The sequence below is a fragment of the Helianthus annuus genome, chromosome 2 (genome assembly GCF_002127325.2).
Source record: "Helianthus annuus cultivar XRQ/B chromosome 2, HanXRQr2.0-SUNRISE, whole genome shotgun sequence".
NCBI classification, from domain to species: Eukaryota; Viridiplantae; Streptophyta; class Magnoliopsida; order Asterales; family Asteraceae; genus Helianthus; species Helianthus annuus.
Window position 1 is genome coordinate 115039217 of NC_035434.2, and position 72089 is coordinate 115111305.

General features: G+C 38.7%; 1 protein-coding gene across 1 annotated transcript; it reads left to right on the plus strand.

The window, feature by feature from the left end:
* The first annotated feature begins 28888 nt into the window (after nt 1–28888).
* Nucleotides 28889–29823, plus strand: LOC110894870 (acidic leucine-rich nuclear phosphoprotein 32-related protein-like). The gene is made up of 2 exons (XM_022142105.1): nt 28889–29176; nt 29248–29823. Exons 1-2 carry the CDS (start codon nt 28889–28891, stop codon nt 29821–29823), a joined length of 864 nt encoding a protein of 287 aa, XP_021997797.1.
* Nucleotides 29824–72089: the final 42266 nt, after the last annotated feature.

Here is a 72089-nt window from a genome sequence, read left to right on the forward strand (position 1 = left end):
CATCCAATTTCACTCTAAATTAGTAAATTTTACATACATCTTGACATCAATATTTCTGAATTTACTTTATCAATTCAGATTTTGCTAGATTAAGAGTCATAATTCTAGTATTCGCCAAGTTTCCTTCAAGTTCATTTGTCTCCTACATGAAAACCCCAAACCTTATAATCATGACGCAAGGTTTTGACAAGGAATCACCTAGGGTTTAACTCTAGACATCATGTTACTTCAAGATTCATACATGCATAACATATCTAGGCTAAATTTCAGTTTCTCCTTTCTAACCTAAGATTCAAGATGGAACAAAATCCCAAAATTTTACATACCTTTATGATCCTTACTACAAGGGGATCACTAATTTGTATTCAAGACTTGATTTAGGGCAGATTTGAAGCTCCAATTTAGTGATTTGATATGGAACTAGGGTTGAAGACACTCCCTTGGTCGCCCCCTGTTCTTTGTTCGACCAGACCCCCAAATTTTGGGGTGTTTGGTTTGGTTTTGTTACTATTAGTAACCCATGTTTCAATTTTGACAAGTTTAGACCCTCAATTTTGTTTTATTCTTAAGTTTATGTGTTTTAACCCTATTGTGAATTATTTCAAGACTTGAATTTAACTAGGTTAAGTTCCTAGTTTGTAAATTCTTGTTTATTAACTCTCTGAATTTTCTAATATAAGGATTTATATTTTCGGGGTGTTACAAGTCCACCCCCCTTAAAAAGGGTTTCGTCCCCGAAACCGAATTACGTACCAAATAATGTAGGGTCGAGACGTCGCATCTCCTCTTCGGACTCCCACGTAGTGTCTGACCCTTTTATGTGCTCCCATTTGACCTTGACTTGATTTATCACCTTGTTCCTCAAACTTTTCTCTTTACGATCTAAAATCGCAATCGGTTTTACTGCATAGTTGAGGCTGTTATCCACCTCGATATCATCGTAGTGGATATGAGCAGTTTCGTCGGCCAAACATTTTCGGAGATGTGACACGTGGAATGTGTTATGAATCCCAATCAACTCTTCGGGTAATTCAAGACGATATGCTACTTTACCAACCCGTTCAGTGATTTTAAATGGCCCAATAAATCTTGGGCTTAGTTTTCCCCTTTTTCTGAATCTAATAATACCCTTCCATGGGGAAACTTTTAGCATAACCATGTCGCCAACCTGAAATTCAATTGGCCTGTTTCTTTTATCCGCATATACCTTTTGCCGGTCTTGAGCCGCTTTCAAGTGTGCCCGAACTATGTCGATTTTCTCATTCGTAGTTCGGATTATATCGGTAGGTGCTAGCCCTCGTGGACCCACTTCTCCCCAACATACCGGAGTTCGACATTTTCTGCCATATAACAGTTCATACGGGGCCATCTTAATACTCGCGTGATAGCTATTGTTATATGCAAATTCGACCAAGGGTAGATGGACATCCCAACTACCTCCGAAGTCAATAATGCAAGCCCGTAGCATGTCTCCCAACGTTTATATTGTTCTTTCACTCTGCCCATCCGTTTGTGGATGGTAAGCAGTGCTAAGGAACAATTTAGTTCCCATTTGTTCTTGGAATTCACGCCAAAATTTCGAAGTAAACCGAGTATCTCTGTCTGACACAATGGATATCGGTACCCCATGCCGTGCTATGATTTCATTGGTGTACACTTCCGACATCTTCTCAGATGTATAGGTCTCACGAATTGGTAAGAAGTGAGCGCTTTTCGTCAATCTATCTACAACTACCCATATAGCATCAAACCCGCGGTTAGTTTTGGGTAATTTGGTCAACAAATCCATGGTGATTTGTTCCCATTTCCAAACGGGGATTTCCAACGGTTGGAGTTTACCGTATGGCTTTTGGTGTTCCGCCTTGACTTGTAGACATGTCAAACACTTTTCCACATATCTCGCGGTGTCTCGTTTCATTCCGGGCCACCAATAGTTTTGTTTCAAGTCATTATACATCTTGGTCGCTCCCGGATGAATGGAATAACGGGATTTGTGTGCTTCATCAAGTAGAAGCTTTTTAACCCCACATGTGTTAGGGACCCAGATTCTATTGAAACGAGTCTTCAGGCCGTGACTGCCTATCTCAAGGTCTTTAACTTGGCCGATAATTCTTTCCTTTTTCCAATTTTCCGTCTTTACAGCTTCATCCTGTGCTTCTCGAATTCGTTCTAGTAAGCTCGAAGTCACAATGAGTTGCATTGATCGTACCCGTATCGGGGTATAATCTACTTTGCGACTCAGCGCATCAGCCACTACATTGGCCTTCCCAGGGTGGTAATGTATTTCACAATCGAAATCTTTGACCGTTTCCAACCACCGCCTTTGTCTCATGTTTAATTCCTTCTGATCGAAGAAATATTTCAAGCTTTTATGGTCGGTAAAGATTGTAAATTTTACCCCGTACAAGTAATGCCTCCATATCTTTAAGGCAAACACCACCGCCGCCAATTCCAAATCGTGAACCGGGTATTTCTTTTCATGAACCTTCAATTGCCTCGAGGCATAGGCGATGACCTTACCTCGTTGCATCAAAACACACCCGAGCCCCAAATGGGAAGCATCCGAGTAAACCACCATGTCATCAGTCCCTTCCGGTAATGTTAACACCGGAGCGTGGGTCAACCTTTCTTTGAGCGTTTGGAAGGCTTCCTCTTTCTTAACGCCCCATACAAACTTTTCCTCCTTGCGAGTCAATTTGGTCAATGGCAAGGCAATTTTGGAGAAATCCTGTATGAATCTCTGATAATATCCCGCAAGCCCTAAAAAGCTTCGGATTTCCGAGGGGTTTCTTGGAGGGTTCCATTTTGACACCGCTTCTACCTTGGACAGATCCACTAGTACTCCATCGGTACTAATGATATGTCCAAGAAATTGCATCACTCTTAGCCAGAAAGCGCACTTAGAGAATTTTGCATATAACTTTTCTCGTCTGAGTGTCTCCAATATTTCTTGCAGATGACACACGTGCTCAGCTTCATTCTTCGAGTACACTAATATGTCATCGATGAATACAATTACTGATTTATCTAGCATAGGTTTGCAAACCCGGTTCATGAGGTCCATGAAAGCCGCGGGTGCATTGGTCAACCCGAAGGGCATTACAAGGAATTCATAATGCCCGTACCGTGTACGAAAGGCCGTCTTCGGTACGTCTTCCACCTTGACTTTCAATTGGTGATAACCAGATCGGAGATCAATTTTGGAGAACCAACTTGCTCCTTGTAGTTGGTCAAACAAATCATCAATTCTTGGGAGTGGGTATCGATTCTTCACCGTGAGTTTGTTTAACTCTCGGTAATCAATACACATGCGCATGCTGCCATCTTTCTTTTTCACGAATAGGACTGGTGCGCCCCACGGAGACACACTCGGTCGGATAAACCCCTTGTCAAGAAATTCCTGAATTTGAGACATCAATTCTTGTAACTCCGATGGCGCAAGTCGATATGGCGCCTTGGCCACGGGTTTTGCGCCCGGAATCAACTCGATCCCGAACTCTACTTCCCATTCTGGTGGTATCCCCGGTAGTTCTTCCGGGAACACATCTTCATAATCCCGCACCACCGGTACATCCCCAATTTTGAGGGGCTCTTTTTCCGTTTCGCTTGCGTATACCATAAAAGCCTTGCATCCATGTTTCATGAGTTTATGGGCTTCTAGCATTGTGCATATCACCGGGTTACCTCCTTTTTCACCATATATCGTAACTTGTTTTCCGCTAGGAGACGTTAGTTTTATTTCCTTTCAGAAACAAACCACTTTCGCGTGGTAACGGGATAACCAATCCATTCCCACTATCACTTGGAATTCTCCCATCGACATCGGAATCAAGTCTATTGCGTATTCCTCGTCATCAATGTTCATTTTACAGTTTTCACATACATCGCAAACAATAAAGCTTTTGTTATTACCTATCTCTACTTCTAAAGGCATAGGTGATTTTGTTAGAACAAATGAAGGGTGCCAAATAAACCCATACGAAACAAAGGATTTATTCGCACCAGTATCAAATAACACACGTGCGGGAATTGAGTTTACAGTGAATATAGCTGAGACCACGTCAGGTTCGACCTTTGCTTCAGCAACGGTCAATTGGAAAGATCTTGCTTTTGCTTTCGAGGCTTCACCTTTCGAGTCTTGCCCTTCTTTCTTTCCAACCAGTTCCGGGCATTCCGATCTTTTGTGACCCGTTCGGTAACAGTTGTAACAAACAGTCACTTTCTCCGGGCATGATATAGCCATGTGTCCCGTTTTTCGACATATGGGACAAGGCTTATCTTTGAAGCGACATTCACCCTTATGATTCTTCCCACAAATTTTGCAACTTGGTGTACTACCTTTTGCGTCTGATTTCTTCGTTGTTTCATTCGTTCTTGCTTTCTTGGTAGGGCTTGGATTCACATCTTGTGCCCTTCGTTCACCCCGTTCTATACTCTTTTTCAGTTCGATCTCCCTTTCCCGAGCAGCATTGACAATCTCAGTAAGGGTCTCGTACTTTGAAGGGGTTATGAACTCTCTATACTCTGCGCTTAGCATGTTATGGTAGTAATAGACCTTTTGCTCTTCATTCGTTATCAAATCATCGCAGAACTTCATCTTGTCCATAAACATCCCCGTGATCTTGTCTATGGATTCACCTTTGTGTCTGAGTTGCATGAACTCTTCCTTGATCTTGTTTATGACCGCCTTGGGACAATGGTGTTTAAGAAACGGCGTCTTAAACTCCTCCCATGTCATGGCCTTAGCCGCTTCACTTCCAATCTCCTTCTTTTTGTTATCCCACCAGTCTTTCGCTTGACCTCTTAATTGACCCGTACCATAGGCTACGTAGTCATTTTCATCACAATGAGTTCTCTCGAATACTCCTTCGATATCGCTTAGCCATCGTTGGCACACAATTGGATCAACCTCCCCATTATATATGGGTGGTTTACAAGCCATGAATTCCTTGTATGAACAAGGCTTTCGTCCTCCAGATTTTTCCTTTGCTAGATTCGAATTATCCTCTAGCTTCTTGATTCTCTCGTCTACTATTGATAAAACCGTGTTTTGAATTTTATCAATGATGTTCGACAAACTGTTTTCGATCGCCTTTCCAACCTCTTCGGCAATCACTATCCTCATTTGTTCGGTGACTCTTGGCACCGCATCATCATCACCTCCGTCCGCCATCTTTAATACTGAAATGTTTACATATATTGTTAAACATTCCATTTGTAACACATGTTTTACTTGTTTTGATTTAATCAAGTTCATGACTTGACTCAATCATTCTTGTTTCATGCCTTTCTTGTGTTTCAGTAGTTTACACACTCTTGATTCTATCGTCCTTGTTTCATGCTTTTCTTGTGTTTGAGTGTGTTTACACACTCTTTTCCATGCATATTTGTTCGTGATTTATTTCTATTTTATCAAAATTTACTTACACAATAATTCTTACCGGGTACTTGATCAAGCTTGAACCGAACACTTATTGACAACCTTGAGCTCTGATTACCAACTTGTAAGACACAGTTTAAAAATCTGATTTAATAACATAAAACCTTACCTTTCATACCAAAATTTGGAGTTTACAAAGAAAATCACAAGATTTGAAAACCATAATTACACATAATATTCACGATAGTATTCCACAAAACCATATTCACAATGGAACCTACAACTGTTATATAGTTTTAAAACAAAAGATCAAGTGCGGAAGCGTTCGCTTGAGTGTTCGGTTCAATTACAAATGCTTGATCATCACCCTTCTACGAGAAAACTTGAAAAACTGAACATTTTTAGACCAATGTTAGTATTATGGTCTTGGGACGATAATATAATCAAAACGGTGTTTGAAAACCAATTAACGCAACCAAGAAAATGAAAATCAGCTTTTAGAACTGGGGGCTACCGTAACTTACGGTAGCCACCGTAAGTTACGGTGGCATCTGGAAATTTTATTTTCTGCCGTAAGGCAGAAGAATCCCACCGTAGCAATTCATATGCTACCGTAAGTTACGGTATCACCGTAACTTACGGTAGTCTCTGCACATGTTTTCTTGCTTTGCGATTTTAGTCATTCTAGTTCCGTTTTGCAGGGAATTAACCTTGAACATGTTTATCACCTACCCAAGGTTAATTACCCATGTTTGGAGTTATTACTCGCTATCATATTTCGCTTTCCCATGAGGGATCGCTTACGTAATCATCTTCATGTTTGAATTCAAGACTTCGTGTTTGTCAACTATACTACTTGACATATTTACCATTTCATGACCTTAACTCTTGTACTAGGAGTTAAACTTCGCAACAAAATTTAGCGTGTTCAACATACGGCTTACACAACAATCATAACCATGCCTTATGTAATGTTTTTAAACTTCATGTTTACTACGAAACTTGTTTTGACCCGTTTGGTACTGAATTAAGCACCTTACGGACATTCGAACCCCATGTTTATCACTTGCTTAAGACTATAATCGAATTCGTGACATAAAGGTAACTCTCGATTATCATGTATGAATAATGTCATGAGACTAACCATAAACATAATGTAATGAAACGATAAATTTCATACCTTTAGAGCACGCCTTTTCCCCGTGAATTCCCTCCGGCTTGTCCGCTTGATGATCCGGACTCTTTGCCTAGAAAATTCAGTTTTTAACTTGTTTAGAATTCTTTTCATGACCATAATCACATCATTTATGAGACATGATCAAAATCTGCGTTTCCATCGAATTTAGCATAAAAACCCTCACTTAGGCATTTCAACAAACACCTAATGGGTCAGATTTTCTACAATCATTACCAAGTTCATGACTTGCAATTTAACATCCAATTTCACTCTAAATTAGTAAATTTTACATACATCTTGACATCAATATTTCTGAATTTACTTTATCAATTCAGATTTTGCTAGATTAATAGTCATAATTCTAGTATTCGCCAAGTTTCCTTCAAGTTCATTTGTCTCCTACATGAAAACCCCAAACCTTATAATCATGATGCAAGGTTTTGACAAGGAATCACCTAGGGTTTAACTCTAGACATCATGTTACTTCAAGATTCATACATGCATAACATATCTAGGCTAAATTTTAGTTTCTCCTTTCTAACCTAAGATTCAAGATGGAACAAAATCCCAAAATTTTACATACCTTTATGATCCTTACTACAAGGGGATCACTAATTTGTATTCAAGACTTGATTTAGGGCAGATTTGAAGCTCCAATTTAGTGATTTGATGTGGAACTAGGGTTAAAGACACTCCCTTGGTCGCCCCCTGTTCTTTGTTCGACCAGACCCCCAAATTTTGGGGTGTTTGGTTTGGTTTTGTTACTATTAGTAACCCATATTTCAATTTTGACAAGTTTAGACCCTCAATTTTGTTTTATTCTTAAGTTTATGTGTTTTAACCCTATTGTGAATTATTTCAAGACTTGAATTTACCTTGGTTAAGTTCCTAGTTTGTAAATTCTTGTTTATTAACTCTTTGAATTTTCTAATATAAGGATTTATATTTTCGGGGTGTTACACTAAAGAACACAAATTGACCATTTTTGTTTTATTTTTCGAAAATATATACAGAAATTAGAACAATTAAGGACAAACAAAGTTTAAAATCTTTTAAACCCCTCCCCACACTTGAACTTCACATTGTCCCCAATGTGAAAAACATACTAGTTAAGCAATTATGAAGAGCTAAACTAATAATGTGAAAAGGGAAAGACGTACTCCCTCAGTTGATTGAAAGATATTGTCACCTAGTTGTTGAGATGAAGCGGTTGGGCATTAAGAAAACTGATGAAGAATGGGTTGATAAACTGGCGGATGCTTTGCCATACGATGAATGGGGTACTTATCTGTTGGTGTTGAAAAACAATTTGGAGTATGTCGGATTCAACCTTAGCTCATTCATTGAGAAGATTGAATCACATGAACTTGAGCTGATGAAGATTAGAAAAATGAAGTCTTCAACTGTGCAACAAGATGTTTCATTATACTACAAAGGAAGTTCTCCGGCAACAACAAATCTAAGCCCAAAGATCCAGACAGCTTTCAGTGCTGATTCAACATCCGGAGTTTCACCTCTCATATCAAGTAGCAATAATTCACCATTTGCAAGTTTTGAACCAAATCCAAAGGTTCAAAACTCACCAGATCAATCATACACCCAAAGTTCGTCAGGATCAAACAGTCAAAGTCAAGGTCCGGGAATTCTGTGCAACATAGCGGTGAACATAAAGAATGCTCAAGACTTAATGAATCATCAGTGAAACAGCACATAGGACTACTTGCTTCGGTGCTTGAATCTTATGAAAGTTTGGTTGCAGGTAGAATTGGAAACCCTGATATGACAAAGGAAGATTATGACCAGATTGATCTAGAAGAGCTAGAGTTGATCGATATCAAATGGGGAATGGCAAGCTTGGTGAGGCGAGCTCAAAGATTTATGGAGATAACTGGTCGGCACAGTCTTTCAGGACCGGATCAAAAGCTTGGGTTTGATAAATCAAAAGTCACATGTTTCAAATGTAAAGAGAAGGGACATTTCAAGCGGGAATGTCCAAACAGGGAGGTCAACAATAATCAAAACCCGTTCATGAATGACTACTACAGATAGGAAATTTATCACAAGACAAGTCAACAACCATTCACACAAAGACCTCAGATCGAAAACAAGCCTGAAACGGCTCTTCTAGTCAATCAGGATGATGAGAAGGTTGCTGAAGGTTTTAGTTGGGATAAGTATATCCTTGGTAGTGAGGGTATGGCCATGATGGCAGAGATTGTGGAAGAACCGGAATGTGTTGTTGAAACAGAAGAAGTCAGTGAAGTCGTATCTGAAGAGAGCTTGGCTGCTCTTGAAGAGGCTGATGTAGAAGTTTACTACTATCAATCTGAACAGGAGAGTATTGCTAGTTCTTTCAAATCAATAATGCCTCCTAATATGTTTGAATCTTTTGCAGGTTTCTTTGGCGAGCCAACTACCGGATTTTGCCCACAGTACGACGTTGAGAAAGCTCCTGTTGAAGAGATAATAGACGTCTCCAAAGAAATGAATGAAGAGACTCTAAAGGAGATTGCTGACAAAGCATTGATGGGAAAGCTGAAAGAGGTAGAAACAGAATCTGTCAAAACGGAGTCAGTCGACACCGAGTCAGTTGAAAATGTGTCTGTCGAAATAGAGTCAGTTCAAAAGGAGTCTGACGAGAAATCAGAAACTGAGGAGATCAAATCAGGAGAAGAGTCAGTGTCAGAGTCTGATGGGTTTGGTAAAACTGATATTAAAATTGACCAAGAAGAAAAGGTTTCTGTGAAGGTTGATTCAATTCATGAAATTCCATGCAAAAATTGTTCAAAACCCTGCATGGACTTTCTTGAAAAAGACAACAAATTTCAAGAATTGAAGAAATTTACTGATGAAGTAAAATATGATCTCAGTGAGATAAAAGAAGCATATGACACGTTGGCACGATCAATCAAAATGATTAAACAAGAAAGTCTTGAAAATGAAAAGGCCACGAATTTGCTAAAATCTACTGTCATGGATAAACAAATGGAGATAAACATCCATCTAGACACAATTGCTTCTTTGAAAAAAGAACTTGAGTTAATGAAAATTGAAACTGAAAGAGTTGATAAGAAACTGATGAGTTATACTGCTTCATCATATGTTATTGATCAAATTGTTCTGAAACAATCTGATGCGAAGCCTGTCTTCAAAAGTGTTCCACCCCCAATGTGGAATCATTACACTCAAAAGTATCCAGATGGGGTGGAAACTGCATTGAATCTCAAATTTAGAACCGTGGAGAATGAGTTGCCTTAGAATATAGATGTTACATTTTCTCCATCCGACACTGATAATGAGTCACAGGTGATCAAAACCGTTGTTGACCAAGTGTTAGATGAAGAAAGTGATAATTCGGAGTTTGATACTATGAAAACTCATTTTGAAAACTCCATTTCTGATTCTGAAGAAGATGGTAACTTCTTAGACAAGTTCATACCAAAATCAGATACAGTTGTGAATGATGATTCGATCATTGTGGTTTACACAATGACCGGAACTGACAAACTCTATTCTGATTTTGAGTATCCAATTCAAAATGCCAGATTGGAAAATGTTGAAAAGGTGTTTAAACTTGTTGAGATTGATATTTCAGAGGTTAACAACAATGAGTTCTTTTCAAAACCAAAACGATCTTTTGTGAAACAAACAACCAACCCGGGAAAGAAAGAGTGGGTGGGTAATCATGGTCAGAACAAAAGACATGGTAACAACTTTAAAAAGAAAGGTGTTGGTTTTGAAAAGAAGATGGCTAAAAATGAGGTAAAACCAAAGGAAAAGTTGTGTGATGTTTTTGTTGCTGGTAAGAACACTGTTGATGAAAAGGATTATATCTTCAGTCAAAAAGGCATTGACGATTTCAATGCAGCTAAGAAATTGAGACAGGAGACCTACAGATCAACTTTTGTCGAATATAACAAAAGAATCTGTTACCGCTGCAATGAAATTGGTCACATGGCCAAGCAGTGTGTGAAAAAGCTTGAGAAACCAGTTTTGCAAAAACCCAAACCTAAAATTTCAACTGATGTTAAGGGCAAAACACCAATGATTTCCCCTGTTCGAATTTTGAAAAGAGGTGAATCTTTGAAGTCCGAAGAAAAGCCGAAATCAATCTTTGAGATTGGCGAATCTTCGAAGACTCGAAAGACTTCAAAGGTTTATCCGAAGACAAAAATTTTTGAAAACCAATCATTGGTGGCAAAATCAAAACAATCAGTTGAAGTGAAGAAGATGGAAAGTGAGCTAAAATTTGAACCAAAAGTTTTTGCAAATGATATTGAAGAACTTGAATTTGAGTTGGATAAATTGATTGAGGAGTTTCCTCCAATCAAGAAGGGAGATTTAAAACCAAAATCTAAACCTGATGTTCCGAATGTCATCTTTAATATTCCGAAAGTTGATGTGTCATGTGATCTTGTGTTTGGCAGTGTTCCAAAGGTAAAGAAATCATGGGCTTCATTGTTTGAATGAATTTCTTGGATGTATGTAGGGGCTTCCGAGGTCAATAATCTCGAAGTGGATCATGGACAGCGGAGCTTCAAGGCATATGACGGGAATGCTGGCTTTGCTCTACGACGTCAAATCTATCAATGGAGGATATGTTGGATTTGCAGGGAATCAGAGTGGCAGAATAGTTGGTGAAGGAACTCTAACAAATGGAGTGGTTACATTTGACAAAGTGAACTATATCATTGAACTTGAAAACAATCTGTTGAGCATATCACAAATTTGTGACAAGTCTTTTACAATACACTTTACAAAAAATGAATGTTTAATCATAAAACCTGGTTTTAAAATTCCCGAGGATATGGTGTTGATGCGAGCTCCCAGGAAAACGATTTGTATGTCCTGGATATGAGTGGCGCAACAACAACAGATCATAAGAAACAATGTTTTGTGACAAAAACGAAAGCGACTGAAAAAGAGTCAAGAATGTGGCATCGAAAAATGGGCCACATTCATGTCAGAAAGATGAATTTTCTTGTGCACAATGATCTTGTAGAAGGTGTAAATCTAAAAAATTTTCATTTAAATGATGATTGTGTAGAGTGCAAGAAGGGAAAACAAACAAATAAGACACACCCACAGAAGTTGCTGAACTCAATCAGGGTACCGCTCGAAAGGCTCCACATGGACCTTTTTGGAACATTTAATGTGAAGAGCTTGAGTGGAGATTTGTATTGTCTGGTGGTCACCGACGACTTTACCAGATTTTCATGGGTGATGTGTATTGAAAGCAAAGACCAAACGTTTGATTCGTTAATGGTACTGTTCATGAAGATGGAGACGCTGTACAAATTGCCGATCAGAAGAATACGAAGTGATAATGGAACGGAGTTTAAAAACAATCGCATGCTCGAGTTTTGTAATGAGAAAGGAATTCTTCATGAATTTAGTGTAGCATACACTCCACAGCAGAATGGTGTAGCTGAACGAAAGAATCGCACCATAATTGAAACAGCTCGAACAATGCTCGCCGATTCCAAGTTGCCAATATTTTTCTGGAGTGAAGCAGTTGCAGCAGCGTGTTATACACTGAATCGTGTCCTAACAGTGAAGAAATACAAGAAAACCTGCTTTGAACTTCTTCATCGTGATAAGCCAAATTTAAAGTTTTTAGAACCGTTTGGATCACCTTATACTTTTATTGATCCTGATGGTAATTTTGGTGCTAAAAGTAACGAGGGTTTCTTTGTAGGTTATGCGAGTCCGCTTAAGAGGGTATTCGTTCCGTGCCTGGGGAAGATAATTCAAGTTCAGCATGTTGATTGTTAGAAGCTTACTGCTCCACCGCAACTTCCCGGACAAAGATTGCTTTTCGACTACGACAAACTCTGGGAGTCTTTCCAACTGCCGACTCAGCCAAGTGAAGAGGAACTAGCACTACTGTATCAATATCAGCAGTCTTTGTCACAAGAACAAGTGCCAATACCGCTAGTAGTTTCTCCACCCACCGAGGGTTCAAACGATCACGAGGCCGGTCTAAGTGGAACAGCTCAAGAAACCCCAGAGGAACCAGCTCCAACATTTGATCAATTTGACGAATCAGAATCGGAACCCGTTCCGACTTTTGAAGAGGAGCCAAATGTTGCAACTACAGAGGCTGAGGATCACACTGGTGATCAAGACATCACGAACTTGCAATCGGAAGTGAATGTGCCTGACACAGCAATGCCAAGAACTTTGTCATATCATCCTTCAGAGCAGATAATTGGTGATCTTCAGAGTGGAGTAAAAATGTGGGACCCGCTATTAAAGATATGGCAGAAATAAAGAGATATGGAATCCGAAGGGGAGGGGGTTTTCTTCGGGGCTCGAGAGATGGTCAACAGAGCTCTTACATGTTTTTATACATCTGTTGCTCCTTTATAAGTTGATTTTTCACTAAAGTGTTTCATCTCGCAGGTTGAACCAAGAACGTATAAGGAAGCTTTAACTGAAGAAAGCTGGGTGAACGCTATGCAGGAAGAGCTGCAGCAGTTTGAGAAGCTGGGAGTATGGAGATTGGTAGATCTTTCTGAAAATCAGAAGCTGATAAAGACAAAGTGGGTCTTTAAATGTAAAAGGGATTATAGAGGAGTGATTGTAAGAAATAAAGCACGATTGGTAGTACAGGGATTCAGTCAGCAAGAAGGCATTGACTTTACGGAAGTATATGCACCTGTTGCTAGACTCGAGGCGATAAGAATTGTTAGTGCACTATGTCTATTGACTTCGTCTTGTATCGAGTCATGTAATAGGGTAGGATAACCAGTGCTCGAGTTGCTAGAAACTGAATTTAGTGGGATAGTTAGTAATTCCGCTTGAAACGGTCAATGGCAAGTTCAAGCGAAATTAACAATGTTAATTCCGCTTGAAAGTGTCCTTGGTCATTTCAAGCGGAATCATATCTATTATATATAGGGCACTAGGTTGTCATTCCAAACGGAATCAGGTCTTGTATTCGGTAACGAAGTACTGCCGGGTTGTCTCCAGGTGCTGTAATTCTATCAGATTAATACAAGAGACATTATAACTACATCGAGCGTCCGTTTTATTGATTCCGCCTTTGATTCGGATTAACAACTCTTCTGAACGACTCATTCAGGTCGCACAACGATCCTACAAGTGGTATCAAAGCTCAGGAGGAAGAGTTTAGCTTGATATCATCAGTTTTCTGACTTCTACACCTTCTTTTTCAAAATTCACAAGATTTTACGAACAAAATGGACTGAATTTCACACATTATATGCGAAACAGTGTTTTAACAAACCCTTAAAAGAATCAGACCAAAATTCAGCTTAAAAGTGACAAAAACAGGCCAAAAACCTAATTCCGCTTGAACGAACATCCTGATTCCGCTTGAAAAGTTCAGTTGATTTCGCTTGAAAAGTACTATTTCGTTTGAGATTAGCATATGATTCCGCTTGAATCTGCTATTTCGCTTGAAAGTTCATCTGATTCCGCTTCAAAGTGTTATTTCTCTTGAAGATTTCACTTGAAACAAGTGATTCCGCTTGAAAGTGGAATTCCGTTTGAAGTTCTGATTTCGCTTCAAGTTGTGATCTCGCTTGAAAGTGTCATCCAAATGATTTCATTTGAAATCATTATTCCGCTTCAAAGTGATTTCGTTTGAAAATCACTATTCCGTTTGAAAGTGGATTTTTACGTGTCAAGATCATTTCACGTCAACCGAGTGTCAGTCTGTCTCAGGTTATTTGATATTATTGAAATTGATTGTGTTTGTTTGTCTCCAGGTTATAATTCAAGAAATTCACATCATGTCTGAAGAATTCTACAACACGTTTTTCAACGCGTTTACATCCGAGTCTTCCGAAATTTCAACAGTCACGCCAAAAACCATAACGAAAGCGATAAATGAGAATATTAAGCATGACAACTTCTACGACAGACATTCAAAACCACCAACTCTGGAAAGTGTTGAAGATTATACTTGGTGGAAAGAGCGGTTTATCAACTGGGCAAAAGCGTATGCACACGAAAGCTGGTTCTGTCTGGAGTTTGGATATGAACGACCAAAAGATGATAAAGGCGAAGATCTTCCACTCAAGAGATTATCCAAAGATGACAAAGCAGAATTTGCAGCTGAACAAAGAATGATTGCTTTAATCCAATCTTCAATCAGAAATGATATGTTTGCTTTATTGCAACATGACGGATCATCAAAATCTGTCTGGGAAGCCTTGAAGGTTAAGGCAGAGGGGGGTAAACAAATAAAGAAAAACAAAATTGCTTTACTAAAGAAAGAATTCGATTTGTTTGATAGTTTAAAAGATGAATCTGTTAGGCAAATGATTGAAAGATTTGGTCATTTGAAAATTGAGCTTGATCGTTTTGGCATTGTCAAAACAAGAGAGGAAATCATTGATAAGATCATAGAAGCGTTACCACGAGCTGATCAGTGGCAAACGTTTATTTTTATTCTGAAAAATGATGCTTTGTATGATACAATTTCTCTTGATGTTTTGATAGAAAAGATTGATAGTCATGAACTAGAGCTGCAGAAACAGAACAAGATGAGCAGTTCTTCGCATCAACAGAATGTTGGCCTGTACTACAAAGGAAGTTTACCTTCGGTGAAAGCTGATAGTTCACCAAAGACATCTTTCAGTGGTGAGAGGACAAAAGAGCCACAGAAGAGCTCATCAAGTTATGATCCGGGTTATCATTCATCGGCTTCAAAAGCTAGTTCTGAAGAAGCAGAGGAGATACTGTGCAACATTGCTCTCAAGTTGAAAAATTATCCTGCAATGAGCATCAATGCTGCTAAACAGCAAATGAGTTTTCTTGCATCAGTTCTGGAATCGTATGAAGGTCTTGTAGCGGGAAAAATTGGAAACTCGGAGTTAACCAAAGAAGACTACGATCAGATTGATCAGGAAGAGATGGAACTCATTGACATCCGCTGGTGTTTGGCAAGTTTCATTCGCAGAGCTCAAAGATACATGGAGATTACTGGGAAACAATCGTTAGGCGGTGCATCAACAAAACTTAGATTTGACAAATCCAAAGTGACCTGCTTCAAATGTAAGCAGAAAGGTCATTTCAAGAGAGAATGTACTAATTCTGCAGTTGGTGGAAATGAACATCCGTTCAATGATGATTACTACCGAAAGGCAATCTACCACCGAAGCAGAGAAGAGCCGAAAATGATCGAAGATAAACCCAGAGAGAAATCTAGAGCTTGTGCAGTAATCTACGATGATGAAGGATATGATTGGAGTCAAATTCTTCCAAAAGAAGATCGTTTGGAGAATATTCGAAAAACAGCTCATGGTAGAGCTATAACAGAGAGCAAACATTATGTTCTTGTTGCTGAAATTAAAGAAGAAAAGGGCACAGCTGAAATTAAAGAGAAAACCAGAGAAGAAATTCTAAGTGAGAAAACTTACAGAGAAAGAAACATTGCTTTGAACAGAATGAATGAGATGCAGGAAGAATATGAGAGTGCTGTTATGAATAAAAGATGGGATAAAAAGAGAGAGTGCTACTTCAACAGAGAAGGTGAACCAGTTGTTCCGAAGAAAGACATAATCTTTGAAGATGTTCTTCTCATAATTCCTTCATCGGCTGAATATTATAGAAATGTTCTAAAAGATGACACGTATGCAAAAAGGCATGAAAAGGAAATCAAATATGCTATGATATTGTGTTTGAGAAAGAGAGATGAAGAGTGAATGAAGAAGAGTGTTGAAGAAATGTTGATCAACTTGAAGAAAGATGCTGAAGAAATAAAAGTTGAAGCTGTTCAAGTTGAGGTTGAGAAGAAAGTTGGAGTTGTAAAAGAAGAAGATTTGAAAGTTGTTGAGACAGAAAAGATTGAAGAAAAAGTTGAGGTGAATGAAGAAGTTAAGAAAGCTGTTACTGAAGAACAGCAGGTTGTAGAAGATGAGAAGAAAACTGAAAGTTTGACTGAGGTAAAGATTGAGAATTTTAAGTTTGCTAGTGATGAAGGTGCTGGTGATGAGAAGAAGGAAGAGCTGAAGTAGACAGAGGCAGCTGAAAACACCGAAGTGCCAATCACTGAAGTAAATTCTGATTCTAGAATCTTAAAATCGATTGAACAGTGCAAGAAATGCATGGAAACATGCAGAGCTTGTACTGAAAAAGATGAGAAGTTCAGAACAAGAGATCTTGAATTCACAAAAATCGAAAACATTTTCAAAGAAAAATGCAAAGAAATGCTAGAAAATGAAAAAGTTTTAAAAGAAAATGATGAAAAACTTTCAGAAAAATATAAAAAAATTAGAAAAAGAAAATGAGATTTTGAAAGAAAATGTTTTGAAAAAGACAGAAGAATGTGATCAAAAATAAAATGTTTGTCAAGAAATGAAGAAAGAATATGACTCAATGAAATTGGCATATCACATTACAAAAGAGTCATATGAAAAGGTGAAGGGTGAAATGAAGTTTGTTCAATCAAGATTGAATTATTGTTCTGAAACATCAAAGGAACTAAAACGAATGTATGAAATTAAACAAGGTGTTGTAAATTCATATATTGAAGATGTTGCTAAGCTAAAACGACATATTGCTGATTTAGAACAGGATAACAACAAATTAAAAAGTTATCACGCGTCATCATATGTGCTTGAACGTATTTTCAACATAAAACCGGATGGAAAAGATTCTGAGCAAAACAAGAAAGGTATTGGCTCAGAGTTTCATCAAGTTCCACCACCGGAAAAGTTTGTCTTTTATGATGAAGAAAAGGTCGAAAAAGCTTTCAACCTGGTAGATCAATTGCCAGACAACATTGACAAAATCTATGCCAAATCTGATGATTCTAGTGATTCAGAGGTGGTAGGTAAAGTCGTTGAAAGTGTATTGAAAGAAGAGTTGGTTGAATCAGGTAAGTCTGAATCACAGGATGAAAATGAAGGTAATTTTCATGATGAATATCTGAAAAACACAAAATCCGAGAAAAATTTGAATGATGATTCAAAAGGATTGGTTTATACCATGATTGGATTGGACAAATTATTCTTAGATGTTGTATTCCCGATTCAGAATGTGATTTCAGAAAAGATTGACAAAGTTTTCAAAATGGTTGAAATTGAAAAATCTGAAATTTCAAAGTTTGCTGGAAAACGTCACAAAACTTTTTATAACAAACCTGGTTACAAGAAGAAAAACATGAAGGCGGGGTTGGGTTATAAGAAGAAACAAAGTCGAAATAAAAATGAAACGCCAAATTATCAGTCAAAAATGAATTTTGTTCAAGGAATAAGTTTAGCAGAAGAAAAAGAACTCAAATTTAAACACTCTAATGACGAGTTCTTAGCTCAAAAGAAAAAGCAGCAACAGGTCAAAGATGTGTCCAAGAGAACATGTTTCAAATGTGATCAAACAGGACATCTTGCACGTAAGTATCCAAATCTGAAACCTGTTGATGTTGAGATGAAAAAGAAGTCTGATGATGTTCAAAAACAGAAATCTGAGGATGTGAAACAAAGGTCAACCAGATTTGATTCAAAACAAACTTGGAGGTACATCACAAACAAGTTTGCTTCGAATCAAAATTGGAAATCAAACCCGAACAGCTTCGATTCAAGACAGACCTGGAATTCTCACACACCTAGATTCAGAACAACGCAAAGATGGAAAACATCATTTGATATGACAAAACCTCAATAGTTTTGGAAACCAAATGTTGTTCAAAATGAAAATGTTCAAAAAGAGTCACTTTTTTACAAACGAGGTACTCCTAAAGGTCAAACATGGAGTGTTAAGAAACAAGTGACTTTGGTAAACGAAGAAAAAGTAGAAGTTAAAATTGACAAAGTCTTTGTGCAAAATGACAAAGATTTTCCGTAGTTAAATGATACATATTGTATTGAAATGCCTAAGGTCAAAAAGACCTGGGCTAAATTGTTCAAGTAATTGAGTTAGTTGAATGTGCAGGTGCTCAAGAAAAATGAAGACTGTGAGGATGGAAACTAGAGTAGCCTGGCACATGGAAAGGAGGAAGAGGCGGCTGGACCCTGTGTTGGTTAAACAGGGAGTTTGTTTGTTTTCTGTATATAAATAAACCATATTTCAAAAACCCTAAAAATTTGAAAAATTAAAAACCAAAAATATGTGTTTAGTTTGTTAAAAATTTGAAAAACCAAAAATATGTTTGTTTTTAATTTTTCTCAAAAAATAGAAAATTACAAAAATATGTGTTGATTAATTATGCCGAAACCCTCACGGCGGAACAAACATGATTACTTTCACAAGATTGAAAAACGGTTTTCAAACTGTAGAAAATCAATGGGTTGTAAATCATGGGGGTACTTTATGTTATATTTTCTGTAATTCAGTGCACAAAAGGCAGAAAATGGATGGCGAGACAAAGCTATCAGTATCGGTTTGTCAAATTTTCTTTTAATGGTTTTACATTTTAGGGGGAGAAAAATTGTCAGAAAATTCAAAAACATTAGAAAATTTGAAAAAGCCAAAAACATGATAAAATTCAAAATTTGAGTTTTGTGTAAAAAGAGGAAATGATAGTACATCAGTAGACAATCACAGTATGCTAAAGAAATAAAATGTTTTAATGTGATAAACTGTCTCACTGATGATATGCCAGTAGGTTTTTGCACATTTAGTAGATTATGTTCGAGATATAAACCTACCTAAATTTTAAACTTGCTTATATTGTGGGGAACATCTCTCGGATATATGGGTAACCCCCGAAATCTTGTTTGAAAGGTCCCTCTTTCTGAGATACTAAGTCTTTATACTCAGTGATATCTGGGGTATTATTCCGGGACTTCTGATTTTGCGGAAGCAATGGCCTAGTCCCCGTATAATACTTTCTGCTTGCTTGAAATATAGCATCGCCCTCAGCATAAAAAATGATGAAACATTGAAAAATACTAATCATGTGCTGTTGTAAAAAAATCCTCTAAAGGGGACACACAGAAAGTCGAGCCGTCATCTCTCTGCTGAACGGAAGTTCTGACCTGAGCTCTCACGGTTTCGCATCTAACCCCTTACAGATATCATCTAGGTATACTCACCTGTAAGACTGAATATTGGGATCTGGATACAGGAGTATATTCAAGTGGTGGGACACGCGAATAAGTTTAAGTCCTTAAAAGAACTAAATCCGTATCTCGAAACATTTGAAATTTGTGTGAAAATTTAAATGGATCAGTATACTGACAATCTAAGTGAATCGTTTAGAACTTAAAGTGTTTAAAGCTCAGCAGTACTAGTGATTTGTCATAAACTGATATGATTCTCTGACGCGAACTCAAACAAAAATATTGTCTGTAAATATGTTTGTAAATATTTCTTTACTGCTTTATATTTCAGAAAATACAAAAAGATTTTTGATTCTGTTTTATTTTCGACAACCGATGTCTAAGATGCTGAGTGTCAAAATCTAAGTAAGCTGTTTGTGTTTCTGATAATAAAACAAGTTCATTAATTGGTAACTTGAATTTTTTTTAACAAAAATCGAAAACAGTTTGTGATATCTCCAAGGTCATTAGTTTGGACTTGGATGATTAACTGTGAGGGAGTTGGATTTTCAAACTTTGCCAAATCATAAAATTTGTTGATAGAGGAAATTGAATTGCCAGGTTACGATTCCTGGAAGTCTAAAATGTTGTTACTTATAAACGTATGAGTGTTGCAGATACTGTACCAGACTACGATCCCGACAGCAGAGTCTAAGGGGGAGTCTGAAGACGAGCTCAAAGCAAGGGGGAGCTTGTAACCTGAAAGCAAGGTTTCGATCCCTAAAGCACGGAAGCTTGATGAAAGGGGGAGCCTGAAGAAGCTGATAAGGCAAGAGCCAGAGTCAGATTCTGGTAGAATGATAAAGATAGAGCAGGATGAGATTCTGAACCTGTGAAGAAAAGAAAAAGATTGATAGATGCTTACAGTGTTAGACAATTTGGATAGAGCATGAAGACTGATCAAGATTGAAGATGTGTCATGATAGAGACTCGACACTGAAGACTTCGTCAACATCTAAGGGGGAGTCTGTTAGTGCACTATGTCTATTGACTTCATCTTGTATCGAGTCATGTAATAGGGTAGGATAACCAGTGCTCGAGTTGCTAGAACCTGAATTTAGTGGGATAGTTGGTAATTCCGCTTGAAACGGTCAATGGTAAGTTCAAGCGAAATTAACAATGTTAATTCCGCTTGAAAGTGTCCTTGGTCATTTCAAGCGGAATCACATCTATTATATATAGGGCACTAGGTTGTCATTCCAAACGGAATCAGGTCTTGTATTCGGTAACGAAGTACTACCGGATTGTCTCCAGGTGCTGCAATTCTATAAGATTAATACAAGAGACATTATAATTACATTGAGCATCCGTTTCATTGATTCCGCCTTTGATTCGGATAAACAACTCTTCTGAACGACTCATTCAGGTCGCACAACGATCCTACAAGAATCTTCCTGGCATTCGCGTCCTAGAAAGGATTCAAAGTCTACCAGCTAGATGTGAAATCTGCATTCTTATATGGCAAAATCAAAGAAGAAGTGTACGTTGGACAACCGCCGGGGTTCACAGATCCAGTACACAAAAACAAAGTCTATCTTCTGGATAAAGCGCTTTACGGACTGCATCAGGCCCCGAGAGCCTGGTACGAGACACTTTCCCAATATCTGCTGGCCAACGGGTTCACCAGAGGGACGGTTGATAGTACTTTGTTTACCAAAGAGGTTCCAAGACATCTATTGATCGTGCAGATTTATGTCGACGACATCATCTTTGGATCGACAAATGATGATTTGTGTAAAGATTTTGAGAAAGTGATGAAAAGAAAGTTTGAGATGAGTTCGATGGGGGAGATGGAGTTCTTCCTAGGGCTGCAGGTGGAACAAATGCCCGAAGGAATCTTCATTCATTAAACCAAATACGTGAACGATGTTCTGGAGAAGTTTAACATGTCTGAACCTACTCCAACATCAAACCCCTTAGCTCAAAATCACGGAATCTGTCCAGATGAGAGTGGAGAGAAAGTGGACGAGACGTATTACCGGTCGATAATTGGATCTTACTGCTTCCTGCCCGGACATCATGTATCCGACGTGTTTATGCGCCCGTTATCAGTCTAACCCAAGACAGTCACATCTGACGATCGTGAAACGCATTTTACGGTATTTGAAAGGCTACCCAAGCACCGACTTATGGTATCCTAAGTCTGGTGACTTCTCTCTCACAGGTTATGCTGATTCGGACTTTGGTAGCTGCAAGCAAAATGCTAAGTCCACCACTACAGGCTGTCAGTTCTTCGGAACTCGACTAGGCACTTGGCAGTGTAAGAAACAAACCTCAGTAGCGCTCTCTACATGCGAGGCTGAATACGTTTCAGCCTCGAGCTATTGCTCTCAGATCCTTTGGATCCAACAGCAGATGCGAGACTTTGGTTTGCAGTTCTTGGACACGCCTATATTTGTGGACAATGAAGCAGCGATAAACATAACAAAAAACCCGGTTCACCATTCTAAAACAAAGCATATAGAAATTCGACATCATTTCATCTGTGATTGTCACGAGAAGAAATTGATTCGAATCGAACATATACACACCGATGAACAGAGGGCTGATTTTTACACCAAACCGTTTGATAAAAAGAGATTTAACTATCTTTTGAAATTAAATGGGTTAAAAAATTTGCTTTCTGGGAGGGTTGTTGAATGTGAAGCCAAGGAGGACGGCGATCTGATGTGATCCGCTTCATGTTGTCAAAGTTTTTGTACATTTTATTTTCTGCATTTGATAAAAACAAAAACACAAAAATATGTATTTGTTTTTAGGAGGAGAAAGTTTGCAGAAAAATACAAAAACATGATAAAAATTCAAAATCCAAAAACATTAGAAAATCTGAAAAATCCAAAAACATTGAAAATCTGAAAAAGAGTTTGTGTAAAAAGGGGAAATGATAGTACATCAGCTAGACAGATGCAGTACGCTAAAGATATGAAAAGTTAAAAATGTGTTAAGCAGTCTCGCAAATGATGTGTCGATAGGTTTTTACACATTTAGTAAATTTGTTTGGGATATAAACATAAAATAACAACTTACTTTTACGTGGGGAACATCTCCAGGATATATAGGTAACCCCTGAAATCTCGTTTGAAATATCCTATTTCTGACATACTAGGTCTTTGTGCGTGATGATATCTGGGGTATTATACCAGGACTTCTGATTTTGCGGGAGCAATAGCCTAGTCCTCGTATAATACTCTGCACAACTTTATTCATAAAGCCTCCCCTCAGCATAAAAATGATGAAACATTGCAAAATGCTAATCATGTGCTGTTGTAAAGAAGATCCCCAAAGGGGACCCACCGAAAGTCAAGCCGGCATCTTTTTGTACGAACGGAAGTTCTAGCCTGAGCTCTCATGGTCTCGCATTCACCCAATTACAGATATCATTAGTGTGCACTCACCTGTAAGACTCAATATAGTGATCTGGATACGGGAGTATATTCTGAGGTGGTACACGCGTAAAAGTAAAGATCTTAAAACACTAAATCCATATCGTGAACAGATTGAAAATTGTGTGAAAATTTAAGAGGATCAGTATATCGACAATCAAAGCGAACTGTTTAATACCGAATATGTAATCAAAGCTTAACGGTACTTGTATCTTGTCGGCAGCTGATATGATCCCCTAACACACTCACCAAAAATATTGTATGTTCAGTTCATTGTGTGACAACTCGAGTTTCCAAGATTCCTTATTCGCATCTATTGCATGTTGACTGTTTAGTTGCTTGATTGTTGCCTTGTAAATGTACACTGGATTATAATTTGAGATGATTTTTGGATATGTTATGTGTTGGATATGATAAAACGTAATTGTGATGGTTACATGTATATGTGTTTAGTGATATAATGTGAACCTGTTGAAAAACTTAAACTAATTGAACCATGTAAAGGCCCGACGAAGCAAGTGCTTCGCCATGACCAAATCCGAAGAAACAGGAGTTTGTTTCGTCATTACAATCTCGACAAAATAGAAGTGTTTCGCCGAGCCCAGTTTCGCCGAAGCCCATCAAGGGCCCAACTCGTTTCATGAAATATTTATCTAGTCTTCTGTTCATTCATCACACGTTTGACAATCTGAAAACCCTAGAACTTTTCCCTAGTGTGACGGCAGCTGTGTGTGTCCTCTCAAGCCTCCTTAGCGATTAACTATTTCACCACATCTATCTCGGTTAGTTGTGTGTTTGTTTAATCGGTTTCATGATTCCTTGATTGCTCGATACTTGTATGTGTATGCTTGAATAATGAAATGGCTGTGAATATATGAATATAATGATCTTGATTTTGTTACGCATGAATGATCGGTTACATAGATTTATGTGAAACATGATGTTGATTAAGGTTCCATGAGTCTTACGTATTATCGTCCATTGCACACCTGATTAAACTGCTTAGAACGTAATCATATGATGGTTCTTTGAACCAACAGATCTAAACTAGTATTAATCATATAAGCGCCTAATGATATTGGGGATTACATGTCTGTTCAGTAACTGTTATGTATAGGGTACGGTTTACTAGTATGTTATTCAATGATTTGGTTGAATGATTGCTGTATGATTGTATGTCTTTCTGTATGCTAATCGGTGACTAGGGTTTCTGAGATTTTGTAACTGTTACGGCGTAACTAATGCTTTGGACGAAACACCTGTCGACGAAAGCAACTTGGCGAAACAAATGTGTTTCGCCGAAACCACTTAACGACGAAACATACACGGCGAATCAAGTGTGTTTCGCCGAAGACATCACGACGAAACAAAAGGATGTTTCGTCGAAGGGAAGTAACGACGAAACAGGGGGTGTTTCGTCGAGTGGGTAATCTGCACAGTAACATAGTTTGAATCTGTTAAGACTTAACTGGGTTAACTAACTGCTGTTAGATGATACGCATGACTTGTATGATTTTGAATACGTGTTTAGTGCTACTTGGTGATCATTGCTTCAACACCACTGTGATTGTTTGAGCATACGTGAACTTAGTGAACATAAACTGATTATATATACGTGCGTACTTTAGGACTTGACTGATTATATGCGAGCACATACTTTAGCATACCGAGCAAACCAAGGTGAGTTTACACTCTTACCAAGGCATGGGATTCCCGGGGTTGGGAATGGGATTGAATGATTACTTGTACTTACATTGTTACTGGAATTATGCACCACTGACCTCGTTAGGGGAAGGTCACTTATAGATACTGCTAGACTAGTAATACATGGGAAGTCCCCACTAATCTTCGCACACATGCCTGGAATGGCCGCGATACAAATACTAATCTTCGCACACATGCCTGGAATGGCCGCGATACAAATACTAAACTTCGCACACATGCCCGGAGGGCCGCGATACAAATATAACTAGTCTAGAATACATGGGAAACTCCCACTAATCTTCGCAAACATGCCTGGAGGGCCGCGATACAAGTATATACGATACATGGTTTACTAAACAAACATACAGCCTACGAAATGAATACTATAACTAAACAATCAACTGTGAACTCGCTCAACTTTGTTGTTGACTCGTTGTTACATGCCTTGCAGGTCAATAGGTACATATGGAGCTTGCACTGGGAGGCGCGGTCGTTGTGGACATGGATCGTGGATGCTTTGTTAAACATTTATGACATTTCAAACTTATTACTTAAGTTGGTTTTTACATTTATGCTTCCGCTACACATTTGATTATGTTGGTTTTTGAACACCTTTCGTATTGACGAATGACTTTTACTTATTACATTTACTATTTACATTGTTCAATATGATTGGTGGCTTGATCCTGGTCATGTCACGCCTCCATGCGGTGGTACTCCGCGTGTGGATTTCGGGGGTGTGACACATTGCTTATCAAAAAATCCAAAAAGATTGTCTGTTTGTTTAGCATTTTCTAAAATCCAAAAAGATTTGCATTTCATCTTATTTTCGACAACGGACGTTGGGGATCAGATGATCAAAGTCTTATGTGCTGAACAAGTCTGGATCATGAGGGTTGGGTAAGCAGAAGTTTGAGAAAAAGTGATTGGTAATTGCTTGAAAGTTCAAAAGTTCATTAATTTGAACTAAAATCTGTTTCAGAAAATCAGCATCTTCATAAACTGGTCGGCCAAGGTCATTAACTTGGATTTGGCAGGCTAAACAGTTGACCAAGGTAATTAACTTGGATTTGGTTAACTGGGTGTGTCGGTAAAATGACAAAAAGTTAAAAAATTTGAAAATTTGGAAAAAGTGCAATTTCAAACGAAATAACTATTTCGCACGAAATAGCCATTTCGCTTGAAAATGAGATTTTGCTTGAAAACATTGATTTCGCTTGAACTTGATTTCGTTTGAAAAGTCCTCAATGCCTATTTCACACGAAATAAGGTTGTCTATATAAAGGGGTCTGATTTCGTATGAACGGACCATTATTCTCATTTCGTTTCAAACCCTCTGCCTAGGCGATTTCAAACGAAACACCATCACTTCGATTTTAAGCCGTTATTCTGCCCGATTTGTTGCTTGTAATCTGATTTTAGTTGGTTTACACAACTATAATAATGGGAAAGGTGCGATATTATGTTGATTAAACCAAGATTTAACTATTTTTGTTTGAACGATGATGAACATGGACTTCATGTTTAGCTCTAGGGTTTATCAGTGTGTAAAAATGATCGATTAACACATCCATGGACTCGGAATATGTTATAGATCTTGTCTAGGGTTCCAATTTGAGGTTGCTGACATGTTTCCGTATGAAATCGGTAGATCTGAAACTTTGGACTTAGATCTAGGGTGTTTATGTGGTCTAAAATATGAATAAAACACACCCTCATGCTCGGAATTTGATATAGAACAAACCCATATAATCAATTTCATCATCTGATCATGTTGTGTTCAAACTGTAACTTTGCCATTTTCAAATGAAACGACAAGGTATTTCGCACGAAATAACACCTTGATGAAAATGTCAATTTCACACGAAATAGCTATTTCGTTTGAAGTTGATTTCGTTTGAAATCATGCTATTTCGTTTGAAGTTGTTTTCACGTGAAATCAGGCTATTCCGTTTGAAATGTTATTCCGTGTGAAACAATCATTTCGTTTGAACTGTTGATTTCGTTTGAATATATGATTTCGCATGAAATGGGATTTCGTTTGAATGATTTGTTTATGTTGAAAATTTTCAAAGTGTTTAATTTTCTGTTTATTTTGTATTTTTCAGGCTTCTAATGTGCAGTTCGATCCATTGCACAACATCTGTTGTGTTTACGATAAGGAGATACCAAAGATGGCTGAATTCACAGGGATTCTAGAGTTCATGGAAAGGTTTCCGATTCAGAAAGCTTTAACAAATCAACATCTTGTATTTCGGTCACACATTGAACGACTCTGGAAAAATGCAACATATGACGAAGAACACAAAACGATAAATTCAATTGTGAGCTTGAATGACGAAGACAAACCGATCATTATCACAGAGCAGTTAGTACGTGAGGTGATAAACTTTCCGGACGATGAAAACTCTCCAACAAAGTTCCCAGAGAGGATGGTCAAAGGTTGCATGTTGCGGATGGGTTACAATGGTCCACTAAACAAGGCCAACTACTTGAAAGCGTGTTTTCCAAAGTCTTACAAGTTTGTTATACATTCAGTATTGCATGCACTCAGTCACCGAAAAGGAGGTTATGATGTGATGCGGGATTATCAGATGAATATGGTGACGGCACTTGTTCTAAACAAGAAGTAGAACTTTTCAAAGATTGTGTTCCATTACATGGTAGAGAATATTACTTCGAAAAGCAAGACTTGGGTTTATCCATGATTTGTTCAAATGATGTTAGATCACGCTTATCCTGATTTGGAGAGAGATGAAAAGAATGATTTGTTGGAGTTATTCCACATGGATAATGAGTCTTTGAAACAATTGGCCAGATATCACCCAAACCATCCAGAGCCATCAACAAAAGCTGAATTCTTTGGGTTCATCAAAGACAAAAATTACCAAGATCTAGATCCGATTGATCATCAGAAGTGGAGGAATGACAAAGAAATGAAAGAAGCAAGTTATGCTGATGAGTTGAAAATGCTTGAAAGCTTCAAAGAAACAAGAAATGAGTGGTTTCTGAAGGAAGAGGAAAAGAAAAGAAGCAGGAAGACAACTCCAAAAGTTCAAGTAGAGGAGGGTTCATCATCTCAGCCAAAGAAAAAGCGTCAAAAGAAAAGTGTTGAGACTATGCTTGTAGATGAATCAGATAAAGAATATGAAGCTGAAGCTAAAGCAGAAGTTAATGTTGAAGGAGATGTCCGTTTGTCTCCTGAATCTGCAAAGTTTTTGAAATCTCTTAATGAGTATAATGCTGAACCAGAAAAGACAGCTGGTGATGAAGAAGTTGATGATGTAGATAAAAGCTCATCAAGCTCGTCTGAAGAAGAAATTGATGAAACAGAACGTGCGAAGAGAATTAGAGCTGAGATTGAAAAAGAGAAACAACTAAAGAGAAAAAGGAGAGAGGATAAAGATGATGAATTGTACAATCCATCCCCTGAGCATGTTATAGAATCTCAGACACCTCCATCATCTGGTGGTAGAAAGAAAGCAAGCGCAAGAAAGAGAGTTGTTACTCCAAAGGCAGCAAAGAGTTTGAAAGTTCTGTTGAAGAAGAAACCAATCCAAAAACCGAGTAAACCACCATCACCTCCACCAGAACCACAACAACAACCATCACAATTCATTCACCACTTCATCAATCACCACCAAGACAACCATCTCCAATCCAATCACCACCACATGAACAACCTGTTGTTACGTCACAACAAATCTTTCAAACACCACCATCCACACAACCACCTGTCCAAACTACACCTGGTTCTTCTGGTTACAAAACATTTCCAAATGTTCCGGAGGGTATTACTCTTGAAGAAATTGGAGATTTCGGTTTTGTCAATGATGAACAAGTGAAAAAGTTGGAAAAGAAAGTGGAAGAAGTGTTGATTGAGAACAAGAAGTTGTTGGATCATGAGAAGAAACTAGAGAAGCGTGTAAAGATTGTGGAAGCTGAAAATTCCTCATTGATGAAGAAAGTTGAAGCTGATCAGGCAGAGATTGATATTCTTAAAGTGAAAGTTGCTGAGTTAGAGGAAGAGAAAGCACGTAGAGATGAGCAGAACAAGTACTTCGAGTTAAAGAACAAAGAATTGGAAGCTGCTAAAGCAATGAAAGAACACGAGATATACATGATGAATAAAGTGTTAGAAAACTAGCTTGGAAAGTCAGTTGAGCAGAGATTTGAAGAGATTGAAGTTGAAGAGGTTAGAGCTCGACATCAAGCTGAGATTGATGCTGCCATGAAAAATAAAGGAAAGGCTGTTGAAGGTGTTAGTGAAATTTCTGAAAGATCAATTGTTCCATCTTCTGTTTCTGAATCACCTATTCAGAATCCTCGTCCAATATCTGTTGTTTCCGGTATTTTTGAGGAAGACGTGTTGATTGATGATGTTATTGATGATGAGGAAGAGATCGAGGAGGATGATGATGAAGAGGATGATAATGAAGACAAGACAGATGATGCAGACGATGTATTCTCTGCTAGCAGCCATAGTGATGATGATGATGACGATGGTCAAGCGGCACAGGTATTAAAGTTACAGAAGCGTCAAATGAAGAGAATGTCGAAGATTATCTTCATGACGATGTGAATGAAGAGCCTGAGGATGTTACAGGAGAGGGGGAGAACGTTGATGAACAGAACGTTGATAAAAGAGAAAAGTTTATTTTGCGTCTAGAGCCTGAAGTTGAAGAAGGAGAAATCAGGCATACTTACACCATGAACGATATTATTGAGATGACGCGTATTGATGATCCTAACATCAAGTTTGACTTTGAAGAAGATTTGAATGCATTTGATATGAATCAGCAGCCTGAGTATCAGTACAAGTATGTTGAGGAAGCTGATAACTATGATCGAGTTGAGGTTGAAGACTGCAGCGATGAAGAAAATACGAATGTTGATACTTCAAAATTTCCAACGCTGGTTGAGTTTTTCAGTCATGAGAACGTCGATGAGTTGAGAAGGAAAGTTGCAGAATGTTTGAAAGATAAAAACTTTGATTGGACGACGAAATATGCACAGCGCGAAGAACGCAAGAAGTGGTTTAGAAAGAATACTGAAAGAAAATTCAAACGTCCACTCAAATTTTATAAGAGAGATAGAGAAGTATCACTTGGTGACATTATCAGCTGGGGATTTCTGCCACAAGTTAATGTGTATGATGTTCGATGAGAATTTGGAGTACAGCATTTTGAGTATATACAAGATATCATGTCCCTACCTTGGTGGGATGTTGAAGAGTTATCGAAAGTTAGAACTCTGGATTATCCTGTAAGAAAGCATGATGTACCCATCTGGGGTTTGATGAAATTTGAAGCCTTCAGAGGATTCAAACACTGGAAACCTCACTATCCAAAGAAAGTGAGGAGGGTGAATCCAGTGACTGGAAATGAAGAAACAATCCTGAAGATAAAGAAGCCTAAAGTGATTAAGAATATTCCAGTGCCGAAAATGGAGCAGGATTTTCATACAGGATTCTTGTATTTGTTGTACAGCTGTTTGACTATTGAGGCTGTGATCACCTACAGAGTTGAAAATGAAGTTAGATACATTCATGTGTATGATCCTTTGTGGTTGGTGAACTGCTCGGCAAAAGACATTGAATGCTTGTTTGTTAACAAGATTGGATTTAAAGTTGAAGATAGAGACCAGGCAATGCAATTTCAGAAGGTTGTTTCCATCTGCTTCCAAAAAGGAATCAATGCTGAAAGTAAATGGTCATCTAAGTGGCGAGTGATTGAGAAAGAGGAAGCGTTGAAGGCTGAGAAGGAAAGAAAAGCTCGTGAAGATAAAGATAACATGCTAAGGCATACAGTTGTGCAAAGAATGGCTGTTGACGAAAAGAAAAGAGTTGAAGAGAATGAGAAGCTTAGGAAGTTGTTGTTGAAAAAGCCTAAGCCGAGGGAAGAAAAGTTCAAGTCGTTGTGAAGAAAGCGCTGAAGATCTAACTGAAGACTCCGGCAATATCCAAGGGGTAGTTTTTTGGTGCATAATGTCTATAGCCTACGTCTAAAGTCTAGGTCATGTCGGTAGTTTGTATAGGGGTCAAAATGTAAAGTTTATGTATGTTAGAAGTGATTTCGCACGAAATTGCATGTTGTGATTTCGCACGAAATAGCATGTTGCTATTTCGCACGAAATCAAGTTATGGTATTTCGTACGAAATAGCATATGGCTATTTCGTGTGAAATCATCTGCCTATATATAGGCATGTGGTGCTTCTCATTTGGTACGAAATCAGTTGTGGTGTAACGAAGTGCTGCCCAATTTTCACCATGTAATCAAGTCAAATATCAATGAGAAGCTTGTTTTAAGTATCATACTCTGTTTCTACACCTTTCTATCACTGATTCTAGGTTGTTTGACTGTTTCCGCCTTTCAAACAGCTTTGTGTTGACTCTGAACGACTCATATAGGTCGCAAAACGATCCTACAGGACTGCTTCTCCTGAAGACTCGGACTAAGCGGTTGAGAAGAGAACCTTGAAGCCGCAAAGAAGGGGTCTCCAACGTTCAAAGGGGAATATTTGAAGCATCCCTCATTTTTAGGATAGTTTGTTATTTCTTTTACTATATAAAGGAATGATCGGATCAATAGGTAGACACAATTGTTCACGCACACTTCTGCTCTCTACTAGCTGCAATCACTCGCAACACTTACACTTACACTCGAATCTCATTGTAACACTTAGTTGATCCGTATCATATCCTGCACTGTATCCTGAAGTTTGAAGTAATAAGAAGAACAAGGCAGCTGTGGTTGTCAGCTCCCGAGGTTTTGTGCCGACAATCTAGATTGATCAAGGGCTTTCCTCGTATATCTCATGTCACCCTTTACTTTTTTGCTCATTGTTTGATTGTTGATATAGCTCGATATTCTGAGCTATATCCTGAAAACTGTTTTTGTAAACGATATAATCAGAATATTTTTAACACACATTGTTAGCACACTACCTCACTTAACTAATTTGATCACTAAATTGCTTCGGTAATTTTTTACCAAAACAATTTGGCGCCCACCATGGGGTAAGTGGTGCTAAAAACTTTTTTAAAATCATTAATTGGTTTTCTATTTTCAAAACTTTTTGCACAACTATTGTCCATGGCCTCAAAATCAAACATGAGCTCTTCTACCATGTCTGCTACAACTTCTGCAACAGTTGGTTCAGTGCTTCCACCACCTCCAAGGACACAAGCTTCTTCACAGGCTCAAACTCCCCCAAGGAGGACCGAAACTCACACAACTCGGGATATTATCCCTACTCAGAATGTTCAAGGATCTGCCGCTTCAGGGAGAACCCCTATTATGGCTTCTAATGATGAAATTCTAACTTTTTGGAAGTATACAGGATCAAATGAAGCAACAGCAGGAGACCAACCAAATGTTGATAAGAGAAATATAACTCCTGAAATCCAGTTCGAACAGGCCTGTTGAGGATACTGTCACTCCTTTGCAACCTAGAGCACTGAACTTCAGCTCGGTAGTATATACTGAGGATAATTGGGGCAACATTGTACTGAGTCATCCCTAGAGTCATAATCGTGAAATACCTTCATCGGTCAGGGTATCAACTGTGAGAGGATCAGGATATGCTCCAGGATATGGCCAGAATCCTCAGGCTGGTAACGTGTCTAATAATACTAATACTCTTGCTACTAACGGTATTGGATCTTTGCAGGATACAGGTGTGACATCGGCACTTTCCAGGGAGCTTCAGAAGTTGAAGGACATGATATCCGGTGTACCTGGGGTGGTCCAGCCAATTCCAGAGGTGTCCTAGGATAGCCACATGATATCCCGGTTTGCATATCCTATATGTGATGCTGATATCCCAAAAAGATTTCAAACCCCCAACATGAAGCTCTATGACGGAACCACGGATCCTGAAGAGCATGTTGCTCAGTATAGGGAAAGGATGGAGATTAACCCTATCCCTCCGGATCTCAAGGAAGCATGCCTCTGCAAGGGTTTTGGTTCTACTCTATCAGGATCAGCCTTAAAATGGCTCCTAAACGTTCCACCTCATTCAATTACATCATTTGCTCACTTTGTTAATTTATTCAATAGTCAATTTGCTTGCAGTCGAAATTTTGAGGAATTAAGCAGTGATCTCTACAGGATAACTCAAGGTCCACAAGAATCCTAAAGGGATTATGTGAACAAGTTTAGCAGGGAGTCCTTAGATATCCCACATCTTTATGTTGCTACAGCTGTGCAGGCTTTCAAAATGGGATTGCAAAAGGATTCTCAATTTTATCAGGATCTTGTGATGAATCCTTGCAGGAACCTGGATGAAGCTCGAAATAGGGCCTTGAGATATATTAGACTGGAAGACGACAAGAAAATGCAAGAGAGGATGAATTCATCCTCAACATATGAATCAGCTAACAGGAAGTCAGAATCCTCATATAAACCATATCGTTCTAAGCCATATGGCAGGAATAATAACAAGAAAGTGAATACTGTTGAGGATGAGGATCCTAAGGAGTATCCTGAATTGTCAGAATATTGTTTTTCTGTTAATATACCTGAACTAATGTATGCTATGCAGGGTTTGGGAGATAAAGCGAGGTGGCCTAGGAAGAACCAACAAAAAGCCGATTGGAAGGATAAATCCAAATGGTGTGCCTTCCATGAGGATTTTGGACATGTTATGGAAGATTGCATAGCCTTGAGAAAGGAAATAAGCTACCTGCTAAGCAAAGGATATCTGAAGGATCTTCTGGGAAGAAAGAAAAATAAGGGTTAGGATACTAAGAAGGATCCTGAACAAGCAGCATCACCTCCCGCCGACGCCAAGATAATTAACTTTTTTTCAGGAGGATCCAACATCTGTGGAACCTCTTACTCTGAAGTAAAAAGACATGCAAAGGAAGCTAAGGCAGAACGGGGAGATAAGCCAACCAGGATGACAACCCTCACAACTGATAAAGTGATAACGTTTGACAGTGATGACAGGGATACTGTCCAGGATCCCCACCATGATGGTTTGGTAATAACTTTATATATTGCTAATCATTTTGTACGCAGGATACTGGTGGATAGTTGCAGCTCCGTCAACATTATTCAACTAGAAACGCTAAACAGGATGAATATTTCCCCGATGGAGATCACTTCAAAATCCACTGTACTTGTCGGGTTCAGTGGAGAGGCCAAGAATATTATGGGAGAAATAAAGCTGCCAGTATATGTTGAAGGAGTCAACTCAATGCAACTTTTCTGTGTCATGGACTCCTTATCCTGCTATAATATCATATTGGGCAGGCCATGGATCCATGACATTGTAGGATCGGATTCTGACCCGAACGAGTCAATCAGAGGAGTTTGATCAGATACAGGTGCGGAAAACAAGTACCTGACGTAGAAACAGCTAGATATTCTCTTAAATCTCTTTTCTGATTAATCTCTTTTGTGGTATATATAGGTGAGTAGGTCCCCTTATACGGCATGCCGTATAAGGAAACCTATCAGGTTCGCTTATATGGACATGTCGTATAAGGGGACCTACTCACCTATATATACCACAAAAGAGGACCTCATTTGTAACTTTCCGGATTCCATACCGAGGTGCTGCCGGTGTGAGAACTGAATGTAAAAGCTGTCAAATTAATCAGAAAAGAGATTTAAGAAGATATCTAGCTGTTTCTACGTCAGGTACTTGTTTTCCGCACTTGTATCTGATCAAACTCCTCTGATTGACTCGTTCGGGTCAGAATCCGATCCTACAAGTGGTATCAGAGCTTCAGGAGGAGGAGTTCTATTGAAATTTGCTGGATTTCGTCACATATTCTTACTTCTACACCTTTTTCTTCGTCAGACCGAGTTTTCACGGTCCGTTTCAGCTGATTTTTGGATATGTTGTGCGTATATACCTGATCTACAACCCTACCAAGTTTCAGATCGAAACTCCTAGCCGTTTAGGAGAAATCGAGGTTTTTCGGTTCGTTTTCGCGTCAAACAAACAGGTCCGCTCGTAAGATCTTTGACAGGTTCGCTTATAGGGTAAAAAAGGGGTTCGCTTTTTCGTCATTTTTGTAGGATCGTATTCTGACCCAAATGAGTCATTCAGAGGCTTTCTCCTTGATTTCAGGTGCGGAATAACAAGAAACTAAGGTAGAAACAACAGGCAAATCACTTTTAACTACTTGTTTATTGATTTCAAACGTTTACAGATCGAATCTCGCACCGGCAGGACTTCGGTACGATTTCCACCCAATTGTTCCAACTGAGATCGCCTTTTGGACTATATATAGAGTGCTGGGACCGCTTATTGGACATGGTCCAATGAGCGGTCCATGTTGTTGACACTAAAGCGGTCCAACACACAAGCCATATTAGCGGTCCAAGCTGGTTTGCCGTTCGAGCGGTCCAAACATGTCCGCTCGAGCGGTCCAAACTCTTAATGGTCCAATGAGCGATCCATGAACCTAAATTTGACTCTAAGAGCGACCCAACTATCTAAAACCTATACAATCTCACTATTTCTCGTATTTCGAGCCCAGATCTAACGTTCTAAGACAATGACTCGATACAAGACGTAATCAGCAGATGTAGTGCACCAACAGACTCCCCCTCAGATGTTGATGGAGTCGACTATCGAGTCACAAAAATGCTATCTTCAGTTCTTCAGTCTTGATCAGTCTTCGGGCTTCTCTTTCTTTGTCATTCTATCAATCTTCAGGAACTCAGCCTGGAATCAAATTTTCTTCAAGAATTTCTTCTTGGAATCATATGCTCTGATACCAATTGTAGGATCGTATTCTGACCCAAATGAGTCGTTCAGAGGCTTTCTCCTTGATTTCAAGTGCGGAATAACAAGAAACTAAGGTAGAAACAACAGGCAAATCACTTTTAACTACTTGTTTATTGATTTCAAACGTTTACAGATCGAATCTCGCACCGGCAGGACTTCGGTACGATTTCCACCCAATTGTTCCAACTGAGATCGCCTTTTGGACTATATATAGAGTGCTGGGACCGCTTATTGGACATGGTCCAATGAGCGGTCCATGTTGTTGACACTAAAGCGGTCCAACACACAAGCCATATTAGCGGTCCAAGTTGGTTTGCCGTTCGAGCGGTCCAAACATGTCCGCTCGAGCGGTCCAAACTCTTAATGGTCCAATGAGCGATCCATGAACCTAAATTTGACTCTAAGAGCGACCCAACTATCTAAAACCTATACAATCTCACTATTTCTCGTATTTCGAGCCCAGATCTAACGTTCTAAGACAATGACTCGATACAAGACGTAATCAGCAGATGTAGTGCACCAACAGACTCCCCCTCAGATGTTGATGGAGTCGACTATCGAGTCACAAAAATGCTATCTTCAGTTCTTCAGTCTTGATCAGTCTTCGGGCTTCTCTTTCTTTGTCATTCTATCAATCTTCAGGAACTCAGCCTGGAATCAAATTTTCTTCAAGAATTTCTTCTTGGAATCATATGCCTGGATCATTCTCTGGCTCTAACTTTCATCAGACTCCCCCTATCATCATGCTGGGATCTCTGTCTGGAAATCGTTATCACCATTGAAATCAACTCCTGGCTTTCTCTGTTTAAGCTCTCCTCTGGTTCTGATGTGTCTCCTGGCTATTCGTAGCAACAGGATCAGAAACCTGCAAAACTCAACCATACTATTACAAACTAATACAATTTGCAATTCAACTTAATGAATCAACAAATCATAAAAGAAGAATTATGAAGATCAAACTGTAGGTTACCATTCAACTTATTCATCAAGTTAATGAACCAAATTTGCATTTCAAATCTTCACAATTTAACATACTCTCTCAAACCACAAGTTCAACATGTTTAGCACTTGAAATGTCAAATATCAGTTCTTCACACTCTGTTGTCGAAAATCTTTTTGTAATTTTTCAAATATCAAACAAAAATACAATATTTTTGGATTTTTGAATTTATAGAAAAACATAAATGAACACTATTTTTGAGAGATTGTGCAAGAGGATCATATCGGTTTTTTAGACATATCACCAACACCGTTGATCTTGATTAATCAGCAAATGTTAAAAACAAATTTACTTCTGATTGTCAGTATTGTTGTCCACTTAAACCTCTACACAAATTTTCAATTGATTCAAGATACGTATTTAATGTATTAGCACTTAAACTTATTTGAGTGTCCCACCTCTTGAATATACTCCCGTATCCAGATCCCAATATTCTGATCTACAGGTAAGTATAACTACAAATGATATCTGTATATAAATTAGGGGAAAAAATGCGAGAACTGAGGGATCTCAGGTCAGAACTTCCGTTCAGCAGAGAGATATCAGCTTCGACTTAGCAGTGGGTCCCCTTTAGAGGATCTTTTCAGCTACAACAACTGATCATCAATTTTATTGTCTAATCAGCTGAGGGCTTTATGCTATGTTTCAAGCATATGAAGAAAGTATTAGCCAGGGACTAGGTCAGAACTACCGTTCAGCAGAAGTCCCGGAATAATACCCCAGACATCATTTGAGTACAAGAACCTAGTATTCCAGAATAAGAAACCTTTCAGACGAGATTTCAGGGGTTACCTATATATCCAAGTAGTGTTCCCCACAAAATAAGTAAGTTTTGATTTTATGTTTATATCTCGAATACAATCTACTAACTGTGTGAAGCCTACTGACACATCATTAGTAAGACTTGTTTAAAAACAATTTTGTCTTTACAAATCTCTAGCATGCTGTGATAGTCCACCAATGTACTATCATCTCCTCTTTTTGCAACAAAACTCATTTTCATTTTTCAATTTTTTTTAAAATTTTAATACTCCCCCTAAAATCAAAATATGTTTCAATTTTGATTTTCTGAAGAAAAATATTGAAAACAAATTATACAAGAAACTTGACAACATTATGTGAATTACCTCAATTCACCATTCTCGTGCAAAAACAATCAGAACTCCCCCTCACAACAAACTATTTTCCCATAATGATTTCAAAACACTTAAGTTTGTTTCAATCAAAATGGTTTTTCCGGAAAAATTAGTTTGTGTTCAAACCATTTGTAGATTCGGGGTTATCTCTTCATCTTGTTTTCTTCAAACATTTTAAAGATTTATCATTTCTAGTTTGATCATAAACCATCAGTAGAAAATCAAGTACAAATTAATGTCCCTGATTTACCACTTATGAAGCCAAAAATCACCAAAGTGAAATTTCTCAAGAAATGTGCCGATACATGATCCACGATACCATCTTGGGATCTCCGGCAAGTCAGGTTTTTCTATTTAAACAATTTCACCCAAGCCTGACTGACCTTGGGTGATTTTGAATTCTTGCTCAACAATGGTGGAAAATTTGCATCATCCATTGCTAAACTAGAATTCTCAACTTTTACCTCAACCAATGGCTCCTCTGGTTTTACCATACCAGAATCATTGCCTGAAGGTGGCTTGTCTGACTTTGATCTGTCAGATTCATCGCCGACCTTTTCCTTCTTCTTCCCTCTCTGTTCTGTCCTCAGATTTGTATCTGATGAATTCGTCTTGCTTGTTTTTGCGGCTGAGGGAATCGATTCATCAGAACTTTCAATCTTTTTGTTCGGTGAACCCGAGGACAAAATCTTCTCGAGATATTCTCTCACTTTCTTCCTCTTCTTCCTCAGTCGGTCTTTCTGCCCCTGAGAAAGTTTAACTTTCGTCTCTAGAACTTTCGGTTATTGAACTTTTGGTTCTCGAACTTTTAGTTCTTCGGGCTTGACCTTGACTGGAATTCTTGCCACTTTCTGAGACATAACCCTTGATCTTTCATTCGATCTCCTTGGGCAATCTCGGGCAATGTGACCTTTGATGTTGCAATTAAAGCACCTCCTGGTCTCATATCTCCAGTACTGGCAATTAACAGCAATGTGTCCATGATAGCCGCAGCTGTAACACATTCTGTTATCGTACCAGTTATCACCGTTGTACCAAACACTCAAGTCGTAACACTGTTTGGCCTGGTGATATTCCTTCCTCATCTTTGTTGGATTTGACGCTTTAGCACTATGATCTGTCCTGCACCCAGCAATTTTTGAATTTTTAAGTTTTAAATCTTTTGATTTTTGATTGTGATTGGATGATTGAACTGATGAGATTTTTTCTCCATTTTTAATCTTTTGTTTCTGTTTTACAATCTTCTTCACAGGTTTCTGCTTAGAGCATTCTCCCTTTTCAGTCGAGTGTAAAACAGTTTTCTGAAAATTTTCTTTTAACTTCAAAAGTTTCTCCTTTTTCTTAATTTCAGCATCAGATTTTGTCTCAGATTCATCTGCTGAATAAAATTCCTCATTTTCATCATCAGTTTTCTCATCATAATCTTCAATCTTTTCACTTATAGGCATAGAATTGAGTGGTTTTGGACAGGGAAAACTCAAACTGTCAGATTTAGTCACAAAACCTTTCAATTTCTTCTCAAGTTCATCAATTTTGTTCCTCGAATTCTCAGCTTCACTTTCAAGCTGAGATATTCTCCCAAAATGAGACTTGATAGTTTTCTCATTCTCAATCTTCAAATTTTCAAGAACAGATTTTTCATTCATCAAAACTTTTATCTGTTCCTGAAATTTTGATTCATTCGCTTTTAGGTTTTTGTTTTCCAATTTTATCCAGAAATCTTCATTTTCAGATGATTTCTGTTTGTTTTCAAAAACCTTTTCATTTTCTTTCAAACCTTTGTTCTCTAATGTCAAACTGTTCACACTATCCAACAGTTTAACATTTTCGGCTTTCAGCTTCTCACAAATACTCTGAACTATAAGAATCTGTTTTTCAGCAGTATGCTTCTCGTGTTTCAACTTTTTGACTTCAGATGTCAAACTTTCTGCATCCTTCACAAGTTTGTCATTGACTGTCTTGAAGTTATGACACTTTGAACATACTGAAGCAGACCTTGACGATTCATTCTTCCCAGATTCTTTGACTTTTACTGCTTTTTCTTTCTTTTTCTTATCTTTGATCTCCATCTGTTCTTCAATCCTTTTAATGAGTGGAGTAATTGTCAGTTGAGAAAATTCTCTAGAACTTTTCAAGTTCAAGACATAATCTTCCCATTCTTCTTTCGGTAACGCACTGATAAATTTTTCAATCCACTCTTTTGGTTCTTTTGTAATATTTAAATCAGACATTGAACGAACAAGATGTTTGTATCTCTCAACGACACTTCTTGTACTCTCTCCTGGAAAACCTGAAAATGAATCAAAATCATTCTTTAATATTTTTATTCTATCAAGTGTTTCTTGAGTCCTGTTAACTAGATTGAAATCCATGATTCAATAACACGTTTTTCAAACACTGTGACGAATAAGCGAACCAAGTTTGTCCAGATGAGCGATCCAAATAAGCGATCCACCAAATGTCCGAATAAGCGATTCAGTATCGGTCCAGATAAGCGGTTCGAGAAGTTGTCCGGATAAGCGGGCCTGAACCAGTCGGATAAGCGGTTCAGATGTCCGAATAAGCGAGCCTGAACCGGTCGAATGAGCGGTTCAACCGTCCGGATGAGCGATCCAAATACGTACGAATAAGCGGTCCGACCAGAAGAGCGATCCTTGATTTGGTCCGGATAAGCGATTTCAGAGTAGTCCGATCGAGCGGTCCATAATCAAATCCACATTTCACCCAGTTAAACTTTTAATTTTGATCCGAAACTTTCCAGGATTTGTCACGGTACTATTTTGCACAATCCCTGAGATTTTGAACGAATTTCGACCGTGAAATCTTCCCGAATCAGAAAAAGAAGGTGTAGAAGTAGAAGTAAGAAAAAGTGACGAAAACCAGCTGATTTCTGCTGAGAACCTCCTCCTGAGCTCTGATACCAATTGTAGGATCGTATTCTGACCCAAATGAGTCGTTCAGAGGCTTTCTCCTTGATTTCAGGTGCGGAATAACAAGAAACTAAGGTAGAAACAACAGGCAAATCACTTTTAACTACTTGTTTATTGATTTCAAACGTTTACAGATCGAATCTCGCACCGACAGGACTTCGGTACGATTTCCACCCAATTGTTCCAACTGAGATCGCCTTTTGGACTATATATAGAGTGCTGGGACCGCTTATTGGACATGGTCCAATGAGCGGTCCATGTTGTTGACACTAAAGCGGTCCAACACACAAGCCATATTAGCGGTCCAAGCTGGTTTGCCGTTCGAGCGGTCCAAACATGTCCGCTCGAGCGGTCCAAACTCTTAATGGTCCAATGAGCGATCCATGAACCTAAATTTGACTCTAAGAGCGACCCAACTATCTAAAACCTATACAATCTCACTATTTCTCGTATTTCGAGCCCAGATCTAACGTTCTAAGACAATGACTTGATACAAGACGTAATCAGCAGATGTAGTGCACCAACAATTTTTAAGGTAGATCCGCTCCAAAAACCATACAGATCCGCTCCAATTGTATGTAGGTTCGCTCAAAGTGTCATTTTCTAATAGGTCCGCTCCAATCATTACTTTTGGTTCGCTTATAAAATCTGGTTCGCTTATTGGTTTTGTTGAGGTTCGCTCCAAAATAAATGTTTGATTCGCTCTTTTGGTCAAACATTTGGTCCGCTTATAAGATCTCATCAGGTTCGCTTTTATGGTAGCTTTCATGTTCGCTCATTTGTCAGCCTATCACTAGGTTCGCTTTTTGTGCACTATTAAGGTCCGCTCATAAGGGTTCATTCGTATTGACGGCTCATTAATAAAAAAAAAGAACTCTTCGGTCCAATGAACATTGAATTCTAAAGAATTTGTCGATGACCACTATGAATTCACATTTAAAAGCCCAAGTTATGTGTGTTGATGTTTGTGATATTATAAAGGCCCAATCAAAGTGAAGGGTGAAATTGTCAGTTTTGTTTGTATTTGTTTGAGATCAGGTTATCGGTCAAATAAATATGACATAGGTCTAAACAAGTGATAAAGATTGGACGGCTAAATTTGTCGGTTGTACATGTGATGTTAGCATGTGAATTGTTTTAGTCAAGTATTGTTTTTTTTTTAACGGTCCAATCAACGGTTTCTGTTTTGTCGGACATATTAAGGGTGGTCAAATGAAATATGCTTAAAAATAAAAGAGTATTGGGTTGATAAATTTTTGCATTGCAGCTCTATCGTCAATTGTCAGGTAGTGTGTGGCCCAATCCATTGTCAATTTAGTGTTGAGGAGGTCCAATCAAAATAGTGTTAAGTGTTGAACTTTTAATCACACTCGACCCATCTCAAATTGTGTTAGTTGCATGTGAAGCAAGTTCTAGGCCCATCTCGACCCATCAAATTTGTTCAAAACAGTTTGAAGAAAAGTCAGCTTGTGTTGTGATTTTTAGCCAAGTTGGCACAAAATTCAAGACATATCACTTGGAAATAGGGCAAGGTCGTTTGAAAATCTATCAGTTCGTTCGTAGTGAATCTGGTCGTTTGAGTTTAATCCGGGTCACAGTGGTTCGCGGGTTTTGACAAGTTAAATCTCAGTTCGCATCAATTTCAGTCTGTACAGTTTGTCAACATTCGGTCCGCACAGAATATTCATCGGTTCGAGTCTCAGTTCGTTTCTGTTAATTGATAAGTTTAAAATTGATTGTGTTTTGTTTGTTTGTTTGTGTTTCGTCAGGTAAATCAAGTACGTCAGGTAATTCGAGATCATCAGGTGATACAAGTCTGAAACATGGATACTGAGTTTTATAACGTGTTTGCAACATCGTCTTCACCAGCTGCGATTGCTCAAGCCATGAATCTAGAAAACGAGACGGGAACCACCCAGAAACCCCCGAAATTGATGAGTATTGAAGAATACTACGGGTGGAAGGATAGATTTGAAAACTGGGTTCAAGCAAATCATCTTAGATCATGGGAATGTATCTTGAAGAAGTATGCGTTACCGAGAACGGAGGTGAATGTTATCAAACAGATATCCGAATTCACAGATCAAGAACGTGCAATGTACAGAGCGGAGAAAATGATGATCAGTTTATTGCAACAAGCGATTAAAGAAGATATATTCATTTTGTTAGAACACGACAAAACTGCTAAGTCGATATGGGATGCTCTTAAAGTCAAATTCGAGGGAAGTGAGAGTATGATTAAAAGCAAAAAGGCATTGCTTAAGAAAGAGTTTGATCTTTTTAGCAGCCAACCAGGAGAGGATACTAAGAAGCTGATTGAAAGATATTGTCACTTAGTGCGATCATTGACAATGATTGGTGTTGATAAAAGTCGTGAAGAGTATGTGGATAAGTTGGCTGATGCGTTACCTCAGAAGGAGTGGGGAACGTATTTGATGATATTGAAAAACACGGGTGTTTATGACGGACTGACAATTGGACAGTTTATCAAAAAATTAGAGGCTCAGAATCTGGAACAACAAAAGATCACCAGGATGAATAGTCCGAGTGGTCAACAAGATGTGAAAATGTACTACAGGGGTAGCATTTCAGCCACTGAGTCTGAGAGAAGTCCGAAAATACAAACTGCATTCAGTGCTGGGGATTCATTAGACAAAGCTGATCAGGGTTCAAACAATAGTAGCAGCGGGTTTTCATCATTTCCAAGTGTAAATCCTAAAGAAACAAACACAAGTTTTCAGTCTCAGAGTACAAAAACAGGAAATGGATATGTGATTCAATGCAACATAGCTCTCAACCTTCCAGAAGGTCAAAGCTTCTCTGAAAACACTGCAAAAGACCATATGGCACTTCTGGGTTCTGTTTTGTTATCCTATGAAGGTCTGGTTGCTCGTCGGATCGGAAATCCTATGCTCACCAAAGAGGATTACGATCAAATAGACGCCGAAGAGATGGAACTCATGGATATCAAATGGTGTCTTGCAAGTGTTCTTCGACATGCTGAGAAGTTCAAAACCATCACCGGGAGAAATGACTTTCTTGATGCTCATGTATCTACTTTAGGTTTTGATAAATCTAAAGTTACTTGTTTTCGGTGCAGGGAGAAAGGCCATTTCAAACGGGAGTGCAAGGGAAGAGAAGCTAGCGGAGCACAGAATCCATTTGGGAAAGATGATTACTACCGTAAAGCTATCTATCAACAAGTTGGTCAATCTCAAGAACCACAGACGGCTCATGGGAGGAAGATTGAGGACCCCAAAAGAGCATGTTTGGTAGATTTCAGCTGGAGTGATTACATATCATCTGAAGGCAAAGCAGCACGCATAATCGATCAAGATGATGAGAAACTACCAGAAGGTTTTAGTTGGGATATGTTTGTGGATGAGAAGGGAGAGTTTAAAGCTTTCATTGCCAAGATTATGAGGGAGCCAGACATGTTTGCCACTTGGATGAAGTCTATCAGTGAAACTGTCAAATCGGTTGCTTCTGATGAAAGTTCTTATAGTTCTGATGAAAATACAGAAAGTGTTGATGAACTTTCAGAAAGATCTGGGGAGGTTTTAGAGAGTTCAGATGAGAGTATACAGAATGATGTTATTTCAGAAAAAGCAGTTGTATTTGATAAAACACCGTCTGATTCTGGTGTATCAGATGCTGTTTCTGAAAAATTTGTAGAGTTTGATCAATCACCGGTTGACAAAAGCAGTGATGATGAAGAAGAAAAATATATAAATGTTGCTGAAACTCATCTTTCTCCTAAAAGTTTTCATGTTTATTTTGCAGATCGCATGGAGAAACTAAAGGAGAAAAGAGCTGCTAGAGAACAACAGAAAGAATCTGAAGATGATGTTCAGAATGTTTAAAGTGTTGCTGAAAAAATTACCGAGGTTGAGAAAGAAGAAGAAAAGGTGACTGTAGCTGAAAAGGTGATAGAAGTTGTGAAAACAATCGAGGTTGAGAAGATTGTTGAAGTCGTCAAGCCTTGTGAGAAGTGTTTGGAAGCTTGCAAGGAATGTGCAGCAAAAGACGACATTATAGCTGAGTACGAGAAGAAGAAGGAGCAGTTACTGTTCAACCTCAATTATGTGAAAGAATCATACGATGTCTTGAACAAAACAGTAACGGGTCTCCAAACTACAAACTCAGAAAGAGAACAGGCACTGACAATGATGAATGCAACTTTGATGTCAAAACAAAAAGCGGTCAATTTCTACATTGAAGAGAGTGCCAAATGGAAGCAAGAGTTGGAAACTGAAAAGATCGAAAATGAGAGAATTAGGCGGTTATTGTTAAGCTATACTACTTCTGATTATCTCATTGATCGTGTTTACCCAACTGTTGTAGGATTGGAAGCTTTTCAAGACGAGAAGCCAAAGAAGAAGAAAGACTGTGGTAAGAAACCGACTGTTAGCTATAACAAGTGTCCGCCTCCAATTTGGGATGGGTATTCTCCTAGGAAACTAAACGAGGAGCAACTTGAGAAAGCAGTCAATATAAAGTTAAAAACCGACACAAATGACGTTTTACCAGATAACATTGATATTTCGTTTACCTCGTCCGATACCGATCATGAGTCTGAGTTAATTAAAAAGGTGGTCGATCAGGTGTTGGATACTGATGAGGAGTCCGAGTCGAAATCTGAGTCTGGAGGGTCAAATTCGTCAGTCAACAGTCAAAATTCGTCGGTTAAACGGTCTTACAGTATAGAATTTTTGTTATCGAAAGCAAATTTGGATGATGGAACATTTGAAGTTGCATACACTTTAAATGATTCGGACAAATTATACTATGACAAAGATTTTCCAATAAGAAGTGTTCGTTTTGACATGATCAAAAAGGTTTTCAAAATGACAGAAATCAATATTTCTGAAATAAAAGATTTAAATCTTACTGAAAAACCTAAAAAATACACTTCAAGAGTTCAACAACGTTTAAACAAGAAAAAAGGTTACAATTCTGGTCCTGGTTTTCAAAAGAAACCTAACCAAAATCGTAGATACAAAAAGAAAGGTTTAGGTTTTGTTCCACCAGAAAACCATAAAAATGATAAAAATTCTAAAACAAAAACAGAATTTGTGTCAGGTGGAAGCTCAGATGAAGAACAGAAGAAACCATTCTGGAGACAGTCAAACCAAGAGTTTCTTGCTGAGCGAAAGAAGAATGGAATTGAAGTGTTTTATCAAAGGGAGACTCGTACCTGTTACAGATGCAATGAAATTGGTCACATTGCATGGAACTGTTCTGCAAATGCAAAAACAAAACAGGGAGTTTCTCAGAAACTAAAAGAAAAAGTTGTTGATGTTGAACCACCAACCGATAGACTTAAATGTTTTGAAAATTCTAAATATGAGGTTGGTGAGTGTTCGGAAAAGAATTTTTACAAAAAGAAAGAAAAAGACAACCAGGTGTGGGTTGTTAAAAAGGTTGATGTGAGTGTCGGCGATGAATCTGGTTCCACAAAGCCAGAAGAGCCACAAGTGGAGAAGAAAATTTTAGTGAATGATGAAGAGTTTCCGTCACTAAAGTTTGAGGAAGTTAAGAAGAAAATTGGAAAAACTGAGATTTCAAATCAGTTTTACAAAGAAAAAGATGATTTTGATGTCGAGAAAACATTCAACGGGAATGTTAAAAAGATTTTTGGGAAAATGCTGAGTGGGAGAGCAAAGGGGGTCAAAGATTTTTACGCCACGAAAAAGGATACATACAACCCTACTGCTCAGGAGTTGAAATCCATCAAGTCTGAGAAGACTTGGATGGATGTTTGTTTTCCATAATAGTCTTAGGACTATGCCGGAGATCCCAAGTTTATTTCGTGGATCAGGAATCGGCATCATTCTAGTGTTTGAAAAGTTTGTTTGAAAGATTTTGAATAATGTTTAAATGTTTACAGGTGAAAGGACTACGCCGGAGCTTCCAGGTTGGTAATTGAGAAGCAGGAATCGGCATCTTTCTGAATAATTTGACAAGTGGTAAAGAGGTTTCTGTAGATGTTTCATTCCTACAGTAAAACCTACAAGTGGTATTTTTGATCTACAAGTGGTATTTGTGGTTATACCTTGAAGAGTTTACATTTACAAGTGGTACAGTGATTCTAAATTGCAAATGATAAATCAGGGACATTAATTTGTACTTGATTTATTGTTCTTATGAGATTGATAAACAAGATGATGAACCATATCCCCATGTTTCACAAGTGGTAAACTTAAAAGTGGAAAACACAAACTCATTTTCCGGAAAAATCATTTTGATTAAAACAAACTTAAGTGTTTTGAAATCTAAATGAGAAAATGGTTTGTTGAAAGGGGGAGTTCAGATTGTTTATGCCTAGTGAATGGCGATTTGATGTGATTCGATGTCAGTTGTCAAGTTTCTGTAAAGTTTGTTTTACTTTTCATGTTTCTAGTGGGTCAAGAGTCTAGAAGTTTTCAAATTTTCTTTGAAATGTGTTTGCATTTTAGGGGGAGTAGGGAAATTTCTGAAAATCCAAAAACATTTGAAAATTTGAAAAAGCCAAAAACATGATAAAATTCAAAAATGAGTTTCGTTGTGAAAAGAGGAAATGATAGTACGTCAGTAGGCTGTCACAACATGCTAAAGAAATGAAAAGATAAAATGTTATAAATAATCTTACTATGGATATGTCAGTAGGTTTTTACACATTTAGTAAACTGTGACGAGATATAAACCTAAATTTCAAACTTGCTTGTTCTGTGGGTTAACACAAACTTGGATATATAGGTAACCCCTGAAATCTTGTTTGATAGGTCCCTTATTCTGAGATACTAGGTCTTTATGCTCAGTGATATCTGGGGTATTATCCCGGGACTTCTGCTGTATGGAAGTACTGACCTAGTCCCCGGATAATGCTTTCCGCAAATGCTTGAAACATAGCATCGCCCTCAGCAAGCTGATGAAACAATAAAATTGATAGTCGCTGCTGTTGAAATAAAAAGATCCTCTAAAGGGGACACACCAAAAGTCGAGCCGTCATCTCTCTGCTGAACGGAAGTTCTGACCTGAGCTCTCACGGTTTCGCATTTAACCCCTGAACAGATATCATCTGTGGTATACTCACCTGTAAGACTGAATATTGGGATCTGGATACGGGAGTATATTCAAGTAGTGAGACACATGAATAAGTCAGTATCTAAGACATTAACACTGTATCTCGGATCAATTGAACTTTGTGTGAAAATTTCAGTGGATCGATATACTGACAATCTAGGTGAATTGTTTAGAACTTAAAATGAAATCAAGCTTAACGGTGTTAGTGACATGTCTCATAAACTGATATGATCCTCTTACACGAACTCGCAAAAATATTGTCTGTAAATATTTTTCTTTACTGCATTACAGGTTTCTTTATTTCAAAATCCAAAAAGATTTTCAGTGTGTTTTAGCATAAATTTTTTGAAAAAGTCAAAAAGATTTTCGACAACTGATGTTGAATAGCTGATTTTCAAAATTCCGAGTGCTAAACATGATGAGTAATATTTGAGGGGGAGTGTTTGTGTGAAATTAAATGTTTTCATAATCTAACCTTTCAAGTGGTTCATCAAAATCTGTGTTTGTTTTGAAGGAGAGTCTGAATTGGCGCAGGGTTATATGTTTGAAATATATATGTGAAAGAAATTTACTTTGAGGTAGAGCTTTTGCAGGATAAGATGAGAAGCTGTTAGATGGACAGACAGACAACGATCCTGAAGATGTTACTGAAGAACAAAGGAATGCCAGTAAATCGAGAGGGGGAGTCTGAAGATAGAGAGAAAGAAAAGCCCAGAGACTGATCAAGACTGAAGATGTGAAGACACAGCATTGTTGTGACTCGATAGTCGACTCCATCAACATCTGAGGGGGAGTCTGTTGGTGCACTACATCTGTTGATTTCTTCTTAGATCGAGTCTTTCATTGTAATGTATAGATTAGGGCGCGTTTTACGAGAAAACTGGAGAGTTTATGTGTTTTAGAGAGGAGGTCCGCTTATACGGACATAGGAGATCCTCTTTTATGTCAGGTCCGCTTATTCGGACATGGTAGGTTAGCTTATTCGTCAGGTCCGCTTATACGGACATGCCGTATAAGGGAACCTATCAGGTTCGCTTATATGGACATGCCGTATAAGGGGACCTACTCACCTATATATACCACAAAAGAGGACCTCATTTGTAACTTTCCGGATTCCATACCGAGGTGCTGCCGGTGTGAGAATTGAATGTAAAAGCTGTCAAATTAATCAGAAAAGAGATTTAAGAAGATATCTAGCTGTTTCTACGTGAGGTACTTGTGCGGACCTGACGAATAAGCTAACCTACCATGTCCGTATAAGCGGACCTCCTCTCTAAAACACATAAACTCTCCAGTTTTCTCGTAAAACGCGCCCTAATCTATACATTACAATGAAAGACTCGATCTAAGACGAAATCAACAGATGTAGTGCACCAACAGACATGAAAGCTGTGCCATCAACCTATCATCAGTGTATCAAGATCCCTACCCCTTAGGGGGTTGTCAAGGTGGAAAGTGATCAACAAGAGGCAAAAGAATGTTTTTCTTCCTCGATGAAATCCTCAACAAAGCTCAAGGCAGGATAGCAATTAAAGATGCGAGCCCAGGATATCGTGGAGGCTTCGAAGCAGGATGTTAAGAAAATTATCCTGGACCAGGATAATCCAGATATCTCGGTGCTCGTAGGAACCAATATCCCTCAGGATATTGAAAATCAGTTAACTAACTTTTTGAAATGCAGGATGTCAACATTCGCATGGAAGCATGAGGACATGACAGGTATTTCTAAGGATATTAAAACTCACAGGCTTGGAATTGACAGGTCTTTCAAGCCTGTTCAGTAAAAGAGGAGGACGTTTGCTCCTGAACGAAATGCAATTATTCAAGAAGAGGTTGAAAGATTATTGAAGTCCAAGATGATCAGGGAAGTCAAGGTTCCAAAGTGGCTAGCAAAGGTGGTCGTGGTTCAAAAGAAGAATGGGAAATGGAGAGTTTGTGTAGATTACACAGACTTGAACAAAGCATGTCCTAAAGACCCATTCCCTCTGCCTCATATAGACTCGATGGTGGATGCAACTGTCGGTCATGAGATGTTAACCTTCATGGATGCATCCTCAGGATTCCAGCAGATCCAAATGGAACCTTCGGACCAGGAGGATACTGCTTTCATGACACCAACAGGTATTTATTATTATACTGCTATGCCTTTTGGTCTGAAAAATGCAGGTGCAACATACCAGAGATTGGTGAACATGATGTTTAAAGACAAACTGGGGGACACCATGGAGGTATACATTGATGATATGGTGGTAAAATCCATGAAGGCTGAGGATCATCTCCGGATATTAAAGGAGCATTTGATATCCTGGACCAGTACAATATGAAACTAAATCCTGCCAAGTACCATTTTGGAGTGGGGGCAGGAAAGTTTTTAGGATATATGGTGACTAAAAGGGGAATAGAGGCAAGCCCGGAACAGATTAAAGTTATCCTGGATATCAAGTCACCTTCCAACATGAAATATGTACAAAGATTAACAGGACGAGTAGCGGGATTAAACAGGTTTATTTCAAGATCCTCGGAGAAATGCAAGAAATTCTACGATATCCTGAAGAAAAATAAGAAATTCGAGTGGGGAGAAAAGCATGAGGCGGCCTTACAGGAGTTAAAGACATATCTTTCAAATGCACCTTTATTGATGAAGCCCGAGGATGGTGAACCATTATCCTTGTATCTTGCAGTATCAGGGAATGCAGTAAGTGCTGTTTTGGTCAAAGATCATGAAGGTCAGCAGTATCCTGTCTATTATGTTAGTAAAAGTTTATTAGATGTTGAAACTAGATATTCACACTTAGAGAAATTGATATTGGCCCTAGTTATGGCATCGACTAAGCTTAGACATTATTTTGAGACACATAGGATTCATGTTAAAACTAATTATCCTGTTAAAAATGTGCTTAAGAAACCTGAGATGTCAGGTAGAATGGCTAAGTGGTCAGTAAAGTTAAGTGCCTATGATCTAGTATATGAACCTAGAAATGCCATAAAGTCTCAGGCTCTAGCAGACTTTGTGGCTGATTTCAGTAGTGATATTCAAAATGAAGTAGACCTAGAAGTACAACAACTAGGAGAAACCTTAGAATCCTAGACATTATACACTGATGGTGCATCTAATGTGAGAGGTGTAGGATTGGTTATTGTTTTGGTCAAAAATCAAGTTAAGACAATGTAACCAAACTTTCTATAGTGAGGTATGATGCTTGAATTGAAGAATAACAATAAGGATCACTCAGAAATGAAATGCACAAGTGACACAAAGATTTATACGAGGAAAAAGCCCTTGATCAATGAATGATCTCCGGCATAAAAAACCTCGGGTGATGGAAACTACCGATCACCAACTCAAATTAAACAATAAACGTGTTACAACTTTGGATGATAGCGAGCTAAGTACAAGGATCACTATAGTGTATTGTGTAAATAATGTGTGAAATTGCTAAGTGTTTTGCCGAGAGCTGGTGAGAGCAGTTGTACGAGTGTGTGTGTAGCCAAAAATAGCGAAGTGTTTTCTAATTAGCTCGCTGCCCCTTTTAAAAATAGAAGATATCTACACTAACTAACATTCCGCAAATCATGCAAGTCTCCCACGGCTCCATAACGTCCACTTCCAGCCAAGCACGTGCGGAATAAACGTAGAATATTCTCCAGGAACGTTGCCAAGACCAAGTCCAAGCTGGTACTCCTGCAAAATAATACCATATTCAAAGTAGACAATCATTAGTATAAGGATCCTTAGGATGATCCATGATCCTGATCCTGATCCTGAAGCACTTCTGAGGATCACTAATTGACACAGAAGTAAGGATCACCAAACAGAATAATAATTGAGGATCACAGGTCATTAAGAAATCCTCCCCTAACAATTGCCCCCAAAATATAAGGAGTAGTTATGTAAATAAACGAGTTGTATTTTGTTGTTCTTATCCATTTAAGGATCACCAGACTCTAATCTTTGCATTTTCTCCTTTGTGGAAATTTGCTGAGATTGAAGACTACGTTGGGAGCGTTGAAGAGCTGGACAAAAAGTATGCAGACTTCCAGCAAGTTGCAATGCTCAAGGACCTCAAAATTGCTGACCTCCAAAAAGACCTCCAGAATGCCAAAACTGAGACGGCCAAGGTCCTGATCAATGCTGATTACGAGAAGCACGAGATCACACAGGATGCTAAAGTCTCCGCCGCTATTGCCATGTACAAGACCAAGATACAGATGGCTCAAGAAGCTCAGGATCCTGCCTTTGATAGGAGCAACTGGGACATGGAAGGCTGGAAGGCTAGGCTGGTCGAGTTGGAGGATGATGAGGAGGAGGCTGAAGAGGTTCTGGCGATCGAGGCTGGTAGCAGTGGCAAGGATCAGGCGAAGGATACTGGAGCTGGAGGGGATGATGAGGCAGCGAAAGTGTAGGCTGCATGATTGGGCGATGATGGACACTTCTAGACATAGTCGGAGCCCAATTTTTAAATTTGGTAGTGGTTTTTTTGCGGTTGTGATGTTTTAAACAATGATGGTCTATACTCTGAACAATAGTTTTAGGTTTAAGGATCAAGGATCCTTTGGACAACAGGTAGGATTACAAATGGTGGAGGGATCCTCTGTTTGGGGAATGAAGCCATTGTGATCCTGCCGACTTTTATTTCCTGCACTTGCTATAACCGCATGAACAATGGACACCCTTTGCCAACCCATGTGGACGGGCCACGTTTTGCTGGTAGAAATGTGGGTTGGCAATTTTGACAACCTTAAATGGTTTAAACTTTTGTGAATAAATAAAACTTTAACTTTTGACTTATCCTGTGATGTTATCCTTGTTATTATTTTACTTTTCAACCGCTATAATGTTCACTTTGTTCAAAGTTATCAAGCCTTGAAAATTTTGAAAAATATCCAAAAAGTTTAAGATATGATCAAGGATCACATATCCCATAATCGATAAGTTCTGAAAAAATAATATAGTTTAAGAATCACAAGTTCAGTTGTCAAAGTATAAGGGTTATTTCAAATAAAAGACGAATAAAATCAAAATAGTTAAGGATCATACCTGAGAATCCAAGTTAGGATCCTAACCCTTAATATTATAATCAGGATAACCATAAGACAAACCTTAGTAAGAGGTAAGGATCAAGGATCCTTGGTTGTTTAGCTCCAAAAACCTGAAATAGGGTGTAACTTGGGACTAAGCTAATATAAGATAAAAGTTAGCAACTGGGGACAAGCCCAAAGGATAACTGGGGACAAGCCCAAGGATAACTGGGGACAAGCCCAAGGATCGTATGTAAACTGGAGTATGGCCCTCAATGGCGACTATCCAAACTTAGTGACATGAAAATGCCAAAACCTTAGCTAACGTGAAAACGTTAGAAACCTTAGGAACGGATTTATGGTACGTCTACCATTATACGTAGGATCCTAGGTATAGCCAGTACAATGGAATTGTCAGCCCCTAAAGCGAGTACTGGTCCCACTGCCATGAACTATACCAGGATCATCGTGCGCTACTGGCGAAACTGGGGTCAAGCCCAAATAACTGGGGTCAAGCCCAAATAACTGGTTGCTTCTGTGGATAACCAACCCTTTGCTAAGGATACCTGAACCTTCAAAACTCAGAATCACGTGAAAGGTGGATAGAGGATGCAGGATCCTTATCCTTATGTGAGAAAGTAAGAGAATGAAATAGTTTGAGATTAGAATGTTACCAAAATAAGGATCATCTATGCTCTAAGGATCCTTCAAGGATACTTATCATGTGAGGATCATGGATCCTATCACATGAAGTATTTCTTCAAATGGACAGCATTCCAGGCTCTAGGTAGCAAATCAACTTCCATTGTTAGCAATCGATATGCCCCCTTTCCTGCCTCAGCTTCAATCAAGTAAGGTCCTTCCCACTTTGGTGCCAGCTTTCCATCAGCAGGATTGATGGTATTCTGAAATGCTTTCCTTAGTACCATATCACCAACTTGGAACTTCCTGATCCTGACATTTTTGTTGTAAGCACCAGCCATCCTTTGCTAATAACTGGCCATCCTTATCCTTGCCAAATCCCTGATTTCTTCTATAGTATCTGTTAGGGCAGGATTTTAATGACATGTGATCCTTACATGATATCCTAACGAGTGATCCTTGTTTCTTTGGCAGATAGTGATCCTCAGAAGAGCTTCAGGATCAGGATCATGGATCATCCTAAGGATCCTCATACTAACGATTGTTCTCTTTGAATTTAATGTTGTCTTGCAGGAATTACGAGTTGGACCTGGTATTGGCAACGTTATTAAGGAATCTTTCACGTAAATCTCGCACATACATCGCCGGAAATAGACGTTGTGGAGAATAAGGAAACTTAGCACAATTTACGGGAAATTAGTTAGGCTAAATTTACTTCTATTTCTAAAGGGGTAACGAGCTAGTAGTTAGGTGACTTGCCTAAAATTCGACCACACACGCTCATATAAATTGCACTCTTGAGCATTCGGATGACACAACACATTTTTTCTTACACGTACTAGCATACAACACCGTAGTGATCCTTGTACCTAGCTCGTTACCATCCGAAGTTGTAAACTTTGTTTGTTATATTGAAGTTTGGTGATCGGTAGTTTCCATCACCCGAGGTTTTTTATGCCGGAGATCATTCATTGATCAAGGGCTTTTTCCTCGTATAATTCCTTGTGTCACTTATGCAATTTACATTTAAGTGATCCTTATCTTTGTTCATCATACCAAGCATCATTCCCCGTTTACAAAGAGTTTGGTTGCATTATCCTTGTGTGAATTTTTGACCAAAACAGTTTGGCGCCCACCGTGGGGCAATTGGTGCTTCATTCATAAAAAAGTTTCCCGTTGCTGATCATTCCGGATCATTGCATACATGGCTTCATCATTGAAGAATACCTCTACAGCGATGTCCGCAGTCATTTCATCTTAGGGCATTCCACCTTTGCCTCCACCACCTGCTGGATCTCAGAAAAATGCTGAGAAGAGACCTACTCCCATTTTCTCTAAAACTCCATCTTCTTCTGCTCTAACTTCTTCTGCTCCCAGTACTAGTGATATATTTACTTTGATTTTGCAGATGAGGGATCGTATTCAGCGGCAGGATGAAACTAATGACAGGATCCTTGATGAAATCAGAGATCTCAAAAGACAGAAGAAAACGGCAGAGGATCATTCTCCACTGATGCCCAAATCTTTGAATTTTGATACTCCGATGATTACTTCTCAGCCATCAGAGGTCCCAGACATTCAACATGTGGGTGGATCAAGAGGAGTACACTTCGGCTCAGCAACAGTGACTCGGGCATCAGGTTCATATTTCCAGCCGGCAGGATCCTATACTCAGCATATGGGATCCTTCATGAATTCAGGAGCCTACTCAGGAGCACAGCAGGTTCTAGGATCCTCCTTTGTTCCAGGATCATCCCAGGTTCAAGGATCCTCCTTTGTTCCAGGATCATCCCAGGTTCAAGGATCCTCCTTTGTTCCAGGATCATCCCAGGTTCAAGGATCCTCCTACGTTCCAGGATCACCCCAAGTTCAGGGATCCCTCCAGATGCCAGGATCCTTGAAGAGTTTGCAAACAGGAAGTTCAGATGTCCATCAAGGAGATTTTATTCCAATGCAGACCATTGCTTCCACTGGTCCCTCCATCATTCCAGAATCCCAGCAATATGGATTCACATCCAATGTTCCTAACTTGAACCCGATGGGAGGTAACACTTTTAATAATTCTCTTACCACTAACCATGGATTCATGCAGGATACAGGTATCAACCATGCTATGGCCAGAGAACTGCAGAAACTGAAGGATATGATATCAAGTGTTCCAGGGGTAGTCAAACCTATCCCAGAGATTGCAGATGGAAGCCATAAGGTATCTCGTTTTGCACCACTAATTTGTGATGCTGAGATACCCAAAAGATTCCATATTCCAACTATGAAGCTGTATGATGGTACAACGGATCCTGAGGAACACATAGCACAATACAGGGAGAGGATGGAGATCAATCTGATTCCAGAAAGGTTAAAGGAAGCATGCCTATGCAAGGGATTTGGATCCACTCTTACTGGATCAGCTCTTAAATGGCTGCTAAGTCTTCCCCCTTACTCTATTACTTCGTTTGCTAATTTAGTTAACTTATTCAATAATCAATTTTCTTGTAGCAGAAAATTTGAACGATTGACTAGTGATTTATATCGGATAACTCGGGGTCATAATGAATCATTAAGGGATTATATAACCAGATTTAGTAAAGAATCCTTGGACATTCCCAACTTGGATGTAGCCACAGCTGTCGAGGCCTTCAAAATGGGGTTGCTTAGGGATTCATTGTTCTATGATGATCTTGTTATGACACCATGCAGGAACCTAGACGAAGTAAGGACTCGGGCACTCAGGTTCATCCGGCTAGAGGATGACAAGAGGATCCAGGAGAGACAAGTAGGATCCTCAAAACAAGAAAAGCAAGGATCCTCTTTCAAAAGCAACAAATTCAAATCCTACAACAGAACTGACAACCAGAACGTGCATGCTGTTGACCAAGAAGAGGATGATGAGGATTATCCTCCGATTTCTGAATACTGTTTTTCCGTTGATAACCGTGAACTAATCCTTGCAATGCAGAATCTAGGAGAAAAAGCCAGATGGCCCAGAAAAAATGACAAACCAGCCGCAGCTAAAGATAAATCAAAGTGGTGTGCATACCATGAGGATTTTGGGCATTTGACAGAGGAATGCATCGCATTGAGAAAGGAAATTGGATATCTGCTAAGCAAGGGGCATTTAAAAGAGCTGTTGGGAAGAAAAAAGCCAAGGACTCAGGATCCTGAAAGGATCCCTGAAAAAGCTCCAGCTCCTCCGGCAGATGCACAAGTGATAAACTTTATTTCTGGAGGATCAGACATCTGTGGTACATCCTTTTCAGCAGCTAAAAAGCATGCAAAGGAAGCTAAAATGGATAATGGAGAAAGACCTATTCGAACATCAAGTGTCTCGGAAGGAAAAGTGATAACCTTTGATGAGGATGATCGTGTAGACATCCAGGATCCTCATCATGATAGTTTAGTTATTACTCTCTTTATTTCTAACCATTTTGTCCGCAGGATCCTAATTGACGGAGGAAGCTCAGTAAACATTATCCAGCTTGATATTCTGAAGAAAAAGGGTATTCCTGAATCAGACATCACACCAAGATCCTCCGTGCTTGTGGGATTTAGTGGCGAAACTAAGAAAACCCTGGGGGACATCAAACTCCCAATTTACGTGGAAGGATTACATAATTATCAGAAATTTTGTGTTATTGACTGTTTATCTTGTTGTAATGTTATCCTTGGCAGGCCCTGGATACACGATATGAAGGCAGTCCCATCCACCTACCATCAATGTGTAAAGCTCCCTAGCCCTTAGGGAATAATCAAGATCGATAGTGATCAGCAGGAGGCTAAGGATTGTTACACCTCATCAATGAAACCAGCCTCGAAATCAAGGGAGCAATAGCAATTAAAGTATCCTCCAAGGGATGTCTTGGAGGCAAGAGAGCAGGATGTGGACGAAATCCTCTTGGATCCTGATGATCCTGAATCCAAAATCTATATCGGATCAGGGATCCTTGGACAAATGAAAGAAGACATTGTATCCTTCCTCAAAAGAAGAAAATCTACCTTTGCATGGAAACATGAGGATATAACAGGTATATCTAAGGATATTATCACTCATAAACTTGGCATTGACAGGTCAGTTAAACCAATCCATCAAAAAAGGAGGAAGTTTACACCAGAAAGAAATGCCATTATCCAAGAAGAGGTAGAAAGATTACTACGAGCAGGTATGATTAGAGAAGTAAAGTATCCAAAATGGCTGGCCAATGTGGTTGTTGTTCAAAAGAAAAATGGAAAGTGGAGGGTATGTGTCGATTTCACTGATTTAAATACGGCATGTCCCAAGGATCCTTTCCCATTACCCCACATTGACTCCATGGTGGATGCAACGGCGGGTCATGAACTGTTAACCTTTATGGATGCATCATCTGGATTCCAACAAATTCAGATGGAACCATCTGACCAAGAGGATACGGCTTGTATGACCCCAACCGGTTTATATTGTTATATTGCTATGCCATTTGGATTAAGGAATGCAGGTGCAACATATCAAAGACTGGTGAATATGATGTTCAAAGATCAGATTGGACAAACTATGGAAGTATACATAGACGATATGGTAGTAAAATCCAAAAAAGCGGAGGATCACCTAAGGGACTTGGAGGAAGCATTTAATATCCTTGATAGTTGTAACATGAAGCTTAATCCTTCAAAACGTCACTTTGGTGTTAAAGCAGGTAAATTCTTAGGATATATGGTAACCCAGAGGGGCATTGAAGCAAGCCCTGAACAAATCAAAGCATTGGTGAATATCAAATCCCCTGCCAACGCTAAGGATGTGCAAAGGCTAACAGGCAGGATAGCAGCTTTAAACAGATTTATATCCAAATCCTCAGAAAAGTGTAAAGAATTCTATGATATCCTAAGAAAGAACAAGAAATTCGAGTGGACTGAGAAGCATGAGAATGCTTTACAAGCCCTCAAATAATACCTATCCTCAGCTCCAACATTGATGAAACCAGAAAAAGGAGATGTGTTATCCTTATATCTTGCGGTATCCTCAAAAGCAGTAAGTGCAGTCCTTGTTAAGGATCATAAAGGTACACAATATCCTGTCTATTATGTAAGTAAGAGTTTACTTGATGCTGAATCCAGGCATTCACACCTTGAAAAACTTATTCTTGCATTAATTATGGCATCTACTAAATTAAGACATTATTTTGAAACTCATGTTATTGTTGTTAGAACTAACTTTCCAATTAAGAATGTCCTCAGGAAACCAGAGATGTCCGGAAGGATGGCTAAGTGGGCAGTAAAACTTAGTGCCCATGATATAAGATATGAGCCCAGAACAGCAATCAAATCTCAAGCATTAGCAGACTTTGTGGCTGATTTCAGTAGTGATTTACAAAAGGAAGCCGAATTGGAAGTCCAGCAGCTGGATGAAACCAAGGATCCTTGGATACTACATACTGATGGATCCTCAAATATTAAAGGCACGGGGCTTGGTATACTACTAAAATCGCCACAGGGGGACATAATACCCCACTCCATAACTTGTGAGTTCCAAGCCACTAATAATGAGGCTGAATATGAGGCCTTGATTGCTGGTTTGCAAATTGCTAAGCATATGGGGATCAGGTATCTTGAGGTATACGTGGATTCATTGTTAATCACTAATCACTTTAATGGGTCCTATGCTGTTAAAGGTGAAAAACTAACCAAATATTTAGAGATAGTCAAAGAATTGGCACTCTCCTTTGTTTTCTTTAGTTTGACGCACGTACCAAGGGAAGAAAATACAGAAGCTGATGCATTGGCCAATCTAGGATCATCTTTGAAGATCCCAGAGGATATAAATATCCCCATCATCCATATCCTGGCTCCTGCTATTGAAAATTAAGTGGCCATGGAAATAGAAGAGGATTCTGCAATGATCCCTGGTGAGGATACTCAATCTTGTTCAGGATCATGGATCTCACCAATCATGAGATACTTACAACACGAAGAGATTCCTATGGGAGAAAACCCTAGGGCTTTCAAAATTAAGGTATCTCAATTCACAATCTTAAATAATATGTTGTATAAGCGATCTCTTGCAGGACCATATTTAAGATGTATCGAGGATCCTGAAGTTCAAGAAGTTTTAAAAGACTTCCATGAAGGAGATTGTCGAAACCACACTGGGGGCAGGGCATTGTTCTCAAGGATCTTAAGGACAGGATACTACTGGCCAACTATGAAAAGGGATGCTGTGGAGTATGCTAAGAAGTGTGATCCTTGTCAAAGACACAGCAATATCCTTCATCAGCCGGCTGAATTTCTACATCCTATACCATCCTCTTGGCCATTTATGAGATGGGGGATGGATATAGTTGGCAAGCTCCCTAAGGCACCTGGTGGAAAAGTGTTCATGCTTGCTATGACTGACTACTTCTCCAAGTGGATAGAGGCTGAGGCTTTTGCCCAAGTCAGAGAAAAGGAAGTTATATCCTTTATTAAGAGAAATATTATAACAAGATTCGGCATTCCTTCTGAAATTGTATGTGATAATGGTTCCCAATTTATTGGGAGCAGAACTACTAACTTTTGTGACAGCTGGGGGATTAAGATGATAACATCAACACCAGTCCACCCACAGGCTAATGGTCAAGCAGAATCATCCAACAAGATTATCATCAACAATCTGAAGAAGAAACTTGGATCCAAGAAGGGAAAATGGGCAGAAGAATTACCTTATGTGCTTTGGGCTGATAGGACAACCCCCAAGAATGCTACCGGTCAAACACCATTCTCTTTGGTATTTGGGGCAGAATCAGTGATCCCAACAGAAATGGTGGTTCCAACTGCTAGAACAAGTACCCGCGATCCTGAGGAGAATGATGAAAACCTGGCTCAAGACTTGGATACTATTGAGGAAATCAGGGATCTGGCTAGGATAAGGATGGCTAGCTACCAACAAAGAATGGCTGGTGCTTACAACAAAAATGTCAGGATAAGGAAATTCCAAGTTGGGGATATGGTATTGAGAAAAGCATTCCAAAATACCACTAATCCTGCTGATGGGAAATTGGCACCAAAATGGGAAGGCCCTTATTTGATTGAAGCCGAAGCAGGAAAGGGGGCATATAGATTGCTAACCATGGAAGGTAATTTGTTACCAAGAGCCTGGAATGCTGTCCACTTGAAGAAATATTTCATGTAAGCAGGATCCTTCTGGCACATATGATCCTTACATTTGCAGTATCCTTCAAGGATCCCTGAAGTATCGGTAATCCTTAATCTGGTAATGTCCTAAGCTCGAACTCTCATTTACATATTTTCTTATTCAAGGATAAAGATCATGTATCCTTCATCCTTCTCTCACGAGATTTTGAGTTCTGATAGTCCAGGTATCCTTAGCATATTGTTGACAATCTTCAGAAGCAACTCAGATCCTTGGGTTCAACCCCAGTTGTTTGGGCTTGTCCCCAGTTATCCTTGGGCTTGTCCCCAGTTTCGCCTGTAGCGCACGATGATCCTGGTATAGTTCAAGTCTTTGGGACCAGTACTCGCTTTAGGGGCTGATAATTCCATCGTACTGGCTATACCTAGGATCCTACGTATAATGGTAGACGTACCATACATCCGTTCCTAAGGTTTCTAACGTTTTCACGTTAGCTAAGGTTTTGGCATTATCATGCCACTAAGTTTGGATAGTCGCCAGTAAGGGCCATACTCCAGTTCACCTATGATCCTTGGGCTTGTCCCCAGTTATCCTTTGGGCTTGTCCCCAGTTATCCTTTGAATTGTTGGGCTTGTCCCCAGTTACTAACTTGTCCTTTATATTGGCTTAGTCCCAAGTTATATCCTATTTTCAGGTTTTCGAAGTTAAACAACTAAGGATCCTCAATCCTTATTATCTACTAAGGTTTTTCTTGTGGTTATCCTGATTATAGTGTTAAAGGTTAGGATCCTAACTTGGATTCTCAGGTATGATCCTTAACTATTTTTTATTTTATTCATTATTCATTTGAATAACCCTTATACTTTGACAACTGAACCTATGATCCTTAAAATGAACTACTTTTTGGAAGTTTTCGACTATAGGATATTTGATCCTGGATCATATCCTAAATTTCTTAAACATAATTTGCCTAACTTTTCTTACTCAGACAAGTATAAATCAAAATAATTGAAAGTATAAAGGATATACAAGGATAACATCACAGGATAAGTCAAAAGTTAAAAGTTTTATTCATTCACAAAATACTTAACCCTTTAAAGTTGTCAAAATTGCCAACCCACGTTTCTACCAGCAAAACGTGGCCCATCCACATGGGTTGGCAAAGGGTGTCCATTGTTCATGCGGTCATAGCAGTGCAGGAAATAAAGGTCAGCAGGATAACAAGTGGCTTCATCCCCCAAACAGAGGATCCCTCCACCACCTATTATCCTACCTATTGTTCAAAGGATCATGGATCCTTACCCTAAAAACTATTGTTCGAAGTACAGACCAACCATCAAACTGTTCAAACAAACAACCACAAAAAAAATTGGGCTCCGGCTAAGTCTCGAAATTTCCATCATCGCCCAATCCTGCAGCTCAATCCTTCGCTGCACCATCACCACCGGCTCCACTTGCCTCTCCACCTTGATCCTTGCCAGTGCCTCCACCCTCGAGCATCGGGATCTCCTCATCCTCCTCATCATCCTCCAGCTCAGCCAGCCTAGCCTTCCAGCCTTCAACATCCCAGGTGCTCTTATCAAAAGCAGGATCCTGGGCTTCCATGGCCATTTGCAGCTGGATCTTATACATAGCTATGGCGGCAGAGACCTTGGCATCCTGGGTAATCTCGTGCTTCCCATAGTCAAAGTTGATCAGCATCTTCGCAGCATCATTCTTGGTGGCCTGGAGCTCCTTCTGAAGATCGGCTATCTTAAGATCCTTCAACACCCCAACCTGTTGAAGGTCAGCAATCTGGCGATCCTGATCCTCAACGTGGCCAACATATGTCTCTATCTCGGTAAATTTCTGCAAGGAAAACAAGGAACAACATCAGAGACAAGCGATCCTCAAAACTAGCAGGATGCACAAGCAGGGACAGTGATCCTTACCTCGTTGATGTAATCCAGACACTGTTGGCGGAGCAGGGGCAGACCTTGCAAATCCTCAGAGGCTTTCTCTTCTTGCTTCCTTTTCCCCTGATAGGTGCTTTAGGGGCTGAAGCAGTTGGGCTAGCAGCAGGAGTCTTTCTCCTTGAAGATTTGACAATAGTAAGATCGTCGATGCCGAACTTCGAAGCAAACTTAGAGGATTTTCCAGCACCTACACAACCAAAACAAGATAAGTATCTTAATTTTGTTTGACTCTCATTATATAAATACTCCTTAAATAAGGATACTTACTTGACATTGTCACAGAAGCAGAGGATACTTCCTGAGAATCCTGGGTGGTAATCTTGAAAGTTCTAACTTCAGGGTCAAGCTTCTTAAAGGCCAGGAGTCTCTCTTTTGCAGCAGGTGTTAACTTCAGATGTGAAACGGAGATAGTTGCACAACAAGAAAACAACAGAACATCAGTGATCCTTATGCTAAAGGATAAGTTCTACGGTGATCCTTCCAGGATCCTCTATCCTACCATGGGTAGCCCACTTCTTGGGCAAATCCTTCCCATCAGGGATGGTATCTCTCCTCACAAAAAAGAACCGCCGCTTCCAGTTCATATCATTTTTGGTAACTTTGAGAACAGGGTGCTCCTCTCCAGCTTTTCGTTTGAACAAGTATCGGTGGGATCCAAAAGTTGTAAGATCATACATCTCAGCCAACTCCGCCATACCCAGATCAATTCCTTCTTGTTCGATGATCCTTTCAAGGGTGTATAAAACCCTCCAGATCATCGGCATAGCCTGGATATAGCAGATGCCGGTAAGGGAGAAAAAGGACTCGGTGAACTTAGGGAAAGGATACGAGTATCCTATCATGAAAGGAGTGACCGGGAAAGCTACCCAAGCCTCAGAGATGTAATCGCTCAGAGTGGTAGGGCTAAAAGGTTTAAAGAGGGTGTTCGCCGGAAAGCAATGCCGGATTTTGTCAATTTGAGGGTCGGTAAAACAACACCTCTCGGTGGGGGAATCCTTTATGATCCCTTGACCCTTCAAGGGGCTATTATTCTTAGGATCCTTGCTGGGAGAGTTCCGGAGCAGCATTTTTTGACAGTATGATGGGAAGAGAAAGAAAACAGAGCAAGAGAAGAAAGAAGATGAAGAGAGAATACCTGTTTATCTTCGGATGAGATTATAAAGGGAGTACTTCTGAAATTTAAATGCAAACGATCCTATCTATATCTCCTATTTATAATCATGATTGTGCAGGGTTGTCACTTCCATGACGTCAGGATTGCAACGGATAGTTCGTTCATAACGGCTATATATCCGTTGAGTTAATTACAGATAAGATTGGCAAAATATAACTCGTTAATATTACATAATTACTCCTTATATTTTGGGGGCAATTGTTAGGGCAGGATTTTAATGACCTGTGATCTTTCCATGATATCCTAACGAGTGATCCTTGTTTCTTTGGCAGATAGTGATCTTCAGAAGAGCTTCAGGATCAGGATCATGGATCATCCTAAGGATCCTCATACTAACGATTGTTCTCTTTGAATTTAATGTTGTCTTGCAGGAATTACGAGTTGGACCTGGTCTTGGCAACGTTATTAAGGAATCTTTCACGTAAATCTCGCACATACATCGCCGGAAATAGACGTTGTGGAGAATAAGGAAACTTAGCACAATTTACGGGCAATTAGTTAGGCTAAATTTACTTCTATTTCTAAAGGGGTAACGAGCTAGTAGTTTGGTGACTTGCCTAAAATTCGACCACACACGCTTATATAAATTGCACTCTTGAGCATTCGGATGACACAACACATTTTTTCTTACACGTACTAGCATACAACACCGTAGTGATCCTTGTACCTAGCTCGTTACCATCCGAAGTTGTAAACTTTGTTTGTTATATTGAAGTTTGGTGATCGGTAGTTTCCATCACCCGAGGTTTTTTATGCCGGAGATCATTCATTGATCAAGGGCTTTTTCCTCGTATAATTCCTTGTGTCACTTGTGCAATTTACATTTAAGTGATCCTTATCTTTGTTCATCATACCAAGCATCATTCCCCATTTACAAAGAGTTTGGTTGCATTATCCTTGTGTGAATTTTTGACCAAAACAGTATCCAGGTCTTGAACCAAGTTCTCATCATTTTCTTCAGGATCACGAATACTTGTTCTTGCAGTTGGAACCACCATTTCTGTAGGGATCACTGATTCTGCCCCAAATACCAAAGGAAATGGAGTTTGGCCTGTAGCATTCTTAGGAGTTGTCCAATCAGCCCAAAGCACATAAGGTAGTTCTTCTGCCCATTTTCCTTTCTTGGATCCAAGCTTCTTTTTCAAATTGTTGATGATGATCTTGTTGGATGATTCTGCCTGGCCATTAGCTTGTGGGTGGACTGGTGTTGATGTTATCATCTTAATCCCCCAACTGTCACAAAAGTTAGTAGTTCTGCCCCCAATAAATTGGGAACCATTATCACATATAATTTCAGAAGGAATACCAAATCTAGTAATAATATTTCTTTTAATGAAGGATATAACTTCCTTTTCTCTGACTTGGGCAAAAGCTTCAGCCTCTATCCACTTGGAGAAGTAATCAGTCATAGCCAGCATGAACACTTTTCCACCAGGTGCCATAGGAAGCTTACCAACTATATCCATACCCCATCGCATAAATGGCCAAGAGGAGGATATAGGATGTAAAAATTCAGCCGGTTGATGAAGGATATTGCTGTGTCTCTAACAATGATCACACTTCTTAGCATACTCCACAGCATCTCTCTTCATAGTTGGCCAATAGTATCCAGTCCTCAGGATCCTTGAGAATAATGCCCTGCCCCCAGTGTGGTTTCCACAATCTCCTTCATGGAAATCCTTTAGGACTTCTTGGATTTCAGGATCCTCAATGCATCTTAAATATGGTCCTGCAAGAGATCGCTTATACAGCATATTATTTAATATTGTGAATTGAGTGTAACACCCCAAAACCCGAATGTTTATACTTGTCGTATGTTCCTATATAACTTAGTATGAAATAACTAACTAGGCTAATGAACCTAGTTAAGTGTGTGGTTAAAAGTCTTAAATGACCAAAAATAGTGCAATTTATGTTAAGTAACAAAGATGAGGGGCCAAATGGAACAAGATGAAAGTTAAAGTTACTAAATAACAAAACTCTCACACACAAACACACATATCGTGTGTTCGAGAATGAGCAGGAAGCTCCCATGGAGCAAAGAACCCTAGCTTCATCCTTTTTATCAAATTGGAAGGATAAATGAAGCTCAAATTCAGAACCGAAGCGAATTTGTGATCACCTACACTAGGGGATCATAAGGTATGTCTTAGATTCTAGATTTGATGATTACCCACGAAGTGGGTTATGTTGTAGATCATGAATTGGTATAAAATTGAGCATGAGTATGTGTTAGATTCATCATTTGGAACATGGATTATGCATGGTTTAGGTTAATTTGATGTTTAAGGGTGAAACCCGTTTGTTATGGTGAAGATGATGACATGGGTAAATCATCTATGTCTAAATTCTTGCTTAAAATTGATGTATTTTGATTTGTAAGATGGATTCTTATGAGGGGAATTGAAAGAAATGTGATACTAGTATGTTTGATGTTTATGCATGTATGATTCATGTTGATTAGAAGGAAGAAATTGATGAATTATGTATGAGATTAGAAGGATATGCATGAACTATTTGTACACTATGCTTACAAGGTAGTACACATATCAAAAGTATGATGAAATTATGAAGAACTTAAGATTAGATCACTTGTAAGTGATTAATAAGTAGTTATGAAGTGGGTATATTATGAGAATTATATGATTCAAGTGGAATTTGATGATGTTGATATGAACTAGTAAGAATATGCAATGAATGCTTGTACATAATGTTTTGTTAGTAGTACACCCGCCAAGTGTTCGATGAAATGCCTAAGAGAGCAAAATTGTGAAATTATATGAAAGTTGTGGGTAAGTATGTATAGAAGGTGCTTATGGTGTAGCCGTTAGCAAAATAATAAGTTAAGTGTGCTTAAGGTGGAGTCCACATGAGAATTCGGATTTGAATGTATGGTTTGGTAAAATTATGCATTAAGAACTTGTACCTTATACTTCAATGGTGTGATGCTCGCCATGTAGTTGATGCACTTGATTTATGGTGATTAAGAGTAAATGTGTACGAATGTGAAATGAATAGTTTATTGATAAGTGATAATGTTGGAGTTATGTCGTGTACGTATGTAAGATGATAATTTTGATTAATTGAATGTTGAACAATGCGGTTGTCGAATGTAGAGTTATGAAAACATAAGTATGTGTATATTGTGTATATGACTAGGTGATCATGTAATTGTATGTGTTATACAACATTGTGTATGAAATTTATATGATGTCATTGATATGGTCTATTATATCAACATAAATGCGTGTTCGAAATTGGAAGTTATATGCTAGAAGGTTGACTTTTTGAAAGTCAACAGAGAATCTATAGCATGGTTAGGCATTTTGACACAAATATAAGAATCGAGAGATCATGGAATATGTGTTAGATCAATTATGTGTTATGTGTGATAACGAATTTAGATTTCAAGGATATTGAAACTATGTGGTTGACCAATCATGTCGTATGCGTGTTAGTGAAAGTCAATGTAGATAAGAGTTGGAAAATGTGTGTTAATATGAATGAGCATGAATACTAACATTATTATGGCATGACGGCATGAAAGAATAGGAACCACACTAGCATGGACCAAGCATGGAAGGCTAACGGGTCAAGATGAGGCAAGCAAGGGGGTATGAACACGGATGCACAAGGTAAGTGATTTCCGTAATCACTTCTTAGTTTGTTTAAGTAATATAATGTTTTAATTAATTAAACATGATGTTGAGATCAAATATGTGATGAAGTCCTTCGTCGTAAATGATGGGAATAAAGTTGACCAAAACGCCCTTGATGGGTATATTGGGCAAACGATCTTAAAAGTAGTTTAGAAACAAGCTAATCGATTGGTGTAATGTTTTGGTCAAGTATGAAAGTGAGGAGTATGGGGTTTTGTATGTCGTAGACCTTTTTATGCACGAATACCCATAACGTGTAACACCCCAAAGATAAAAGACACAATAAAGAATATGTAGTAATATGGTACCTAAATGTGGGATCCTAAAGAATATGTAGTAATATGGTACCTAAATGTGGGATCCTAAAGAATATGTAGTAATATGGTACCTAAATGTGGGATCCTAAAGAATATGTAGTAATATGGTACCTAAATGCGGGATTCTAAGTTAAGAATTTCCTTAATCCGGAGGTAGGATTTTAAGTTAATATGATAGAATGTGAATTTACAAGCATGTAGGAAGAAACGAGAGGTTAAACGGTTCAAAAGTTATGCGTGTTTTAGCGCGTACGAACGACAATACAACATCAGTTTGCCAGACGCCTTATTTAGCTGTTTACGGGTGTTTCTGGCTACGGGTAAAGGCAAGGCCCGTCGCCGACGGCCTTCCCAAGTCCCAAAAGCTGAAATCTTGTTATTTAAGTTAATTTATGTACCGTGGGCTTCGGTTTGATATCCGTGGACTACGGTGGACTTTCCAAACATGATTTTGATGGTTCCTTAGATGTTTATGGGCTATAAAGCTAAGTCTAAGACCCATGTTAATAATGTATGATTATGTAAGAGGTACGCGTGATCTAGTACGTGTTCGTTAAAGTATGTACGTATGTAGATGTGTATGTATGTATGTATGTAGAGGTGTATGTATGTATGTATGCAAATGTGTATTTATGTATGTATGGGAGTACGTGTGATCGTAGGCATGAATGTAGAGACGTATGAATGTAGGTACGTATGTAGAAGCGTATTTATGTATATATGAAGATACGTATGATAGTATGTATGTATATATGTGAAGGCGTAGAAATGTATGTATGTATGCAAATGTGTATTTGTGTATGTATGGGAGTACGTGTGATCGTAGGCATGAATGTAGAGACGTATGAAAGTAGGTACATATGTAGAAGTGTATTTATGAATATATGAAGATACGTATGAGTGTAGGCATGTATGTATTGAGGTATGGATGTATGCCAGAGTATATGTAAGTATAATTTTGGATACGTTAAGTGTTAATGATATTAATCATGTACCTGGAAAACGAAGATTTACGCAGGTACATTATTGAAGACTCACAAGGGAATGGATACGCTAATGATATGCTTAAAGTTAGAGAGAAAGCTGAATGGAAAGTGTACATGTGTTGAGTCTTGTTTATGTATTGTATTCTAATGTGATGAATGTATGTGGTGAGTGCAGGTTGTACGAATCACGGGTGGTTATCACGAGGAATAGAGCTCAAAGAGCGAGTCACAAGCTAGATTGTACGGGAATAACTGAATATGTATTATTAGTAATCAGGGCTTATGCTTTATTTTTTTTGTAAAAGTTACATATTAAAACGTACTTTCAAGTAAGTCATGACGTTAATAATGAAAGAAATTTTATGGCACGGGTTTCCGCTGCGACTTTTTGTCAAACACGAATTAGGGCGTAACAAGTTGGTATCAGAGCCCTGGTTTGAGAGAATCAAGTAAAAGGAGGTGAATACTTGAACTCAAACCGGTGTGCTCTCGTGACCAAGAACCCGTACAATCCAAGACTCGATCGAGGCCTAAATGCAAAAGCGAATGTAAGTATGTATTAGATTATGTATCGAAGGAAACTAATAGTATGTTATGTGCAAGGTAAGCTTAAGAGTTTGAAGAGGGTGATCCGTGAATGCAGAATAGGATGAACGCTAAGGCGGGCGAAGGTGCAAATAGGCAAATTAACCCCAGGTACACAATACTAATATGTATGAGTACCGATGTCAAAAGAAAAAGGAAGGGGTCTCCTTGGGAGAGTAATTATTAAACGAAAGACAATGATGTGGTCTTGGGGAAGTTTTAGAAATATGCACGAAACTGAAACCCATCTCTCGGGCATAAGGCGATGATTACACGAAGGCACGAAACTAGTGTGTGGATTGCGCACCTGGCCAGTACGCAAGAAGCATATGACGTTCGTGAGACCGTGGCAATTATTGCAGGTATGTCCGGTAGAACTGGGTAGCAGGTGGGCGCTATGTTGTAGCGAATGCGAAATAGCAAACCCATTGCGGATTTGGTTATGCTAACGAAGGTTATGATAAGCTATGCGAGCCGACCGGTTCTAGCGAACAAGTCGAGCAAGAATAAGCTACCATCCGTTTTGAACGGGTGACTTTGAATGCTCTAATGAATGCTAGAAGCTTAATCCGTTATACGGATAGAAAGAAGAATTTATGTTAAAAGCGAAAAACCCAATTACTTGGGTAGTCGAATGTGTATGCTTAACTCTCATTGAGAGTGTTTATGCCAAACCCAATTACTTGGGTAGTCGAATGTGTATGCTTAACTCTCATTGAGAGTGTTTATGCCGAACCCAATTACTTGGGTAGTCGAATGTGTAAGAAAGAAGAAAGCTCATATATGGATGGAACTAAAATGAAGTAATTATGATTCGACAACTGCGATGACTAACTCTAAAATCTTGTTGCTGAAGGTAGGTAAAACTTTAAGTTTTTGTTAAACACATGTAAGGAAGAAAAGGTACGAATGATATGTTTGAAACCGCTAGATGGATTCAAACATAGAAGGAATGAAGGGTATGGATGTTACATTTAAATCCGTGGGACGGATTTAAAACATAAAAAAAAAGATGTAATGAATGCCTTTATAAGTAAGCATGAATGGAAGGAAGTACGAATGTGTACCCCAATGCATCTATGATAAGTAAGAAAAGTCAGTTTACCTTGAGAGGTCAAACTACAAAGATAGGCAAAATAAGTAACCTTAAGGAATGAAAGATGGAATGTGTAATAGCATGTACATAAGAAGTTGTAAAAGAATTATAGACGAATAATCATCTAGTATAATGAATGTTCGAATGAAATATGCTAACTGCTAAATTGTTGATGATTATGTTAGAACTCTTGATGTGACTATTAAGTCAAACATAAATGTGTGTGTGTGTAAGAGGAAATGAGAAAGGTTTCGGGGACGAAACCTTATTTAAGGGGGGTAGACTTGTAACACCCCAAAACCCGAATGTTTATACTTGTCGTATGTTCCTATATAACTTAGTATGAAATAACTAACTAGGCTAATGAACCTAGTTAAGTGTGTGGTTAAAAGTCTTAAATGACCAAAAATAGTGCAATTTATGTTAAGTAACAAAGATGAGGGGCCAAATGGAACAAGATGAAAGTTAAAGTTACTAAATAACAAAACTCTCACACACAAACACACATATCGTGTGTTCGAGAATGAGCAGGAAGCTCCCATGGAGCCAAGAACCCTAGCTTCATCCTTTTTATCAAATTGGAAGGATAAATGAAGCTCAAATTCAGAACCGAACGCGAATTTGTGATCACCTACACTAGGGGATCATAAGGTATGTCTTAGATTCTAGATTTGATGATTACCCACGAAGTGGGTTATGTTGTAGATCATGAATTGGTATAAAATTGAGCATGAGTATGTGTTAGATTCATCATTTGGAACATGGATTATGCATGGTTTAGGTTAATCTGATGTTTAAGGGTGAAACCCGTTTGTTATGGTGAAGATGATGACATGGGTAAATCATCTATGTCTAAATTCTTGCTTAAAATTGATGTATTTTGATTTGTAAGATGGATTCTTATGAGGGGAATTGAAAGAAATGTGATACTAGTATGTTTGATGTTTATGCATGTATGATTCATGTTGATTAGAAGGAAGAAATTGATGAATTATGTATGAGATTAGAAGGATATGCATGAACTAGTTGTACACTATGCTTACAAGGTAGTACACATATCAAAAGTATGATGAAATTATGAAGAACTTAAGATTAGATCACTTGTAAGTGATTAATAAGTAGTTATGAAGTGGGTATATTATGAGAATTATATGATTCAAGTGGAATTTGATGATGTTGATATGAACTAGTAAGAATATGCAATGAATGCTTGTATATAATGTTTTGTTAGTAGTACACCCGCCAAGTGTTCGATGAAATGCCTAAGAGAGCAAAATTGTGAAATTATATGAAAGTTGTGGGTAAGTATGTATAGAAGGTGCTTATGGTGTAGCCGTTAGCAAAATAATAAGTTAAGTGTGCTTAAGGTGGAGTCCACATGAGAATTCGGATTTGAATGTATGGTTTGGTAAAATTATGCATTAAGAACTTGTACCTTATGCTTCAATGGTGTGATGCTCGCCATGTAGTTGATGCGCTTGATTTATGGTGATTAAGAGTAAATGTGTACGAATGTGAAATGAATAGTTTATTGATAAGTGATAATGTTGGAGTTATGTCGTGTACGTATGTAAGATGATAATTTTGATTAATTGAATGTTGAACAATGCGGTTGTCGAATGTAGAGTTATGAAAACATAAGTATGTGTATATTGTGTATATGACTAGGTGATCATGTAATTGTATGTGTTATACAACATTGTGTATGAAATTTATATGATGTCATTGATATGGTCTATTATATCAACATAAATGCGTGTTCGAAATTGGAAGTTATATGCTAGAAGGTTGACTTTCTGAAAGTCAACAGAGAATCTAAAGCATGGTTAGGCATTTTGACACAAATATAAGAATCGAGAGATCATGGAATATGTGTTAGATCAATTATGTGTTATGTGTGATAACGAATTTAGATTTCAAGGATATTGAAACTATGTGGTTGACCAATCATGTCGTATGCGTGTTAGTGAAAGTCAATGTAGATAAGAGTTGGAAAATGTGTGTTAATATGAATGAGCATGAATA

Bases quoted from the DNA above. Each gene is read 5' to 3' on its own strand.
- LOC110894870 (XM_022142105.1), top strand. From the start codon at position 28,889: ATGAAAAATAAAGGAAAGGCTGTTGAAGGTGTTAGTGAAATTTCTGAA. The intron at 29,177-29,247 runs GTATTAAAGTTA...GTGAATGAAGAG, and splicing joins ACGATGGTCAAGCGGCACAG to CCTGAGGATGTTACAGGAGA.